At 45.4% G+C, this 71,218-nt stretch overlaps 3 protein-coding genes across 6 annotated transcripts in view; 1 reads left to right on the forward strand and 2 right to left on the reverse strand.

The window, feature by feature from the left end:
* Positions 1-14,635, forward strand: part of SLC10A7 (solute carrier family 10 member 7) — a 260,057-nt gene extending 245,422 nt beyond the window's left edge. For 2 of the 4 annotated variants that reach the window (XM_034661552.1, XM_034661551.1), the window contains 2 exons: positions 9,778-9,923; positions 12,047-14,635. In XM_034661552.1, coding sequence (XP_034517443.1) covers positions 9,778-9,923; positions 12,047-12,094 — 194 coding nt within the window. In that variant the 3' untranslated portion in view covers positions 12,095-14,635. The remainder of the gene's footprint in view (positions 1-9,777; positions 9,924-12,046) is intronic. The other 2 variants (XM_002916240.4, XM_034661553.1) reach the window with 1 other exon arrangement.
* Positions 14,636-32,095: 17,460 nt separating this feature from the next.
* On the reverse strand, positions 32,096-47,485 carry REELD1 (reeler domain containing 1). Its single transcript, XM_034661555.1, has 7 exons — positions 46,321-47,485; positions 44,300-44,518; positions 41,056-41,278; positions 38,815-38,978; positions 35,475-35,787; positions 34,889-34,952; positions 32,096-34,071 (listed from the first exon to the last, which is right to left on the reverse strand). Exons 2-7 carry the CDS (start codon positions 44,505-44,507, stop codon positions 33,463-33,465), a joined length of 1,581 nt encoding a protein of 526 aa, XP_034517446.1. The 5' UTR covers positions 44,508-44,518; positions 46,321-47,485; the 3' UTR covers positions 32,096-33,462.
* Positions 47,486-64,496: 17,011 nt separating this feature from the next.
* The window catches only part of LSM6 (LSM6 homolog, U6 small nuclear RNA and mRNA degradation associated), a 14,332-nt gene continuing 7,610 nt past the window's right edge, over positions 64,497-71,218 (reverse strand). The window contains exons 2-4 of the mRNA XM_002916237.4: positions 70,539-70,654; positions 66,885-66,998; positions 64,497-64,782 (exon numbers count right to left, since the gene is read on the reverse strand). Coding sequence (XP_002916283.1) covers positions 64,748-64,782; positions 66,885-66,998; positions 70,539-70,632 — 243 coding nt within the window. The 5' untranslated portion in view covers positions 70,633-70,654 and the 3' untranslated portion in view covers positions 64,497-64,747. The remainder of the gene's footprint in view (positions 64,783-66,884; positions 66,999-70,538; positions 70,655-71,218) is intronic.

Here is a 71,218-nt window from a genome sequence, read left to right on the forward strand (position 1 = left end):
TTCAGGCATTGCAGGCCCGGAGTCTAGCTGAAGACCACTCGTGCTGGAACCAGTCCCCCCAGTCACTAGCTGTGCCAGGCCTTGGGGAGATGGGTCCTGACTGCTACCTCAGGGTCCTTGTCTGAGAAATGGAGAGAAGAGTGGAAGCTGTACTCGCACTGTAGACGTGAGGAGGGAATGACCTGATGGTTGCACACTCACCGAATGGTGCCTGACCCAGAGGGAGCCCTGTGTAACTACCTTTCACAATCCGTATTCTGCCTCACCAACATACAAATGCAGATCAGAAACATCCGTGAACTCCAGATGCGGCTTCTGAAGTACAAGATGGGATTGCTGAAAGACTAACACACCAGCACTGCTCTCTCTTTCCGAAAGCTTTTGACTCCTGCAAAGATGGTTCTTTTCTCTTCATAATGGTCTTAGACCCGTAGCTTGTCACCTTATACTTGTTAATTGCCCTGCTCTTCCAGGCCTAATTGTCCCTTTTGGATAAAAAAATATTTTGGGGGTTCTGGTCTTGAAAGATGAAGAATAAATCTCTCAGAGTTGTACATCAGAAAAGAAACCTGACATTTAAAACCTTCCTAACTGTGAAGGGGAGGGTGTTAGCAAGCAGCATGAGCTCCTGAGAGGAAAACAGAGAGGCTGTTTGAGGCCAGTTTGTGAAGCACGTTTGCGGACATCTCCTCTGTGGATTTTAAAGTGTCCCTTTCCCCCTCCTATGCTATCTTCAGAGAAACCAACCATATGACATTTTTCAGGCTTCAGAGGTTAGAAATGAAAATTCCATTTGTACATATCTGTTAAACTGGGGCAAGATGATGGTGTTTTTCTGCCAGAGATCTAGCCAGGGGGGTTTGTCAGAGATCCCGGAGCTGCCGTTGTTGCCTTTGTATTCAGAAATTTGGAAACGCTCAACATGTATGTGGGTTCCACGAACCCCACACTGGGATCCCGGGGAAACTGCTAGAGAGCTCATGTTTGCATATGTTACTTAGTTGTACCTCATTTTGAATGTCTTTTGGTACAAAAAGGACAAAAATGTTTTCTTCTGTGTCTCATACAGCTGCGGTGAGTCATAGCAAAGATAATATGGCAGGAGATTCCAGTTAAAGAGGGAATGACAGGAAAAGAACAGGGAAGCAAGTAAAATGTAAATCATTGGCAAGGGTAAAGCAGCATAATCCACATATTAAAATACCTTGGAGAATTTGAGCAGAAGACCAGTCATTTAGGGGCGCCTGGGTGGTGGCGTTGTTGGGCGTCTGCCTACGGCTCAAGGCGTGATCCCAGTGTTCCGGGATCGAGCCCCACATCAGGCTCCTCCGCTGTGGGCCTACTTCTTCCTTTCCCACTCCCCCTGCTTGTATTCCCTCTCTCACTGTCTCTATCTCTGTCAAATAAATAAATAAATAAATCTTTAAAAAAAAAAAAAAAAAAAGACCAGTCATTTAGAAGGGAGTGAATGAGAACAGAGCATACGATCTGTGATATCCTGTCCCCCTTCCCGAGGGAATCTGCAGGAAGTGGACTTGCCAGCCTTTGGAACATACCAGAGGGGGTTTGGGGGGAGTCCTGAAATAGCCAGGATTATAAGCAGAATGTAATTCTGGGGGCTGTGCAGACTAACACCACCTGCTCCAAAAGGCCATATCTTAGGGGAGCTCTTAACTGATCCAGCAGGCCTCTGATGGGCAGCGAGCCAAGCCCATACCCATTGACAGAAGTAGCAGGCCTTTCTTTTACCCCCACTAAAAAGAGACAAAAGTCAAAATAACCCAAACGGTCACCGAATCCATTTGCCTAACCACTGTGTTCCTAGATAGCAGTGCTGCGTTCTCTCACTGCCGTGTGCCATGATGCTGTTATTGGGTGGAATTTGCTCTTTGCCTAGATTTGGCATGGTCCTCTCTTCTCTCCCTGGTAAATGAGTGAGAGCATACACTCCCTGAAGGCAGGGGGAGGGGGCGGTTGCCCATTAATTCACTGTACGCAGAAGAGTGTCTGACACATAGACGAAGACTTACTACTCTCAGACTTTGAGCATTATTTCGCTTGGCATTTATTAAAAAAAAAAAAAACCTACACAATAAGTACATTTTACAGATGTGAAAACTAAGGTTTACTAACTTGCCCGACCAAGGTCACACAGGTGGTTGAGTGGTAGACACAGGATTCTAACCCAGGGCTCTGACTCCCGTGTCAGGCTTCGTCACTGCTACACTGACCTGCCTCACGTAGGCTACTGGATATAGTAGATTATAAATCGCTGCAGGAAAGTGACAGCTACATTACTGAAAATTCGCCTGCTTTAGGATAATCCTAACTGAAAGCCTTTTCTAACCAAATTCCAAAACTGCTGTTGGACTTTATCATGGCTTCATTTTGTGCTCTAGAAATGGCATGTAATTGCTCCTTTGTTCAGTAATTGACATAAATTAGTGCCAGTGAGTTTGACTTTCTGCGACTATTTGTCTCTAAAGAGAAGGACTGTGTGTGTGTGTGTGTGTGTGTAGGAGACACAGAGATTGGCACTCAGTGATGCTGGACGAGTGTCTCTGTTGCTCAAACAGCAACTACCTTCCAGGATTATTTTATGATTGGGGAGACCATCTATCCCAATGACTTTTAAAGGTGAGCGTGGTCTTTTCTGAGAGATTCCCTGAGGAAGAGATAGAATCCACATAACAGTGTGTGGGACATTTAGATAGTAAACTTATGGATGTTTCTAACTAAGAACAGACTAAACAAAAGCGGGAAATCACCATGACAACTGAGGAGAGAAGCAACTGGATTCCAGATCTGCCAGCAGCTCTCTCCAAAACTCAGCGAAAAGTCTGAGAAAGCCTTTAAATGGAAAGCAAGTGATGTGAATTCAGGCGAATGAATGCCTGAAAGACAGGAAATGATCCAGGTGATTGGAATATACTCGATCTTGGCTAAGTGAGCACGTAAGTGTAATATTAGCCTTCAAAGGACACAGACGGTGTTTTTAAACATATTTCCTCTCCTGCTCCACACTTCAGTACTCCTTTCAAATTTCGTGTTCTCGGTCAGGCCAGTTTCTTTCCTTCCTGCCACAGCAAATTTTATGCTAGGAAATACAGTCCTTTCCCCAAGGGTGTGTGGAGGCGTTCTCTGCAGACTTCAGCAAAGCAACTACTATTCCTTCTATATCCTGTCCTTTTAAGTAGGAAACATTCCTTTAGTACCTATTCTTAAATAATCAGCCATTTGTTAAGTAACAGTCCTGTGCTTAAATACTGCAGGAGATTAAAGGACAAATGTCATACTTTGCCTATGTTCAGGGGAAAGCAAAACGTACCCCGAAGGAAAGAATGGCAGAATCAGCAAATGCTACATTATCTGATGCCAAGAGGAAGAGCGACTTCTTTCCTCAAAAAAGGAAGAAACCTGTAGAGAGGCCACCTCAGGGTGGAGGAAGTAGAAAGCTGAGCCTGAATGAAGCCCCAGGATTTAGGCACGTAGGGAGAAACGGCAAGATCCGACAGAGACTCAGCTTTTACAAAGACAAGAAAGTGCTAGACCCGAGCCAGTGACAGCAATTGGCAAGGGAAAGTTTGGTTTAATGGAGTTGGCACGGCTCAGGGATTAAAAGTAAATAGACCAAGGTCCAATTGTGCCTCTACTGAAATGCACGATGTATGATGTCAGGCAAGTCACTTCACTGCCCTAAACTCCGGTTTCCTCAGGCTTAAATGGGAAAACTGGCCCTACTTCTTCACAGGGCCACCGGGAGGATTAAATGAGATAATGCAGGCAAAGCACTTAGCATGCAGCAAGCACTTACAAAATGGTGGCCGTAGTAACTGTTCTTTACTGAAGTTGAATAGGGAGAGAATGTGATGAATGGGCACTGGAAAGTCATTGTAATTCTTGAGCAGGCTATTGGCTCTAATTAATGTGGGTTTGGGCAAGATTAATCTGGCCGGGGTTTGGAGGATTGATGAAGGAAGAGTCTGAAGACGGGCTGATGTCAGGAGGCTGTAAGAGTAATTTTGGCTCGATTTTCTGAGGCACTGAATTAGGCAGGTGGCAGTGAAAACTGAGGGGGAAGGAGAGTGGCAGATGGAGGAAAGAGTCTACAGAATTCAGGGGCTTGATCGAGGGGCAAGAAGACAAATAGAATTAGTCAAAGATAATCCCCAAACTGTGAGTCGTAGGAACTGGGTGAGCCAGTGACAGAATGGGTTACATGAGCTATGCTGACAGATAGCATCCCTCTGATGGAGGAAAGCTGACGTATCAGGGCAAGAGCTACCAGAAGGTGAGCCCCAGAAGGGCAGGGACCTTGGCCGCACTACTCACCTGATAGCCTCCGCAACGAGGACAGCGCTTAACACTGGGCAGAGGCCCGAAAGGTATTTTTTAATGAACGGATGGCGGAATAGTGAGAACACGGTGCATCCACAAGTAAGTAAATTGCACAGTGATATCAAGTAGCTAGTTTTTCTATAATGAACAATAGAGCAGCCTCAGCCTTCAGCATGGGTTAAATTAAAGTCCATATTTAATCTAGAAAGAAAAATGTTTCTCAAGGAAGCATGAAAAACTGTCCATCCAACAGAAAGTATAAACTCTTGCAACTTGAACATTGATACAAAGGGAATTTTCTAATTCAGAGAACATAAAATAAACATATTTAAAATTGGGAGGGGAAAAAAAAAAAACCTCATGCTTGTACGTATTGTTTTATCCTTTCCATCCTGGGTATAGGATAAAAGAAACCCCTTACTTGCTTGTTAGAAGAAGAAAGCCCTCACTTGAAGTTCCTACTTGGCAGATGTCAGTTGAAAGCTCTGCGTATGGAATATGCTACAGTGTCAAACTCTGTTGGATAATTTTAGACGAATGTGTCCTGTGTGACATGGAAATACGGCATGCTGTACAGTACTGATTTCCCAAGTGTTTGCAGCAGGTAGTAACGTGCTGGGGGAGCGCTCTTCATCTATCCACACAGTGTGCTTGTAGAGCAACGGGGAAATGCTTTTGGTGGAAATTACTTTAGTCAGAGAAAGAATCCATTTACAATATGCGCCTTCGAACATCTTTCAGACAATGCATTGTATTAAAGAGGCATTTTTTGATTAATGTTTTATAAACATTTTTCAGCATGACAGCTTAAAGCCCCTGTAAAATTGTAAATGCGTGCATCGTGTTCACTTCCATAAAGTCAAATGCCATCTCATAAAGTCTAGTTGGATCCTGTCAACCGTGGTGACACAGAATCAGTACCTGGGAGCATTAAAATTAATTTGCTTCATTTATATTACTGCAGTGATAGCAAGATGAAAAGAGTCCTATATTTAAATTTTACTTTAAAAAGAAAACTCTTTCTAGTAAGTTTGTTTGGTTTTTTAAAATTATTGCCATTTTTTCCTCCTGCTTAAAGAATGTCGTGAAAACGGAGTGATAGTCGCCTAGTAAATTTGTGATGGGATGTGGAAAAATACAGATCCGTTGATTCAACACACTCTTTTGGAGCACCTAGTCTGTGCTCAAAGATGAAGAAGAAACCGCTGGTGGTAGTAAGTGCAGTGAACGCTAGTCTGGAGCGAGTCGCAGGCTGGGTAAGCAGAGTAGAAAGGACCTGATGGCCAGCGTGGGACTTTGAGGATGGCATTCCAGAGGAGGCAACCTAAGAGCCGAGGGCTAGAACTGGGTGAAGCGAGACGTGGGTGGTGGGCATTCTAGGCCAGAGGTGCTCGTGTGCAAAGGCCTAGTGGGGGGGAGGCAGAACGGGCGCTCCTCCAGGCTGGAGCACAGAGACAGCAGCAGGGGGAGCATGACATCAAGACGTAGAGGGATGGGGGCCAGGTCAGGAGAGTCCTCGTGCACCACACTTAGGAGTCTCCCCTGGGTCACAGACTCCTGAGGGGTTTGACAGGATCCGATTTTGTGCTCGCTCTGGCTACAGAGCGAAAAAGAGCTTAGAGAGGACACATGTGAAGTCGGAGAGACTGGTGTGGAGACAACGTGGGAACGCCACTGAGAGCTGACTGGCCTGAAGGAAGCTTCTGGGAAGGGGGGGTGAGTGGTCACAGGCGTGCCCAGGAAGTCACCTCGTGCAGGGTTAGGTCACATTCCGCTCCTGGCATGCCTTGGCCTTTTACAGAGCAGTTCATCAGCTCTGTGAGTGCTGACTGAGCAATGAATGACGGGAGTGAGTTGCTCAATGAGTGAGTGGAGAGGATGAGAGGGCGCACATGACATAGGCTTCTGGAATAAGGGCTACCGCTGGTGTTCTGATTGGACTTGAAGATCACATTTTGCCCAATTCATGACCAAGTGGCAGAAATCACCGAATGGTGAGTGCAGGGGCTCTTGCAGGTTCCTAACCTCGCTCCATTGAATTTTGCGTCCTCATCCTGATAGTGACAGCAACATGGCAAATATGCCCTAGAACCAGTGTGTTAAACTCACTGCCTCCGAGGGATGGCCACCAGAGCATGGAACGCTCCAACGTGGAGAAGTTAACTCTCGCTCAGCTTCTCCCAACTTCTTTCTACACTGACCTTCTAGGAAATGAAAATGCAGGCTGGAAGCTCTCTCCTGTGGAGGGGTGGGCAGAGGGATGAAAGGAAAGCAGGGAAAAAGAAAAATGGAAAGACACAGGTAAATAGGAGATGAAGAAGAAACCCTAATAATTGGGAAGGAAAGTAGAAATCAAATGATTGAAAAGTAAGGTGGATTTTAAGACTGAGGGAAGATAGAGGTACCCGAAACAAATAACATATGACTTGAATGGCTGGGGTTCCCCCCCACCACCAAGTGATCAAGCTGTGCATCCATCCCAGGAGAGGAACAAGCAAGGACACGTGACAGGGACTTGGGTCCTGATCCCTGGAAGCTAGGCTTTTTTTCTCTGTTATATTATGTTCAGTCATATTTTTCACATTAGTCGCTTCAAGTGCTAGTGATAGGAAATTTGATTAACGATTAACGAGGAGGTATTGCAGGCACGTAAAGCAGGGAGGAGAAATCCCTCTTCAATTCGATGAACGTCTGCAGCAGCTGCTAGTCCTCACGGATCCCTTCTCTTTGTCCAGCGAGGTGAATAACTGTAATACTAGGCGAAGGAAGAAAAGCGCCTGGACCGCCAGGGTCAGTCAGGAAAACAGAAAGCACTCTTTCAACGGAGGAAAGATTAAACAGTGTCCGAAAGCTGAAAGGGGGAAAGGGGGACGGTGAGGACAAAAAGGAGTAAAAACTGCATGAAGTAGCAAGAGCTAGGGGAACAAAGGGAAGTTGGGGTTCTCAGAGCCTAGGAGCTTGGCGGAGGAAATGGGGGCTCCAGCCTCTTAGGAGGGGCACAGTGAGCTACCAGCTGGAGCCAACTGCTGCTGCACCCCTAAGGTGCTGTTGCTCGAAGCAGCCCCAAGTACCTCCTCCTCAGCCTCCGTCTAGGGCTCCTACCCGCAGAAGCATCGGGGAGTCTGGAGTCCGGCACACAAGGAGGAGTGACGTTCGCAGAGGCCCGGCCCCGGCCCCGAGCGGCGTACAGACAGAAGGTGAGACCCAAGAGCCGGAGAACCAGCACGGGGCCAGAAGAGAACTTCACACAGATTGGGGTGAGGGTCCAAAGCAGGTAGAAGGTCACTTGTACACTGGAAGCTTCTTGAGAGTAAAGACTTGGCTCCGTCTTTCAGTCTGTGTGCCCTAGACACTCCGGGAGGGGGGGTTCCTAGCCCTCACTTAGCTCCTCAGGTGTAGGCAGTCACAGGAACATCCTGGTATGGGGGGCAGGGGAGTTCGGGGCGGACTGCTGCTTCTGGAAGTGCTTCTGGGCAGCATCCAAGAGGAAGGAGTTCCAGAAGAACTTCTGGATGAGAAAGTTTTTTGCGTACCCAAAGGCTGCATTTCCGCTTAATGAAGCTGCAATCCCTGGGGCATGGTGGACTGAAGCCCTCACAGGCCTTGAACCTTCCCTGGCACAGACGGCTGGAAATGCAAGTTGCTTGGGTTGCAATTCAGACCCCACCCCTTGGGACAGTTTCCTGACGGGGGCGGGGGGGTCTCCATTTCCTCCCAGGGTTGTCACGAGGCTTCATTCTTTCTTGGGAGAGCACTTCGGCAGCATGTGACATCTAGAAAGCACTCAATGCATACTAATGACGATCGGCATCATTATTCCTAGCTTTGTGCACCTAATTCCTCACACTAGGTGACTCCCTGCTGTAGCTTACCTTGAGTTACCTTGTCTCTCTTGCAGCCCATTTTTTGTTTACTGACTGTAGTAGCAGAGCCCACTTCAGCTTGCTGAGGAATGACCCAGAACCCGAGTCTTCGCCAAGAAAGGGTAGCTCGCGTGATTTAGCCCAGCAGCCAAGGTCCGCGAACTTTGGGTCAGAAACCCCTGCTGTCATCACTTCCAGGGACAAGTATCTCCATATTCCTATCATTTGCCCCCTTGAGCCCTGCTTTTACTCCAGCCCGATCCCCCCGCCCCTGAGCATCATCCCTTTGCGCCAAATAACCTTTCCTGGAAACAGGAGGAGGACGCTCAGCTCTTCTTTTCTCGTCATGATAACTTCCCAGGATCATAATAACGGATGCTGCTTTTCGACTATCAATTGATTACGTCTATTATTTTTAAAAAGAAAGCTCTTTTGTTTTTTATATTGGTGAGAAGACAGAAAGTGCAAAAATCTAAACGTGTACTTTCCAAGCTTTGAGAGGGAGATTGTTGGGGACGAGTTAAGTGTTTTCAGTTTACGGCAATGATTTGTGAGGCTATGAAAAAGAAAGCGGCTATGAAATACATTTTTGCATAAAGGTTTGAAATTTATTAGAAGGTAAAAAAAATTGAAAAAGCAGAGCTTTCCTCAGTGAGTTATAATAAAAAGTTATTTATGTGCCATCAGTGTGCATGTTTAGGACCTTGGGTCCTTCTCAGAGGCTGTTCTCAAAGAAACAAGTAGGAAGCTAAGCGATTAAAGCTATTCCGTTGAAAAAGCTCACATACAGACAAAGTAATCCTGACAACTGGGCCATATTAAAACAATGGGTAATAATAGTTGAATTGCTGGCGTCTGATTTCTCTTACAAAAGCTTAATAGGTACACACTATAGGGAGCTGTTTACAAAATCTGCAGACCTCACCCTTGGTTTAGTAGGATGGTAGCCTCAGGAAGCAGTGTTCATTTACCTAAGTTCCATTCAGACCTTCACTCTGGGGTTTGAACATTCAGCCCTCATCTTAGAATTCACCTGTCATACAATATCGCTGGCCAAAGAGAAGGCACAAAGCCTTTATTAACATTCATTTAGTGAAAGTACCCTCCCACTTATAATGGTATATATCATATATTATCTTACCATATCCTTTCGGTTCTCAAAAGTGAACTTTGGGACGTAAAATGATGCCAGGCAGGCCTCCAGCAGACTTTTTCACTACTAAGCAAGAGAAGATCCATTTTGAATCTCTGCTTAACTCATATTCTGTAGCCCTCTGAGAAGCAACTCTTCTCTCCTGTCCTTGGTAGACAGCCTGCTCATTTGCAGTGGGATTTACTGGTGCCTTTGAACACTGAACCACCTTTTCAGTTTCATCTCCTCTGGGTAGAGCTTAGAGTTTTGTGTAGTGAAAGGAAGATGGAGGGATTTGGTGAGTCTTTTGAGACATTGCCTATGAACACGTTCAGGAGGGAAGGTGGTAATGACCTAGTCCAGAGTTCCAGTTTTAATGGCGTGTGACTTTAGTTTGATGACAGACTGAATCTGACTCTCAGTTTTCTCTTTTTCATTCATCAGGAATTCCAATGCTGAAGATCGTGTTTGCGGGCCACGAGCACCTCTCCCTAATATCTGTGCCCTTGCTCATCTACCACCCAGTTCAGATCCTCCTGGGAAGTGTGTTGGTGCCAACAATAAAGTCTTGGATGGTGTCAAGACAGAAGGTGAGACTCTGGAAAGAGCTCATTTGAATCCAGATCAGATTGAAATGCTATATCTGAATCTTAGCTGTTCGTATACTTTATACTTTAACTTTTGCTAGCATATCCTCATCGTCAAGTATGTAGTTTCTTAGCCAATCACAATAATGATGATGCATCGATCCGTTTAAGTTTGAAAAGGAGGACTGGGGTTACATGTTTTATATTGTTATAAAAGTACAACTATACTTAAAATGCAGTTTTAAAAAGCTTTTTTAAAAAAATCCACTCATATGAGAGGGCATACTGCAATGAAGTAAAGGTGAATATACTCAGAATATCCGTGCCCCTCCTCTCAGGTATACACCTTCCTTCCCCCACCCCGTCTTTCCTACGTGTCCTGATTTCACATGCCTTTCTAAATATGATAGCGCCTGGCTTTATCTAAAATGCCTACTTTATTTTTAATTTTCCAGACACCCAGTAACTTCTTTGCACAGCAAAACTATGCATTTGATCATTTTAAAAATTTAATTAGCAAAAGGACCCACACAATGTCAATTTCACCACACTTAGCTCAGAGTCTTGTAACGTATTCAATATCTTTAGATTTGATTTCCTAAATTATCAACCAAAATAAAATCAGGATGATTCATACAAAGTTTAGATGCTGCGTATACCATCAAAGCACCCATCAGGCTGCCTCCTTCCCAGTGGCTCAGACCTTACGGGACTTCCCTGAGCCTGGACAGAAGGTGGCAGCTGTTATCAGGAGAAGAGTAGGAAAAAGAGACAGCCGGTGGCAGGGACGTGTCCTGTGTTGTGTCATTAGGATCCTGAAAATGGAATAGCCACACTACCCCCCGTTGAGCTCCGTGTGTGCTAATAAGCACATCCCAGTCTTCACCTGGTTCGGAGTGTGGACCTTGAGCCAGCCTGCGGGCTCTGCCACCTCTTCTCTGGGAGCCCTTGGCCACCTTATTTCCCTTCTCTGTACCTCAGCTTCTGCCACCCTGAGACTGACGATAATATCCGCTCCTCAGAGTTGTAGAGGATTCTCTGGCAGGTGTTTGATAAAAGCTAGCTGCTATAATTATCATTATTGTCACTGTTGTTCATTACAATGTATAACATGGGAGCAAGCTCTGCTGTTGCCATGGGACAGTTTAGGAAGGAGGCTTGGGGACTCGAGCAAGTTGCTCGAGGTTGTATGGGTGGGTTAGTCAGTTCCAGAGTGAGGACTGGAGCCCTGGTCTGTTTGGTCCCCAAAATCTTTCCCCAATACCACAAGGACACTTGAGACGGAAACAGAACACTATTTTTAGAAGGAGTGCCCTAGGTCCCCAGGATCCCACCTGAACAAGTTAGCCCACCCGGCACCTTCATTCATTTTTCCACTTACCAGGACAGTAGTGATTACCGTTGCTTACTGGGTACCACTCCAGGCTCCAGCCCGCCCACTCAAGGGTTGGTAGAGGAGCGGTTTAGGGCCTTTTTATTTCTATTACTATTTATCCCTTTCGAAAACTTCCATTTATATCTGTCAATGTATGTGTGCACTGTTGGTCAGCATTGATACACGTCAATTTTGACAAAGAATGAAGAAAATGATTTAAAAATCCTAATATTCTGTCAAAAATACGCAGTTGTAGTGAACAACAAATTAAATAGAATGAAATTGTCTTCTAAATGTTTAAAAGCAGAGTGACAGAAGCATTTCCAAAAGGGAGGCTAAATTGGACAATGCTGTTCGTTCTCCTTTTGCACAGAAACCACTCCAGACCCGGGAGGTGTTGGCTACCTTAGAATAACCCAGAAAGTGTGGAATATTTGCCCATCCCATTTGACCACAAAAATAAATACAAACTGTCAGTCATAAGGGTATCCATGGGTATCTCTTCTGCTTTGTAAGTAAGACTGATTGAGACCCATGGCCGCCCTCCCGTGTACAGTGGGACGGTGTGAGTAGCCAGATCGGGCTGGAGAAATGACAAAGTCCGCTGGCCAGTGAGGTGGGCAAGCAGACCCGTTTGTGTCCAGAGGTTTGGATCATTGGTTATGTAATGCTGTGGGGGTGGGTGGGCTTTGTCTTCCTTCTAGTGGCATAAATTATCTGGTGTTAATTGATGCTTTCGTTTTGTTCATAGATACTGTCCAGCTCTGAACACCATGTTGTCCTTTCTTATAGGGAGTGAAGTTGACAAGGCCAACAGTATAACGAAGGAGGCGGTCTTTATGCAGCGATGTATATATGTACAGGATTGTACATACAGACAGTTCTGAAGACTTGTACTTGTGAATGTTGCTTCGGTGCATATTTTATTTTTTTACACAAAAATATGATATAACAGTTTAAGTGCCTTAAAATGTATTTGGCAGGAGCGTTATTTCCAAAACCTACTTTGTTGGTTACTGCCAGGGGTGGTACTGTATTTTGGAGTGGTTTTTGTTTTGTTTTGTTTTGTTTTGTTTTGTTTTGTTTTTCCAAACACAGGAAACCATGATCGTGACAAAAAGCAAACATGCTTTCCTCGTACCACCTTTGGTGCAGTACAACCCTTCACTAGTTACTGCGCTGTTTGAAATGAGGTCACACCATCAGGAAAATGCCCTTCTGAGGACAGTGAAAATTTCCAAAGTCTTATTCGTGAATACTTTGATTTATTATGTGATTCTTTGTTTCTACAACTGTGACATGCCTCTTCCTTATCAACTCAGCAGGGGTCATAGATTGCATAGATGCTGAAAGGCATAAGTTATCTGCATTTCTTGACATCATTTTTTAGACATTCCTTCAGATAGTTGTTTCCACGCAGAAATTCCTCAGTCCCATTATAAGAGATTGTGGTGTTATAGGTCTTAAATTTATTATAAGCTGCTTCAAAGAAAGAGCCTGATGTTTGAGCTATAAGGAAGTGAAGTTTTGAGATAAACTACAGGACTTGGTATTCAGGATTTTTTGAAATTATATTTCATATATTTTCCCTCTTTCTGCCATAATTTCTTTCTTACCTGTTTTCCAGCACACTTGCAAACTCCTGACAGCCAAATGTGAGACGTGCAAATGTTACAGTCAGTTTGAAAACAGCAACAATTAATGATGGATTGTAGTCACATTCCACAACTGAGACCAGAATTTTTTCTTGTTACGCAGATGTCTGAGCACAAATTGCCCCTTTTAGCCAGAAGCAGCCTGTTTCATCCTTGAATTAAGCACACTTAAGGCATTTGAGACGAGTTATTAACGAAAATTTCCTTGGCAGATTTGACAAATGTTTGCAACAGTTTTTTGAAATTAAATCATATTGTTCTTATGAATAAATAAAAATATAAAGGTCATGGACACAAACAAATGTTACATATATACATTTTGTCTAGCCAGATGGAAAGAAAAATGGGCACGGAAAATAACAAAACCATTCATTAACCAAAAGATCAAATAAAATGAGTCCCCAATTGGGCATCAGCTTTCAAAGGAGTATTCAATCTTTGCTTCGACTGTGGCTGGACGAACTTTCACTGGACACAAATAGAGGAGAAAGAGATATAGAGAATTAGGGGACAGTTGTTCTGTTTCCTGCCCAGCATTTGGTCACGTCCTCTCCGCATGTCCTTTCTTGATTTGACAGACAGTAGTGGCATCCTGGGTCACACTGAGGCTGACTCTGTGGTCAGCAGCAGAAAAGATCATTCCTTAGAAACTTCCCAGGTTTATCAGTAGCGTAAATTCATAATTATCGTCACAGCCAGGTCTCATCTTGTGTTACTTCGGACCATTTCAATATTGCTGGACCTCATCCATTTCACAGGAGTTATCCTCAGTGTAAATTTTAAGGCTAATGCCAGACTCTGCAAAAATGTGTGGTGAACAGGCTGTTGGTCAAGAATTTCACTTATACCTAAAACTCCGGTAATTTTGCTCGATATTTCTGATGCTCACAAATGGAGCACAGAAAGATTTTTGTGTTTTGTTCCTACAACTTTCTTGGAATTTCAAAGGCAATGGGGTTGTCTGTCTGTCTGTCTGAGCTATAAAAATCTTTCTCCCCAGCATCAGAATACTGATTTTTTTCTCCCCAACTCATCTACCTCTATTGTCTGACACCTACAGTAGGTGTGATTATGGGATAAGGGTCAACTGAAAATGCTATAACGTGCTTTAAAAAAATATGTTTTGTTTTCGAATAATCTCTACATAGTGCATTTTGGTGGCTTTAGTGATATGTTTATGCCTATTTCTTTTTTTACACAAATATTATGACATATTTTTCCATAAAGAATAAAAATTAAAATCACAATTTATTTGTAATTCATGCTTATTGGGATTTAATTATTAAAAAACCTCAAAATATTTTATTATTGTGTTATGCACTGTCAGGCTATCCGTTTATGCATTTTTTTGTCTAAATGTATTTATGAAGGAAATACATTAGATTATATTTATGTTTACTCATTTTTCCACCTGCATTTTTTTAAGTGTTTGTTATGAAATTTGATTTTTTTTAATGGGTGGTAATGTTAATCTTTTCATGTGTTCTTTTCTAAGTTTTAAATTTTGTATTTTTTAAAAATTCCCTATTCTGTTTAAAACTAACACACCTCTGGCCAATGTTCAGTGTTTGTTTATGCTAAATACCAAATTTTTACAAAAGGATTGGTGAAATAATAAAGTGGATTATTTATGATGAATGGAAGATGGAAATAATTCTATGATTAAACAAAGAAATGTTTCAGAAATCACAAGAGAACCTGTGGCTTATTTTTAACCTGTTTTCAGATGCAGTCATAACGCCTTCTAAGTCTCTCTCGATTTCTCTGTATTCATTCCGGTACTGTTATATCATTTGTGGTTAAAAACACATAAGCTTCATAATTGTCCAGGTATCCATGTCATCAATACCTCCACCACGGCATCGTGTTAAAATCCAAAACTCGCTCTTGCTTTTTGGTTAGAGTTGTTTTCTCTGCAATAGGGTTGACAACCAGAAGAGAAACATACCCAAACAGAAAGGGCCGAATTTAAGTGATCTGAATTTTAGGCACCCTTGTCATATTTTCAATGCATAGAAAAGACGGAGCCTTGGAACGCCTTTTCCAAGCACAGTGTTTCTTTACGCGTGCCTTACCTTGTGTAGAATTCCATATTTGTGTCTTCTTCTTTGGCTGTCTTCTTGGCTTAGCAATCCCCTTCTCCCTGGCAGGCTGTTGGAAATGCCACCCCCTCCACGAGGCTTTCCTGCCCCCTCCACAGCCAGCACCAGACTTGCTCCCTGTGACATACTCTTAGAACTTGTCCTTCGAATTCTGAAACCTTTGCATCGTCTAATCATGACTTTGCATTTCTCTCCTACAGCGTGGCCCTCATTTCTGCTTCTCTGCGGTGCCTAGCACAGTGCCTGGCTCAGAGCGTAACCAAAAAATACGCGTTGATTTTCTCAATTGTGATCTTAATAGTAGGACATGAACCTTCAAAATTATGAGAGAGTGCTTCCCTACGTATAGATCATTACTAATTTACAAGGAAAACTGACTTCTTTACTGCTGTTCCTATCCAGAATAAAACTGGAACTGCGTCGTGCTACTCAGGGAAATGCATTACTTCATAGCTGTGTAAATAGAACTGTCCAAGGTGACATTGCAGGTGTGATAAGCAAACAACTTTCATCTTCTCTGCTCTGACAGCACAGTAAGCCCTCAATAATTCAGGCTAAATCAGGTTGGGTCGATCGGAATTAGTGACTACGGTATATGCATAAAAAATAAAGAGTTTCCCTTAGAGAAATTTTAACTTACTGCAAAGAGTAGGTACAGATTACTATGATTATTATCCTATCATTGGTTTGTATATAAGACATAAATAAAAGGTCTTATAAGAGTTTATTCTCTCTAGCAAGCCAACTAATCTATTTACACTATAGGACAGTTTCTCAAATGTGAATAAAATAGAACCTCATTTAAAGGGAAAAACGTCTCGTAGACCCTGGGAAACTCATCCACAGAGCCAATTCTGAGAAACTGCATTAAACAGTAAATGACCATCACTAATCATTGGGGCCCATGTGCTTGTGAACACGGGCGAGGACGAGACCCATGTAATCACAGAACCACGCTGAGTAATAGAGGGTCCCCTGGATGATTTCGACAACTCAGAAATTCCAGACAGTTGGAAGGAAGGAGCCCAGGGTTTCTGTGAGACCAGGCCTTAGAGTCCACTGATAGGAAAAGACAACACACCAAAGAGATCCATCCTGGTCTCCACCGTACACCTGGATCATTCTCTCGATACCCGCTATTCCAGATGTGCAGCCCTTGCGACATGGTTGATTTGTGCTCTCTGCTGAAAGTTCTAGACTCTGACTCTGGGCGTTCACAGAGAGCACCGCTGTCAGTGTGGCGTCCTGGGCCGGTTTTGCCAACGTGCTAAAAACTCATGCTGTATCTTTTCCACCGATGCGTGTTCACCACAACTTCCTACCCTGGGCCCCGCTGCTATTAGCATCTCATGTGTGTTGTATTCTGACAGCACCCCCACCCCCTTAGCTGCCACCCCACAGCCGTACCTGAGCAGTCCCACGCATGTTGAAGATGAAGCAAAATATCATTTTACAGCTCACCTCTCTGCTCACAAAGCCAACGAGAGTTGTGTGACATCCAAGGTTTGTTACTAGGACCAAATGAGATAATCCCCACAAATAGCTTGTCACAGCGCCTGTCACTTGGCAAGAACTCAATAAGTGGCAGCCATTATCATTGCCCAACATTGCCTGGACATGTAGAGTCAGGTGTCAGGCTCGGTTCTGCATGACTTCTAATTATGCAAAAGACCTATTACAAAGCCCATTAAATGTCACTAATCAAGTCAGTTAATGAAGATACCCGATTCTGAATTTCAAGATGGTTGCAGCAATCCCTGTGTTCCAGCATGGAGAGGAAGGCCCTCCCAGCCCACCATTGCTATCTGGGTCATGCCTTTTTCTGCCTACTCCAAAGAACTCCAAGCAGAAATTTTCCCAACTTCCCCAAAAGCCCTGGGTCTAAGAACCATCTGATAAAGCAGTTGACAGAGCTGCCCCCATATTGATTCCGACTGATTAATGCCTGCCTGGGATGAGTTCCGATTCGGGGGCTGCTCCCAGAGCAGGCACTGTGGTCACAGCCCTCTCAGAGGGGCCTTCCTTGAGCACACTGCATCCCTTTCCACTCCGTTGAGTACCACCATGGCCCTGGCATGGCTGGCTGTCCATTCCATATGCACCCTTTCCATTCATCCCTTAAAGGATAACATTTCCAGGAATTCCAGTGTCCGATTTTTCTTCCCATCCCCCACCCCCTGCTTTTCCCAATGCCTTTCCCACTGTCCCAGCATCAGCCACCTGCTGTAAACCAGCAGGAGCTCCCAGATCGGTAGCCCTGAGTGCATGTCTGACTACATTTGGACATTCCCACGTGGGCACCCTCAAGGCACCTCTAACCCCACACTCCTGAAGAAAAGCCAACTACCTCCTCCTTTGCCTATGCTCAGTCCTCCCCAAGCCCGCCTCCTATGTTGCCACAGCAACCAGGCCTGGGGACCTCCCCCGCCCCCCCCCCGCCCCGCCAGACCTTCACCTCTCCCTTTTCATGTTCAGTAGTCACCAAATTCTCTTGATCCTATTATAAATCCTTTCCTTAATCTCCACCTTCTTCTCCCCACTGCCACAGTCTTAAAATACCTTTTCAAATGTTTTTTTTTTTCTTCTAGTAATACATTTCTCCAATCCAGGACACATTCATCAATCACCTACCACATGCCGAGTGCTCCGCTAAATGCTTTCGTGAATTACCCCACTTAATCCTTATGACAATTTTGACGTTGGTGTGATTATTCCCATTTTACAGATTAGAAAGTGGAGGCTCCAAGAAACTAAGTTCCAGGTGCCATAGCTCGTAAGTGGTGAAGCCTGGATTTCCTCCTGGGGTGCTGACACAGCCAGCACCTCTGTGCTCGTGACTCCCCTTTCAGGGTCCCACCACTGCCCCCACCGCCATGAGACACTGAATTTTTTCACTTGCTATGACGTCACTTATCAGGTTGTGCCAGACTATCTTTATCCATGTATCTCTCCCCCTCTGAATAATTCATTTCTTCAATGGGGACTTGGTTTTGCTTATCTCTGTAACCCTGATGACTAGCAGAATGCTTGCCTGATATTAGGGACCTCAATAAATGTTTCTTGAATAATGAGTTAACCTGTAAAGTCCTCCAGATTGCTTTTCTGATTCTGGGGGGTCAGATGTGTTCAGATTAAGAAACACTATTTTTGGACAGTAACATGTGACTCAATTATCATTCAGTGAATGGAAAGCATCATATGAATCAATCTACAAATGCTTCTGAAAGGACTTTTTTTTTCATGAAAACAATCATAAAAATAATAATGACAGTTTCAAGGCCAGAGTATCTAGACCTCAGTATCCCTCCCGATGCACATTCCTGGTTTCGCCACCCACTGTGGCAGCCATCTCTCCAGCTGCTATATGTGCAAGGGTCCTGAGGTCAGGGTCAGACACTCAGCCTGGGAGAAGCATGTAGCTTTTGGCCCCAGTCTCATCAAACAGACCCCGACTCTCTGCCCTTCATCTGCCTTCCGCTTCTCCCTCCCCCAGGACACACATGCGTCCCTGCTTGCCCTCCTGGGACATTAACCACTTAGCCCCAAATGCTAAGTAAGGATCCAGCCAAAACTCAACTGACCGAGGAGAGTGCACGGGCAGATGCAAGAGCGAGCACTGGGCCAGGCATAACAAGGCCAGGCAGGCCAGCTATTGTAAAGGGAGCCCTACATCAGGGCCCTTTACCTCTGGGTCACTGGTTCAAATCCAGCCAGGCCTTGGCTGACAGAAAATCATTACCAGCTCTGTGTCAGGTTGCCTGACAGATGGAAAATGAGTTTCTGTCTCCGTCCAGCAGGCAAGTGTCCACATCACATTTGGCACTAAGCAGCTCTCGACTCTGTGGAGACAGAGGAGAAGTCAGGCGACAGTCACCCTGGTGTCAGGCAGGTCCCTGAGGTCAGACGAGCCTGCATGTCAGCACTCTCTGTGTGCGGGTCTGACAGCCTCCTTGTCTCGGCCTTTTCATGAGCGCTTTATTAATCTGCTTGTATTTTTTTTGGTCTGAAGACATTGCTTAACAAGTCGTTTGAAGTAATGGAACAGCTGAGAAAATCTGATTTTGTGGCGTCAAAAGATGAGCGGCCAAATCATAACAGAACAATATCTAAAAGGACATTTCCCTTCTTGGCCAGGCTGGGCCGGGCTGGGCCGGGAGCCCCAGGCTGCTGAGTCCGTCCAGCTGAAGCCATGGGGCTGCCGGGCAGGATGGTTTCACCCTGAAGCTCCCCAGATGAGGGGCAATGGGAGACAGTTCCCTCTGGGGCATTTGATTTTCCTCTCTTCTCCCCTCTTAAGAGCATCAAAGCCACTGGTGTAAAGGCATTTCAAGCTCAGAAAAATCCTCCTTCCCTTCCTATGCATAGACTAGCCCTGCCTAGCCATGCTAGACACCTCAGAAGGGTGTCTACCAGACACCCACACACTGGGCTTGCCTCACCACAGTCACGTAGGAGGAATTCACACCCAGCGCCGGGATGGCTCTGAGAAATGCAGAACATAGTCTGACTCGGCTACATGCTTCCCAACGCCCTCCCCTTCACAGGGGCTGTGAAAGCTGCCAGCGCCATGCCACTCAGGGGCAGTCCTTGGGGGCTTCACCATCAAAGGTGTTCTTCTTTTTACCTCTTTCCAGAATTGCTGCTGACTTGCACCCCTCCTGGGTCATCCAAGAAGCCCCCCATCCTCCAAAGACTCTCTGGCTGTGAACAGAATGAGCCCATCCAGCTGTTTGGGCCCATCCACAGCGAGTTTGCTGTCTGGATTTCCCTTGGCCAGCATGGGGCACCCGGCACGGTCCCCTCTGTTGATGCTTTAGAGTGTGAGAGCCGTGGGTCCCATGATTCCGGAGTTCACCTGGCTTGTGGGAACCCAGCCAAGGTGAGTGGAGGGACCTTCTGAGCCATCTTAGGAGAGCAAAGAACCAGGGAACCCATAGCCACATTTCTGTCCCTGGGAAACCCACTTTCCCCCTCCTTCCTGTGTCCCGCAAACCCTGCTTGTTAGGACAGGAGCCTGGGGTCCTCAGACCTCAGCTTGAATCTCTTATTTGGTTGATTTGGGGAGAAGAGACGGGAGCACAGAGAAAAGCACAGGGCTCAGTACCACCGTGGCACCTGCCCCTCTCACTTCCCATCTTCTCATCCTCTCCTCGGAGATTTCTGAAGCAGAAAGAAGCCCCGAAATGCCCAATTTGCATTTTTCATTCTGTTCCCACTCTGTGTTGGACACACCGGTCTTATCAAATAGAGATGATCCCAATTGTATCTATTGTTATTCACATATACCAGCAGCTTTAATATAGATTCCCTGCTGCATCTGAATTTCTGCGAGGGCTCTGCCCATATGCGCCGTCACTGTTACAGCATATGGTGTTACTTTCCTTGACAAACTGGACAGAAACTGGGTTTTAAAGCTCTGTACGTGTGTGTGTGTGTGTGTGTACCTGTGATTTTAGTTATAAAGTCATATATGCTAATGGAAAAAAATTGGAATGGAGCAGAGCGAGAGTGGGGTCTGCAGAGCACGCTTGGGAAACCACTGCCCCCCAGCCGCTCTGCTCTTCGCTTCTCCGACTTCCTCCGCCGCTGCAGCCCTGTGCCCACAGCGCAGCCCTTCGAAGTCACCTGCAGCTGCCTAGCTTCTCCCCAGAGCCCTCAAGGCTACTTTCAAATGCAGCCCCACGCCCCCTCCACAAGGAGGAACAGAACATGAAGAAACCTGCAGCACCAAACCCTGGGATAGAGAGAAGCCTTTTGAGGCTTGCTTGTCTGCTCACATGTGGGAGGGCACAGAGGAACGGCTCCCAAAAGGAATGATACGGACACCTGCCTGCCAGCCTGGGCCTTAAAGAGGCTGTGGTCTTGGGCCCCTGGACTAGCTCTGATCTTCCAGTAAGTGAGACACCCCAGGGAAGGGCCCACTGCTGTCCCCGCCCGGGCCAGTGAAGCTCTTTCCACCCTGAGGCAAAAAGAAGCCTCTGCCTTTGTGCTCTCTGGCTTCCTTCTCTAGCTGTGCTTCTGGAAGAATGAGGACAATTTCCAAGTGAAGGCCAAGGGCTAGCTTTGACATTTAGAGATCCTGTCATTGAGGAAGGACGAGAAGCAGCGTCCTCTTGGTGGCCAGCCCTGAGCCAGGCACCTGGAAGATGCTCGGTGAAGTGTCACACGGAAGAAAGTAAACTGGTCTACCCCCAGTGCTACCCCTGCGCTGCATCCTTCTGCAAAACACCACTCCCCCCAAGTCCGGTTTCCTGCTCTGAAATGGGGATGACGATGGCACCTCACGGAGCTGTTTCCAGGATGGAGTGAGGTCACTCACATGAGTGAATGGTGTTAACTCCAAAGGCTGACAGGAATGTCAGAGACGGGAGAGCGGAGTCCTGTGCATCAGATATGCCCCAGAATTGAGGTTTTCGTGGCTGAAAGCTGTTCTAATGTACCCATTGACATTCTATTCACTGAGTAAGAAAATTGTAAGAACAATCCTTCCCCACCCCTCCCCCACCTCCACCAGTGGAACTCAGTGAAACTCAAAGGAGCTATTTCTTTTTGGGTGGAAAAAATATTTATTTTTCTTACACGAGCTGTGTCAAAAAAAAAAAGAAGAAGAAAAAGAAGAAGGCGGCTGCTCTCCACCGCCCTGGACAGCCGTGGCGACACAATATATGCACAGCATCCTCCCAGCACAAGACTTGGTCTTATTTACACTTATTTACATATCGAGTGAGATCTTCATGGCTGCCTGCCCGGAAGCCCTATTTTTAATTGTTGGCCACCCAGCTGCCCCCTGACCCTTCCTGGCACTTTTCTGAGGATTTCCGGCCATGGCTAGCTCATAGAGAAGGGCAGCAGATAGACTCCTTGGAGGGGAGCTAACAAAGGCTGAATTCCACCAGGGGCCCCGAAATTCAGCATCTCACAGCCCCTTTTGCGAGGTGATTCCCAGTCTGCTGAGGCCGGTCCCCCACGGAGCAGAGGGGATTTGGGCTCTGGCTGGTGGGCCAGCTTAGCAGCTTGGCCAGCTGCATCCCATGTGGACAAAAGGACAGGGGAAGAGGGAAGCAGCTGCCTCTTCGCTTCCCAGCTTCCCTCTCTGGCTGAGCTTCTGGGAGAATTAGGAAGAGTTCCAAGTGAAGGCAAAGGGCTGGGTCCGAAATTTAGACGGACTGTGTTTTTTTCCTTCTTCTTTTTAAAACACAGCATTTCCTAGACAGAGCAATAAAATATATAGATAAATATTTTCCAAGAGTGCCCTCTAGTGGAAATCTAGAGGCAGGAGCACAGTTTAGGAGTAAGTGACTTGGATCCTAAACTCCTGAGTAAAAATAAAGCACATTCAAGCGAGACTTCCTTCACACGTGATCTGAAAACATACCAAATTTCTCCCACGAGGCCATAAAATGTCACGTGGCCTTGATTGGAAATGAAGGCTGCCTTAAGTTTTTAAAACGAGATCGTGCTCTCCTTTTGGAAGTGGAAACCGTCATGTTCTATGGACGGTAGTTTGAAACTCTTAAGTGCAAAGAAAGTGTGTGGAACAGGACAGCGAAAGAGACCCATCGCTCGCGTTCCTGGGCTGCGTGTGTGCTGCTGGCTGAGTGCTTTTATTTTGGCTGTGGGGGAAGCCAAGGCATCAGTAATGTGCAGCCCCGAAGGCCACACACACTGCTGGGTTTTTACCTTGGAGAATGTGGGACAATGAGTCATTTGTGCCTCTTCCTGGTTCTTCTTGGCCAAGGTCAGCTTTCCCACTGGAACCCAGCAGCTTGGCGCAGGGCCCGAGCTGTCTGGAGCCTCTGAATGGTGCAGAGCCCACGGGCGGGGTGCGCCCCCGCCGAGCTCCCCCGGGGCGGGGAGGCTCCAGGTCAGGCTCCCAGGCAGCCCCTGTCCAGTCACAAAACCTCACTCACTCTGCTCAGTGTAGCAGGAAGGGCCTCCTCGTGAAGGCCGGAGGAAATCATCAGTCCCACATAAAGGTTCCCGGGCCACGTTCTGTGAGAAGGTAACTCGAATGGCTTCTGACCATTCTCACCCTTGCTGGTGAGCTCTGCAAAGATGATTCACTTTTATCTGCTTGGGTGGATTCTGATTCATCTTGTAACTACGGCTACTATTCGTAGTAAAGAAAGAGCTGCCCGTCATTGATTTCTCCATTCAACAAATATATTTCGAGCACCTCCTCTGTACCGGCATGTTCTAGACTCTGGCCACCAAGGCAGACAAGGCCTGATCTCGTGGGAATGACAGTCCAGGGTAAGAAGGATGACGTACAAGATACCGTGTTGAGGCTCTGAAGGGAACTAACAAGAATTAGTTGAGTGAGTAGCAAAGGACCGAGACGGCACGCGGATTGCACCTGCGACGGAATGTGCTGCTTTGCTAGCTCTTTCCAGGGGCACAGTCTGGCCTGTGTCCTGGAGAGATGCCAGGGAGATCGTCCTCCACCAAGCCAGCTCAGATCTCAGCCCACAGCCCCGCCGTCCTCCATAGCCTCCCATCCTGCGGTGCCTGTCATCCTGTAGCCCAGGGACCCGTCTCCTGACTCAGAGAGAAGACCGCCCTCCACGGATGCAGCACGCATCTCTGACCAGACATTGGGCAGGAACAGGAGGGAAGAAAAGGCCACCAGAAGTGACCACAGACTCTCCCGCGGCTGCCGGGCGGGGGGGGGAGGAGGATAATAACGCACTCCGGCTACACGTGGAGGGTAGTGTGCTTGCTGATGTTTCATGTGTGATGGCGAATAAGGGGATTTGCCTACCTGGATGAAGCGTGAGGGCAGGCCTCCCTGAGAAGTTTACATTTAAGCATCTATGGTGTGCCAGCTGTTTACAGTGTCAGAGATCGAGGATACAAAGATAAAGAAAGTGCTTCCTGTACCTTCAAAATGTTTGGAGCCGCATAGTGAAAAAATAATCTCATAGGATTCAAACAACAGGATTTCAAGATTGCCCTACGGTCTATCGCTCACAATAAATCTGCCAAGTACTTCATGCCATCCCCATTTTGGAGATGTGGAGACTGAGCCATGAGACATGGAAGGATCTTCCAAAGTGGAGCTCATCAGTCACACTGTCAAGTTTAGGGTAAGGCCCTTCCTCCTGCCCAAATATTTTTTTTTCTTTTGTATGGCATGTGGCTTGGTGGAAATGGGGATGAATGGTGAGATCCCAACGTCTCTCTCAGCTCAAAGGTTTCATAGGGACACACTGCTCCGTCTCACTTGAGTTAAGAGAACACTGCCCCCTCGCCCCTGTCTCCCAGCACCTGGCTGAAGGACTCTTGCTCCATCTAGAGAAATAGGCTTCCTAGAGCAGTTGTGGTCAGCCCGAGTTCTCAGCCCCAAGGACTTCCGGGAAGTATTTTTAGGAGGAAGGACAGAGGGGCAAGCAAAGGAGAGATGATCAAGCTGGACTTCTCTCACCCCGAGTAGCTGTGCTTTGATCCGTCTATGTATTGGGTTCCCATTAAGAGCAGATTCCTTTTGAAAAAGGAATTCTGAAAGTTGGGAGAGAGGAAAGAGGTAGATTGCGGTCAAGGGCTGGGTGAAATAACTTTCAGCTTGGTGTTCGGTCTAGGGCCCCACTTGGAAAGCAGACGATATCGCCACCCTGCCATGGGCCACTCCATGGAGGCAAGCACCATGCCTTACTTCTCTTTGTATCCTGCACCTTTAATACCGAGTCTGCCACGTGGCAGGTGTTCAATCAATGTTTACCTAAGTGATCTGAATTAATTATTCTGAATTAATTCGGGCTTCAGTTGAGTCTCCAGCTTCGGTGCCCTCCCTTTTGACTCCTGAATGTTCAACCTCTCATCTTCCGAGTCAGTGGTGACCATCCTCAGAGAAGGCTGGAGAGAAGACTCTAAGGCTTTCCTCCAGGGTCCAGGGGAAGCCTTCAGGAAGCATGGCCCAGGGAAGGGAGTCCATGCTGCCTCCCCGGGGCTGTTCTACAAAAATAATTGCTGGTCCCGTGGGTACCACTTCTGCTTTGCACTCAGGAAGAACTGGGAGTTGCTCACGCTCGAACAACAAGGCACAGACAGGAGCCCGAGAGCGTGGCTCCTGGGGGCCTGCGAGGTAACGCCCTCCACAGATGCTTTGAATGGCCTTGTATATACAGAATCGTTTCTCTTGCAGAAATGCCTGGTTGCACCCATAACCTGTTCATGCACTGAATCTATATTTCAGTTCTGCTATGTGCCAGGCACTGTGCTAGGTGCTAGGGGATACAGAGGAAAACAACACGCTAGAGTCCCTGCCTTTATGAAGTTTCTATTCATCAGAACCTAAAGCAGCAGTTCTCAGCCATGGCAGCACGTTCGAATCACCTGGAAGCTTTAATAACTCTGGACGTGGGCCCCACTCCCAAGAAGTCTGGTTTAATTGGCTTGGGATCCTGATGTCAGTGTTCACAGCTAAAGGATTTGGGGCTGGATACGAGGAACTTTAAAGGTCTACAGAGGAGCTTCTAGTCTTTCCAATTATGCAATGAGCCAATCTCCCTCATTACTTATTAAAGTTGCTTATTAATATTTACTTATTCAAGCTGGACCTTTCCCCTCGCACCAGGCTGTGGGAGGAATAGGGGAAACGCACAACTTGTTTTTTGTTCCCTCCAGAATTTCAGGACAGCTGTAGGTCTCTTAGCTTTCTGCATCAGGCGTCTTTTCTTATGGAAGCCGAGACCCTACCAGCTCAGGTCCTGAAACCTGGATGGTGGAGACGGGCAGTCTGGGTCTTGCGTCTGCCTTCTGTCACACTGGGCCACTCATCACTGCCCGTGCTCGTTCCTCTTCTTGACTTCCGTTTCTTTGTTGCTGGATCCCAAGCTCTTTTGGTCTCCACCGCTTAGATCCAGGTGCCTTCAGTGTTCCTTACGACTCTGGAAGGTAGCAGTGACGCCTGAGCTGGAGTCAGGAGCCTCTCCCCCTCGGTCGTCCCTCTCTCTCTCTCTCCAGTCGGCCTCACCATTCCCACCCTGTGCCGTCCCTTCTCCTGCCCCAGCGCCAGGCTTTGTCTAAACTCCATCTCCACAGCTCTGCCTCTGGAGCACAGGCCCTGCAGCAGAGCGGAGGCCGCCTGTCACCCAGCATGTGGGGCTGCAGACTGGACACTGTGATCTTCCTCCGTCTCCGCCCATGCCCGGCGGCCACCTGGGCTGGCAAGCGCCCCCTCTGCGAACATTAACATTAAGAGAGAGCAAAGCAGGTTTGCTTGTCTGTTTGTTTTTTAATACTGAGGGTAGTTGATTTGCAACCCCAGAGGGTCTGGCCAAGTAGGGGCTGAGCTTAATCAGAGGGCTCGGGCTTACATAATGCCCTGCAAATAATAATAATAATAACATAATAGTACTAATGCTTGTGCTACATTTGGAGCTTGAAATGATCAGTGACATTTCCCCTGATGAGGTTAAACAGCCTGGCTCCCCGGCCGCACATTTGCATAATAAAGATCAGAAGTCACTGGCTGCTACAACTCTCTCAGCACCAGCCGCCCTGTGTCCTTGATTCAGGGACATCACATCCTAATGTACTTCCATATGCGGTCCTGTGCAGTGATTCTAATCTTTGGCTTGCATGTGAAATGTCAGCCTTTTTTTTTTTTTTTTTTTTTTTTTTTCCTTTTTTTTTTTTTTTTTTTTTTTTTTGGTCTGAGAGAACAACAAATTATGTTTCTAAATGAGAAGGTACTGCCTGTAATGGATAATATAATCTGAAAATGCAGAGGCAACATCTGTGACCCGTGGTGCTAACCTAGCAAGCTGTAGCCTATTTTTCCAGCCTATCAGTTGATAGGAAAACATCACTTTAGATATAATAATTAATCATTAGTCAAAATGGATATTCCCATTGGTTCCTTGCTTCTCAGACAATCTTGCCTAGCCTGACTATGAATCAGGAAAATACATTCTTTACTATCCAATGGGATATATTTCCAGTCACCCTCTTTCCTCCATCAAGTAACAAAACACTTTGCAGAAACTGTCCATCATCAACTGATGGAGGAAGACCCTCCCGCTATGCCGTTGGAAGGAAGGCGAAGCAGAGACCAGAGTTCAAGATGGCGGCTGCAACAAGAGAAACATCTTATCGTGGTGGCTCTTAGCTGGGTGGTGGGACGGTGACAGCCAGCACCTTCGCCAGGTGGGCCTATTGGTTCCTTTTCCCTTTGTCTGTCTTCTCCCCTAGCCCAGTGCTGGAGCCTTGTCACAGCCCAGCAGGTCAGACCTTGGCCAAGCCCACCATGAGTGGCCAGCCCCTATGTCCCATTGTCCTCCTGGTTCTAATGGCAGGTGCAGATTCATCATTCCAGGCATTTTTCTGCTTGATCCCAGGCTCGCTCTGGACCCACTGAAATATTTACAGCACCCAACATGCTCCAAGTGTGTTGGAGACAAAAGTGGGTTAGAAGTCAGGATGGAAGGAAAGAGTCCGAGGACGGCCCTAGACTAATTTGTTGTTTCACTGTGAGCTCTCAGTGGCCTTGTTCTTCTCCCCACCTATAAAAAGGAGGTGTTTTTAATGAGTTTTAACCATGCTTGTTGGTTAAATTTCTGGAGCAGTGCCTCAAGGTGAGGGGAAAGGGGGATGGGGGAGGGAAGGAAGAAGGGAAGATACAACTTTAACGAGAGTATCCAGCTTTTATTGTCCCACCTAATTAAGCAAAGTTAAAAGTTCAAGTGAGTCAAATGACCTTTAAAACCAGTCCTAATTTTTGAGCCCTATGTTGCCCTACCTCAACACTGCTCACTCCGTCGCTGAACGTGGAAATGACTTAGGAAAGGCTGCTTCTTCCCGGGCCTGCAATTGCAACTCATAGTTTCGAGACCAGCAGTCCCCAAGCGGGGTGGTTCGGGCCTCCAGGGGACATTGGGCAATGTCTGGAGACGCTTCTGGTTGTCACAACTGGGGAGGAGGGAGCTACTGTCATCTAGCGGCTGGAGGCCCGGAGGCTGCTACCCACCCTGCAATGCACACGGCAGCCCCCACAACAAAGGATTATCCAGCCCAAAATGGGGAGCGTGTGGAGGCTGAGACTACCGAAACTGAGCCAAGAGTGCCCACAGGTGAGCCTCTGACCTGGAAAGACTCCATTCAGCTCTCCTCCTGCCCCAGTTCAGTCTCTTCTCAGCTTCTCCCTGCCAAGACTTTCCCGAGCCTTGGATCTGAGACACAGAACATTCCCTGCCCTGGAGACCGTGGCCCACAGAGCTCTAGTTCACTTCTAGACAACAACCTGCGTCTCCTGATGCCCATGCGCCCTAGACCTGCCCAAGGTGCTCCAGATTCAACTTCAGTCCAGACCAAGGCCTGGGAGAGTAACACGAATCTTGAACTTTTCATTCACTCATTTAGCAAACATTTATTGATGACTTACTATGTATGAAGAACAACTCCAGGTGCTGGGGGACTAGCAATGAGCAAAACAGTCTCTGCCCTTGTAAAGCATCCTAGTCTGGTGGAGGCAGACAATAAACACACAAGTAATTACCTAAGATGCGGAGGTGGTAAGTACTATAAATATTCTAAAGCCGGGAGGGACCTAGAGAGAGGAGACTGCAATGGCTGGGAGAGCCTGTCTGATAAGGCAACACCGGAACAGAGCTCTGAAGGCTTGTGGGTGTCTGAGGGGATGGGGTTCCAGACAACAAGAGCAGCCAGAGCAAGGGAGCTGAATGGAAGGGTACCGTGTTCAAAGAGGGCTCATGACAGCACAGTGGATGCCGGGAGCCGGGAAGAAGGTGGGGGGCAGGGACAGGGCTCACAGTCCCTGGTCATTGAACTCAGATGTTCGCACGTTATCCTGAGAGCCATGGAAAGCCACTAGACAACTCAGAGACCCTGTGGCCTAAATGGATTTATGTTCTCAAAGCAAAAAGTCACTAAGATTTTCTGAGTACAGATCCTTTACCTCTTTGGTTAGGTTATTTCTAGGTACCTTATGGTTTGGGGTGCAATTGTAAATGGGATCGACTCCTTAATTCTCTTTCTTCTGTCTCACTGTTGGTGTATAGAAATGCAACTGATTTCTGTGCATTGATTTTATATCCTGCCACTTTGCTGAATTCCTGTGTGAGTTCTAGCAATTTTGGGGTGGAGTCTTTTGGGTTTTCTATGTGGAGTATCATGTCATCTCTAGCGGTTATGTGCACAACAGCCAAACTATGGAAAGAGCCCAGATGTCCATCGACAGAAGAATGGATAAAGAAGATGTGGTATATATAATGGAATACTACTCAGCCATCAAAAAATGAAATCTTGCCCTTTGGAACCACGTGGATGGAACTAGAGGGTATTATGCTAAGAGAAATAAGTCAATCAGAGAAAGATAATTATCACTGGATCTCACTGATATGTGGAATTTGAGAAACAAGGCAGAGGATCACAGGGGAAGAAGGGAAAAAAAAGGAAACAAGAAGAAACCAGAGAGGGAGACAAACCATAAGAGACTCTTCATCTCAGGAAACAAACTGAGGGTTACTGGAGTGGAGGGAGATGGGAGGGATGGGGTGGCTGGGTGATGGACTTTGGGGAGGGTATGTGCTAATGGTGAGTGCTGTGAATTGTGTAAGACTGATGAATCACAGACCTGTACCCCTGAAACAAATAATACATTAAATGTTAATTTTTTTTTAAAAAGGCACCAAGAAAACATCTGACAGTCCTCAGTGGTCCTGGTAGCTCCACCCAATTGTCAACGGAGTGGGGTCTCAAAATGTTCACGTTTTCTTTTTGAATGTAAAGAACAGAATCACAAATGACACCTCAGACTTCCTTTTATCATAACAGCCCTCCTGCTGTTCTAAACCAGAGGTGACTGGGCCTGCTTCTGCAACCCCCCAAGGCCCTCTGCCTACAGATGGAGCAAAGTTCTTCCGAAAATGCTCTCAAGTTTAATAAAATAAGGAATGCAAATTCATTTCACTTCGAATAAAAGAAATTCCTTGCCACACACCACTTCTAAAAGAAGGGGATAGGTTGGGGTGGAATGATATCAAATCACAGAGCCTGTGTTCCAGAAGAGCTGGGATCACTGATAAATACCCGAACTCCAAGAATGGAAGAGGGTATATCTGTAATTTATTCCTAAATTGCCAGCCATCTCCAGACAACTTTTCAAATAAAACGTGACAGTTGTTTAAATATTTACTGGTTTGTTGCCCCATTTTTTTTTGTCGTTGTTGTTAATTAGAATTTTTTTTTAAGGAAATAAGCATCGTCACAGCAAATTAAAATCCAGACAGCCTCGACAGTGGGATAGCTCAGCCAGGCTATAGCCGAGCATTAAGTTGTGAGTTAGCAAAAGTGTTGTATCCAAGGAGAGAAATCAATTAGAAAAATCAGAAATAGCTTCACAGTGTAAAAAGGTTGAGGGTCACCCCTACTCTCGATCTGCATTAAATTAACACGATATTAAATTGACACGATTGATTTGTTTGAAATATAAAGAGTTTTGAAAATATAAAAAGTTTTCAGCAATTGTTTTTCTGTTCTTTTCCCTTAAATGTGTACTTAGCCCAAACCCCCTTCTCTAAGAAGTGGCTGGCCAGACAATTCTATAGCTGTTCCTACAAAACAAAAAAGCAATGTTAAGATGTTGCATTTGAGTCCGTTGCCTTTTTTTTTTTTTTTTTTTAACTTTTAATGGCTTTGTGCTTTAGTAAATGCCTTCAGGTTAACACTTCCTACTGGCTCCCCTCTGGGGCTTCTCTGAAGCCAGGCTTAGAGGACCTTCAAGTTCACAGTAACAGAGGGGTTTTGTGTCTCATGACTACAGGTCTATGGACTCCACTACTCCTGCCAAAAAAGAGTTTCCTCAGAACGTCTCAGCAAAAATGTCTGACCCCCAGCAGGCGTTGTAGTCATTGGCGACCATGACAACTTGTGCCGGGACCACCTCCATTTTTTGGGTGGGGGAGGGGGGTCACAGGGGAGAAGCTGTCGTGGAAAAGGAGTTTTTGGTGGTCACGGAGTTTCTCTAAATGGACTAGATTTAAAGACAGTGTTGCAGCTATAAGGTGACATTAGGGAGTTAGTCATAGCTGGCTAAAGGTTGAATGTACACTTACCCTTCACAACAACCAAAAGATGTAAAGAATTCTGCTTTTCTCTGATGAGGAAGCAGAGACTCAGAGGTCTGGCTGACTCTTCTGCCATGCTTTGCTATTTCGCCCATGGAGCCAGAGAAGAGGAAATGCCTGACCCTGAGATTTCCCTCACCCCCTTCGATGCTTTGCAGGGAAGGTGACCCAGGGCTCCTCCTGGGGATGAACACCCCCTCCTTCTACACTCACAGAGGCCCCACGGCAGGCTGTCTAACCAGAGAAGTGGCAAATTAAAGATAGCTTCAAATCCTTTGCCACCTCTCCCATCCAAAAGCAAAATCCATTGCCCTTCCCTTTGAAGAAGGAGGACTTCCTGTAACCGCTGGAAAGTGGCAGAAACCACATTACTTTCAAGGCTAGGACTGAAGAGCCCCCCAGCTTCTGGTTGTCTGCATGGAACACCGCTCTGGGAACCCAGCCACATGCTATAAAAGGCTATGGAGAGAAGGTACAAAGTGCTGCCCACACTCATCGACAGCCCCGGTTGAGCCCCAGCCAGCAGCCAGCACCAACCCCCAGCCATGTGAGCGAGTCAGCTTGGCTGTTCCCGCCCACTCAACAGCACACGGAACAGAAGAACTGCCCAGCTGAGCCCAGGCAACCCCAAACCGTGAAGGACCATGAATGGTGGTGGTAGTGGCTGTGTAAACCACCGAGTTGAGGGTAGCTTATTTCACAGATAATTGTGAAACAATTTTTTATTGTTGGCCAGAGGATGATGGCCGGAGGAGAGCTCTCCACTGGTGGGGTTCCTCGTCTGCATCTCAGGGAGGATATCATTTGGGGGGGGGCTTATGTAGAAGGGAGTATAGTACATTCGTTTATTTCCACAGTATTCCTAGAACACATTCGTGTGTGAACACATAATTACCTAGGTCTCCATGTTCCTAATGAGGCACTCGTCTGAAGCCAGGGAACAGATCTACCTAGCCCAGAATCCAGGAGGAAACAACCTCGGAATTAGTGCCCTAAGAGCTAAAAGAGGCTGGAAAAACAGTGGGATTTATCTCTTTCCCATACACCCAGTTTTTAAAAACATGTTTTTATTGTTGGATTGAGAAGTCACAAATCCGTTTCTCTCTTAGGCAAGTTAGTATGAACTTATTCTTCATTGAGTCGTTGTGAGAGTTAAATGTGAAAATGTATGCGAATTTCTTAGCACAGTACCTGTGGGATTTAGGTGCTCGATAAATAATCACCCTTTCCAAATGTATAGTGGTTTTTTGTTTCTATATTAAAATGTTTCGTGACTCTGGAACAGGTTTACCTCTGAAAAGGCAGCTAATTTCTATGTGTCCTCTTACCCAAGCATATTCAATAGTTATATTCAAACCTGTCGTCTTGGCCGCACATAACATCTATGGGACACTAGGCTAAATCGAAGTGATCTTCCTAAGTCACAAGAGCAGGAAGATGGTCTTTGTCCATGACGCTGTCTTCTTTTTCTCCCTGAAAAGATGAGTAGGACCTCTTCCTCAAACTGTGTGGTATCATCATTTTTTCCAGCCTGACCTTTGGCAAAAGGCAATATGTTTGCCGGCTGTCCGGATACGTAAGCCTCCCATCACGTGTAAATGGGTGGGAGGTCTCAGATCCAGTTGCACCTGATGAAGGGGCTTGCTTACCCCTCTCTGGTGTTTATGCGGCACATACACGTTTCCCCACAGATGTGTTCGATCAAGCTCTCTAAAACTGTCCTTGCTTCAGATCAATTTCCGAGGGGGATTTGCCAGGCTCCTGAGTTTCCAAGAAGACGGAATACCCTTGCACTCACCAAGTCAACCGAAGCAGGGCCAGTTTTGAAGGCTGGTTCTGACAATGAAGCTTTTCCGGGGCTGCTTGGAGAGGTGAAGTGACGCTGCGGTTCTTTTGCTTACTGGAGACACTACCCCAACATTACTTTTTTTCAAAGAGTTAGAGGGGACGAGGCTGACGTGCCGAGGAGGGACAGAATTTCTCTCTCCGCAGGTTCCTTAAGGCAGCAGAGGAAGCTTGGCGGCCACAGGAGTCTAGTTAACGAGCAGGTTATACAATATTCATTGTGCCGAGTTTAACTCTTCAAACAGAACGTCTAATTGTGAATAGAAAAAAAGCAGCTAAATTACAGATGTTAAGACAACAAAGCTCGGGAAGAACTCCCTCTGTTGATAAAACTGTCCTTTCACAGCTTCCTCTGCTAACTGCTCGCTGAGGGGGCACAGCGAGTCCCTGTCCTCATCAGCTATTCTCATTAGCTCCGTTCTGGCTGAGACACTGCAGGGTCCACGGAGGGCCACTCGGAGGCCCGGTAAGACGGTCTTCTCAGAGGACTGTTTTCTCGCTACCCACAGAGGAAGTGATCCAGTTGTATTCCGCTTCAACCAAAACAAAACTGTTCTCCCCAATCTTTCTGACACGCGCTGGCTCGCCACTGTCGCTCCTGGCAACAGCATCCCCGGCGGGCTCGCCGAAGGACACTTCTGTCTGTCTGTGGCAATGCTGCTTGTGCAGGCAGCGGAGGCCGGCAGCCAGGGCCATGCCCAAGGTGGCGGAAAGGCAAAGCAGGAGTCCCAGCTGGGGAGTCCTGAGCTGGATCCCTGAAGGGGCACTGGCTCCCTCTTGCCCAACCTCAGGCCTTGGCTGGGTCTTTCTGGGGTATCCCACTCTGTCCCCTCCATGTCCTTCCCCCACTCTGGGCTCCTTGCGCTTTGACTGAGGTGAGAAGCTGGCAGAAGGTCCAGATGCTCTTGGCTGGCTGCCAGCAGCAGGTGACCTGGAAGCAGGAGAGTTGTGGAAGACAGGAGTTGGGGTGGCTTCCCCAGCCCCATTCCCAGTGAGTGCTTCAGACGGCCAGAGGTGCCGAGGATAGGTGAGATGGGCAGTGGACTGAGCGGGCCTCATCACGGTCTTATTAGAGGACTCCATTTTGTCCTAAAAAAGCAAAGGGGGAAAAAAAAAAAGAAGTCAAAGGACCTGGTCTTCTTCCGAGCTGCCACTAAACTTTACACTTAACCTGTGTTTCTTGAGGATTCGCAGGCAGCAGCTGAAAACTTAGCCTTGTGTCTGCTCCTGAAAGAGCTCGGAGTAAAATGCCCAAGTAGATAGATATGCCCTTGTGATTGATGGGGATAAGGTGGCTAATGGAAACCCCACAAAGAAAGCATGGAGGCCAGTTACAAGAATAGACCCAGGGTCCTTTAAGAGGTTTCCAGACCAAGATGCCTGATTATCATCTTCAAGGGCAGAAAGCTTTGAGTGTCTTTTTATGCTAAGACCCATGCAAGAGGGCATTTAATCTTGCTGTAGGTTCCAATAAATTTGAGTAAGAATATTATACCATGTTTTATTTTGTGTTCCTTTTAAGACTTCAAAGGAATAGTAAATCAGTGGCCATGTATATTTTATATTGCCCATTGATCTAACCTCTGGAACCATACATGGTGTTTTAAGGCCAATGTTGTAGAGGGGGGTGGAGAGGTAGGGAGACAGGAATTATTAACTGAGGCTAAGTGGGAAAACAAATCACTAAAACTATCAATTTCTACAATTGTCGATAACTTCAGAGACACTGTGTATAACAGAAAGGCTGCTATTGATTGGTAAAAAGATGCTGCGTGTATATTATACCCTTGCCTCCTTCTCTCAAATTTTGGTTACTAGTCTAATAGCTCTGCTTTCCCAGTCTGGAAATGCCCACACCAGAATCAAAATATCAACCTCATCACCCACATACAAGCAGGGTTGTTACCTGTTCATCCCTATCCAAGGGCAGGCAAGTTTCCAATGAATCAAAGCTTGGATCATCCTGAGTCCTAAAGGGAAGGATAGAAGGGCTAAGAGAAAACTAAGTACGCAGATCAAAAAGCAACATATCCTACCATTGTTGTGTATACTGACAAAATCAGATTTCCTTGGAAAGGCTCCTAAGTTTGGAGCTGGGGCCAAAGGGGAAAGAGGGAGAGAGGTGGGAAAGAGGCAAGTGAGGATAGCAACAAAGCCTCACTGAATGCTTTTATTTATTTTTCATAAAACATGTAATTATATATTATAAATTTACATAGCTCTTCTACAAAGCGTGTATTTATATCTGATTTTATTCATAGCAGCATGCCAGAGATCTCACCCTATCTGAGAAAGTACAGTTTCCCCAGGTGATTTTCATACCCAGCCCTTTTTGCCAGTAGCCCTTCTATAATCAGGGTTTCTTGTGCACTTAAGAATAAATATGGTGAAATCTTTTCCTGTCAGATGCCAAGAAGTTTAGACTCCCTCAGCACCCCAGTGTCTGGCCTTATCCCACCACCCCACTGAATGATTCGCCCGTAACCCATTACCTGAGGTGGGTGCTAGGGCTGGAAGCAATGCCCTCTGAGAAGAAACTCCTGAGGGCCATGAGTCTCTCCAGCCCGCGGATATCCAGGGATGGTTCTAGGGTCGGGTTGCTGTCCCCTCTGGGTTGCTGGCCATTGCTGACTGCAGTAGCTGTGTGTGAAGATGATTGGAACAGAGTCTCTGCACCCCTGGGAATCTCTGTCACCCAAAAACTTGCAGGAAAAGGATCTATGCTGTTCTCCTCTGCAGTTCCAGTTGGGGCAACAGCAAAAATGTTTGCACGCTGCTGGGGAAGAGCGCCGGGCGCACTGGGAGCTAAACAGAGATCCAAAGACACCACAACAGAGAGTGAGAGCATTTCCTTGTATTGATTAGCACAAATGATCATGATAATGGGGTAAATACCAGAGACTTTAATGTGACTTTAAGACAAACCGTTAAGTTTGGGCCACTCAAAAGTATCAACAAAAAGACCATCTGCCCAGTAATAGAAGCCCTTGACCAAGTGGCAAAGGACTCGATTTCTAACACCTTTGTAAATAGTAAGTCTCTGGCCCTGTGGGCTTGTGCATTCTTCAGAGTCATTATGCAGGGAATATAGAAACCACTGTGACCACTGTTTTTTTTTCCTTACCTCTGCCAAAAACTGCTTCTAGTTAGAAAAAAAACCCAAAATCAGAATCCCACAAATCAAAGATTTTTGAAAGCCTTAGATCTTTCCTGCCATATTATTAACAGTAAAAGTCTCCCTGGTGATGATAATGACTTGAGCCTCTGCCATGGGCAGAGTCAAGATCACTGCCCTCCACCATCTCATTTCCCATCCGTGACTGACCAACGTGACAGCCCAGAGCTTTAGATATAGAAATTAGAAACAGCACAGCAAGCAAGCAAGCAAGCAAGCAAGCACCAGTTTTGGAGTCAGACGACTGTCTGGGTTCAACTCTCCATTCCGCTAACTTCTGGATTGGGGCAAGTCCTCCCAGAGCATCAGTTTCTTCTTTTGCAAAATGGGACCGATAATGGTTCCTACAGCCTAGAGCTGCTGAGGGGTGAAATAAAATCACTGATATAGAAGCAGGGAGCACAGTGCCTGGCACGAATGAGCACGCAACGAGCGCGGTATCATGCAATACCCTGACAGCGCTTAGGATGACAATGATGGCGTTCGCAGAAAAACACATTAGTGGAGGTTTCTCTGGCCAGCACTCTAACTAGGTTGAAATGCTTTTTTTTTTTTTTTTCTTTTAGCGCCACTCTTCTCCAAAGCCTTCACCATTCGGAGACATTGAGATTGGAGTGGAAAACAAAGAAGCCTAACGGACACACAGAATGTGGCAAAAGCTCGGCAGTTTTAGACTCCTGCCTGAACTCGAAATGCGTGCGGACATTTCGCACGGGCACAGTGTGGGATGGGCATTGCTGTGAATGCTGGGGATGCAGAAGTGCCGAGTAGTGGCCATTGTGGTTCCCGAACTCGAAATCTAGGAGGAGAGATTCTCCGATGTCCTGCCTTATAAATGACAGTGTGATGAGAGGTTTAAATCCAGAAATAAGAAGGCAATTACATTTGCCTCCCAAGAAGTACAGGGGAAAGTCTCACAAAGGAGATATTTGAACCTCCCCTTGAAAGATAAATAGATTATCAGGAGGAAGAGCCCAGTTTGAGGAAGTATCAGACGGCAAAACATGGAGATCATGCCTAATGGGGTTGGGAAGACCCCAAAGTGTCCTGAGGGTCTCTTGGGAAATAAGTTTGAGAAAGACAATATACTATCTTCCTCATGTGAACATTCATCATTCATAATTTGCCCACTGCAGTCTTCTTATACTTAAGAAATCTATTTCACTCTGCTAGATGACATCCCCTCCCCCCGCCACAATGCACATGTACAAACACGCTCCTTTTACCTCTGAAAAACACCGGGGTTTGTGTAGACGAATGGGCAGGAAACAGGCAGGGCCAGGAGGGCAAGAACATGTGCGGCAGGGTACTGAGGGGTTTACCCTGTAGCTGTGCAGACGGGAGTCTGTCACCCCACCCCGTGGTGGACAAGGTTCCCAGCAGGGTCCCAAGAGAGACTGCAGGGACAAAATGATGCCACTTCCTGACACCCAACTTTTAGTCATATTCATATTAAAACAAACATGCTTGGGATTAAAATGCAACATTTGCATGATTTAGAAAATGAAACATGAGACTTCAAACACATGTTGGATTTGCAGGGTTTTCTTCAGGCCACACTGTTAGACCCTGAGACCCTTACTCTGCTTTTAGGAGTATCTTGGTGGGAAGGTTGGAGGGAGTGGTGCTGGGCAGATGGAAGAAGACCGGTTGGGCAAAGGCAGAGTACGGAGAGCGGCCAGGGAAGCTCTGTGCCTGGGTCTGCTAGACTGAGCCAAGTCGGGCATTAGCATGTTGCCCAAGAACAAAGGACAGAGTCCAGGAAGGTGGAATTGAAAGGATTAAAGATGGGAGTGTCTGTGCAGGTGGCCTCTCTGAGTGCATCGGTTCTGAGCACTTAACCAGAGATCGATAATGGAAATGAGCTCCGTATCCCCAGGAATTTCCAGGTGAGCACTGTATTGTGTAGCTGTATTCTCACTGTATTCTCTGGTTTGGTTTTGTCTCAGAAGTTCACGGGCCAAAGGAGTCTCAGGTTATGTGGTGAACCAGGAAAAAAGTCCGTTGCCGTCAAAACAGCCTCTCATTCCTGATTCCTTTCTCCAACCCAGCCTGCGAAGAGCCATCTACCTACCATGGAAACTAACAGTGAAAGCTGCACAAGATTGTATATATGAAGGAGAAAAGATCATCTCTTTCTTGTGCTCCCCATGGAGCTCCAGGGGTCTGAAGAACCTCGCTAAGACGTCGTGATGATTGATTGGCTAGTGTGGGAGTGGGGGGGAGGTGGGTGCTGTTGTTTGGCTTTGTGGCAGAATCCAACTCTCCACCCCGGGGCCCCCCATAATTTGTGAGGTTGAAGTGGACAAACAGCAATGGCAAGCATTCCCTCCTGCCCTTGGCCGTAAGCCGCCGCAGCGGCCAAGCCAGGTGTTTAGTGCTTGTGTTGCAGGAACTGGAACTGGCAGTAGTAACTTCTAAATGAAAATCACATTTTTCCCAGTTTAGCTATTCAGAAGGCAGTTATAAAAATGTGATTAATTTAGGGGCATCTGGGTGGCTCAGTCAGTTGGGTGTCTGCCCTCGACTCAGGTCATGGTCCCAGGGTCCTGGGATCGAGTCCTGCATGGGGCTCCTTGCTCAGTGGGGAGCCTGCTTCTCCCTCTGCCTCCCATAACGATGCCAAGCAGGCTCTTGAGTCCTGCGGCAAGCTGTACCTGGGGCGCTGCTTTCGTTTGCCTCCTGCCACCAGCCAGATGTTGGCCTCGCTGAGCCGGGCTGCTCGCGGCCGTCAGCGTGGGCTCCGCGGTGTGTCTGTTGAGACACAACAGATGATTCGATCCTCTCCCAGTAAACGAAATAGGACTGGACAACTGACAAACTGTGAAAAAGAAAGCAAAATGATGCGAGGGTTTGGTTTCCCTTAAATAACACCTGAAGAACAAAAGTCGACATGAACAGAAAAAGTGAAGAGATGGTCGTATTGCCCTATGGGTGACTCCGTTCTTTTTAGAAACAAAAACTCTATAGTGGCAAATAATTAAAACAGGGAAGGATATGTCTCAATTCTCCTCCTGAATAAATACAGTCATTAGAAAACCTCGTTTTGGCTAAAAGGTGTCTTCTTCAGCTGTTTAGTCTCAACAGGTTCCGTCCTCAACTTTATTATTAGCCATTACCGGGATATTGTTAATTGAATTACTCTGTTAATTGAAAATTTCATAATTCTGTTGCACAATTGTACGGCTCTGTTGTAATTGTAGATTCCATTGAAAATTAGAGATAAATTGTTGGTACTCCAACTAATATTTTGAATACTTTATGGCTTTCTTTAGTAAAAATCCCTTTCACAAACATTATCTCATTTATCCTTCCCCAAATTTCACTGAGGTAGGAATTATCGGCTAGAATCATTTTTCCCAGTTTAAATATTCAGAAGATAGTTACAAAAATGTGATTAATTTAGGGGACCCTGGGTGGCTCAGTCAGTTAGGCATCTGTCTTCCGCTCAGGTCATGATGCCAGGGTCCTGGGATCGAGTCCCTCATCGGGCTCTTTGCTTAGCAGGGAGCCTGTTTCTCCGTCTCTCTTGTAAATAAATAAAATCTTAAAATAAATTAAAAAAAATAAAAGTCATTAAAAAAATGTGATTAATTTAGCTGAGGTCACCCAGAGTGTTAGGGTCAAATAAGAATCATGGCGCAGGCCTCAGACACACCATCACTGTTACTGTGGGAAAGGATCCGGAAGGTGAGAGAGCACAGGGTGACTTGGGGAGAGGCTTCTGATCAAGTGACTTCATTGTCAAATGGAGATAATAGTTTCTAAACTACTTCCTATGAAGCACACAGCAGCTCTGAGGCAAACCGGAAATAGAAATGGAGACGCTTTGAGAAATAAAAGAAACTGTATAGATTGAAGGTCTTCAAACAGCACACATCCCCCGCACTGGATCAGAACCAAAGCCCCCCAGGCAACGGCTAGTTTACACTGATAGTCAAATGGGTACTGGCCTTCCCAAATGGGCAAAATTATGAGGGCATGGTCTGTCCTCCTTGTTATCCTGCCTGCTGAGTTGGGCCACCAGGAAGGGATAGAAAAAGGGCACTGCAGAGGCAGGGAAGTGGGGGGGGGGACCCACAGCTCATCTGTCCTTGTTCCCAGTGCAGAGGGGAGAACCTGGCAGGGAAAACAACATGGGGTCTGGATGCCTCCACCCTCAGGCACAGCCTCATATATTATATATATATATATATATATGTATATATATATATATATATATATATATACACACATGGGCGTGGGGCAAAGAAACTGGGGAATACACACCCTTTCCCAAGAGTAAAAAAAAAAAAAAATCTCTTTCTTGGTAAATGCAAGTGTCTGAAAGGAAGTGCAAAGCAAGTGTCTCATTTTGAGTAATGATGCATATATGGTGTTTCCTATTGCCAGGAACTGCTGTAAGCACTTGGCATATACTGGCTCTTTCATCCCTACACAAGCCCTTGAGGTAGGTACTGTCATCATTTCGGCCATCTGATAGACCACAAGCCAAGGCACAGAGACCTCAGTGTCTTTCCCTGGGCCCAGGGAAGTGTCTACTTGTCTGTCTGCCCCAGCCTCTGTCTTTCTCCGTTTTCCCTCCTCTCCCACTGGTCTTTCTTTTTCCTCTGGTCAGAATTTCCTGGAGAGGCTGGCCAAGAGGTACCTGTGTGCAGAGAGGAAGGGAAGTCACATACTGCTGAACTGTGGACAATGACAAAGAGGGGAGCTGGGGGCAACTTCTTTTTTGGTTACCCTCTGCATAGACTGTCTAGTTGGGGCAGTCCTCGTGACCCTGTCCTTGTCATGAGGTGCCTGGAGGTAGGGGCTGAAGCATGAAGGAAGGGAGAGGAGAAGCACCCCCCTTCAGAGTACAAGGCTCCGTTACCGAGAAGCAGCACTGCTCTCGCTCTTACAGGAATGTGATGTCTCCCACAGGCTGGGCAGGGGCCTTCCACTCGAAGGACAGCTTTCTCTTCCGGGACTTGTCAGAGTGGGTGACTGTGTCAGCGTCTTGAAAACAAGCCATTGCTTTGGAATGAGGAGGAATGAAAACAAAAGTGCCAGCTATTTGGTGATCAGACACTCTTCGAGCCTGAAGTAGAAATCCCATGAAATCACGGCTGCTCGTCACGGTCACTGCAACAGAAAACATCTATTCAAGGTGAGCCCTCTTGCTGTGGTTCCATTTGGTGATTCTATACGGGTAATTTCAAAAATAAAAGCTGAAGACCAGCCCCCAGAAAGTAAACAATTCATTAGGAGGAAAAATAGTTAAAGTGCTATTTCACACCCAAAATAAATTCCATTTAAATCAAAGTTCTGTGAAATAAAAAAAAAATAGGAAAAATATGTTTGTTTGTTTTTTTAAAGTTGTGTTTTGGTATGCCTTTCTCAGAAAAACCCAATTGCCATAAAGAAAAAGATGATTTTTTAAAAAACTGTGAATATTAAAGAAATCAAAAGTCAAATTATAAACCGAGAGAAGTATTTGTAAAGATACAAAACAGACAAATATACAAAAAGTAATGGTGAATCAATAAAAAGATGACCAAACCCCGAATTATCAAAGGACACAAACGGAAAATAAAATATCAATCATGATTTATTAAGGAGGGCACTTGTTGTCATGAGCACTGAGTGTTATATGTAAGTGATGAATCACTAAATTCTACTCCTGAAGCCAATTTTACCATATATGTTTACTAACTAGAATTTAAATGAAAACTTGAAATAAAAACAATCATTTAAAAAACATTTATGAGACACCATTGAGATACCTATCATATAAACAAATTGTAAAATGTGCAATTATAATCAGTATTGATAGCACTGTGGAAAAACTAGGGTACTCGTTCACTAGTGCTGGAACTATAGACCATGCAATTCTTTGAGGGGGTAACCTGATAATATTTTCCACATTTAAAATGCGGTTACCTCTGATACATGCTACAACATGGAAGGACCTAGAAACCACTACACTGAGTGAAATTAGCTAAATACAAAATGACATATTGCACAATTCCACTTATGTGAGGTACCTAGAGCAGGTAAATTATCATGAAGACAGAAAGATTATAGAGATTACCAGGGTCTGGGAGGAGAGAGGGATTAGATTACTGTTTAATGGGTACGGAGCTTCTGCTTGAGATAATGAAAAGTTCTGGAAATGAATAATGGTGATGGGGTACAACACTGTGAATGTACTTAATGTCACTGAATAGTATACTTCAATTAGAATGGCAAATTTTATGTTTTATATATATATATATATATATAAAACACACATAACATAAAATTTGCCATATGTATATATATACATACACACACACACACACACACACACACACACATATATATATTTTTAAACACACACCAAAAAAGCCCAGAAATGCAGTTTCCCTTTGATCTAGCAATTTCACTTGCAGGAATTTTTCTTACAGACATAAATAATATGGCAAACTCATTTGTAATTAAATGAGTAGCTAAAACCAGGGTCATAACTTTATAGGCTTGCTAAATGCAGCTTAGTGTCTGTGATCCTTTTATTTTCCATGCATTTGAACTTTCATTAATAAACATTTGTACAAGGATTTGGTTATTATTTAAAACTGGGCATTGTGCTAGGCATTGAGCATCCAGCCATGAACAGGATAACATGGTCCTTACCTTCAAGGAGCTCACAGATTAGTGGGATCCCAGGAAAAAAGGAAAGAAGAAAACAGTGTAATCCTGGCACAATAAAGTAATAACTGACCCTCACTGAATCAGGGAAGTGCTCCCTCCAGCTCTTTATTATGTATATTGTCTTAGTTCCAATCACAATCCAATTATGTTTCCTTCAGGTTTTTTATTAGAGTTCGGGTGTCACAATATTGTGGGTCATTTTTACAGCTTTTCCCCCTAATAGAGAGCTTCGATGTTTACCATTTTCATTCCCTGAGCCACAGAACATGGGGGTGCCGACATATTGAAGCCCTTGTGCTGGGGATCATACTATGGTGGTTGGAGCGCCCCAGAAAAGTTGCCCCCAGCTTTGAGGAGCCCCTTGTGTTTGCCCCAGCATGCTCTACACATATCATTTCCTCACTCTATCGTCATGTGACAAAATTTGGGAAGCTCTGTCAGAATAGCCTGAATTTCAGTTTGGGGAGTACGTTGCTGCGGGAGCCAGTATATTGCTCATCTACTTTCCCCCCACACTTACCAATAGAGCAGAATGATTGGCGAAAACAATACTAACAGAGTAAATTTTATTTTATCACTTCTAATTGCCATCAAAAGAATTAGCAAAGTCCAAAGGGGGTCAAGCAAACACCCCTGATGTGTTTGAGCTCACACATGGCTGCACCGACGCTTTTCTGTCTGCACTCAGCCACCACCTTCCGCACCTGGAGATTTCTTCTCTGGTTCTTCTGCTGGGAGTTTGGTCCAAGGTAAGGTAAGCAGGCAGGACTCTAAAATGTGTGTGTGTGTGTGTGTGTGTGTATGCACGCACGTGCGTATGTGTGGTGGGGATGCTACCGTCCACCCCTAAATGTCCCAGTCCCTCCATCCTCCTGAGAGATGATTCAGAGGCACGTTTCATATGGTTTCTCAGAGGGTCCCCACTGCGATTGAGTCCAGTTGCCCATGGCAGTGACCTGCCCCATCTCACACTTCTTACTGGTGTCTCTCCCTCCCCTGTCCCCCTGTCCTCGTCTATACTTCCTGGAATCACCTCCCAGATAAGCTACCCGCCCCCAAGCTCTCTCTCGGCTTTTGCAGGCACCCAAACTAAAATAGCAGGAAATACTCTTCACTCTGCAAATAACTTCAGTTTTAAATAATGAGAAGCAAAAGCCTATTTTATACACACACACATACACACACACACGATACATGAAGTTTGTTCAGGGTAATTCTATTTTTATCTTATAAGAAGGATGGATAATTTTTTTTATAATTATGCTATTTATGACTTCTTGTAAAAACGAGTATCAATACAGAGATTAGTTATGTGGTTCTCATGATACAAATATTTCATGCTTATCTTTGGCTAAATGCTTCCTTCTTAGGATTAAGTCCAACTTTAGAGAGGAAACTCCTGCTTGGGACAAACACAGCTTGGAATTTGTCAGTAGGGCCTGGGACATCTTTCAAAGCCTCTCCCCTACATACCTGGAACCGAGTCACCTGGTGAGTAGGAAGACCTGCCGGCGTGAATGGTGATGTGGTGGGTCCGTGGGTCCTGAGGCTGGGCTCGAATGTGTTTGGGCTGCATATCCTCACAGGCCACCGAGCCAGCACCATGGGAAAAGGCAGCTGAGCAGGAAGCCAGGCAGAGGGCTGCACAGGCCCAGCCTCCGAGGGTGGCCAGGACCCTCATCCTGCCCTTTCCTGTGTCACGAGAAACAACAGCTTCAATCCAGATGCCATTTAAGAAAATGATATGACGTCCTTTTGAATGTGACTGATTTGAATATACACCGCCTTTAAACCTGAGATACAGTTAGGGCTGCCTCCCCAGATGGCAAAGGCTCAAGGTCAAGATCAAAAAGATGTGCCAGGCTGTAGGAAGTGTTTCCATTTCTAAACACTTAAAAATAAAAATAAAAATAAATTTTTTAAACCAAACCTCTCTTCTTATAATTTTCTCATAAGACCAGACTGCTTCTTTTTAAAGAGGATTTAATTAAGTCAAAGAAATAAAACCAGAAAATATTTGTATCCTAACGTGACTCTTTACAAGCTGTCTGATATCCAAGGGCAGTGTGAGCTATAATCCATTATTGGTGAAGTGAGACACCCAATATTCCAACATGGTCAGGCAGCAAGGCATATGGTGGCTTGGATTAGTGCAAAGGAGAGAGTTGAATGATACAAAATTTCTGCCAACTTGGAATGCCAATTGCTTAGAAGCAATTGTTAAGTTTGCAACACTTTGATATTTTCTTGTCCTTCCTCTTATTGACTGTTTAGTTACTTCACTACTTTTTCAAAGAGAAGATGAGCAGAGAAAGTTACACCCAAGCCTATCCACTGTGCACCTTGTTAAATTCATTGGTTGGGGGTGGGGGGAAGTTCAGGAATAAAATAAAATGACCGGATAAAATAACATTGAAAGAGTAAGTTTCACTTTTGTTTGCTAACTCTAATGCCATGGACAGAAAGAATTAAAAGTTGACTGTGTAAAGAAGTTCTCAGATGAGAATAATGTGAGAGACAGCAAATACGACAGGTGAAAGCCCTCTGAATAAACATTTAGGACTGTTAGGCATTTTTAAAAAGGAGTTGTTTGTTTTTATATTTTTATATACATAGGAATTTTCAAAGTTCAGCTAATATGTTGATCTAAGGAGCGATGCAAGGCAACAACAGCCCTCCTCTTTAATAAGCTAGTTTTAAAAGGTAAAAATAAAATACTTTAAATGTAGGGAAAGTAGCTATAAATGCAGTGGGCTAAGGAGATAATCCATACAACCAAATAATCCAGTGTCATTGACCCCAGCCTGTCTTCACCCATCACCACCCCGCCTCTTACATTGACCAGACACAAGGAGACAGGACGGTGACCTATAACTCCAATCTTTTGGACTTAAGAGTCTTTCAGACAATAACTTTCTCTGCTACATTTCCTTTCCATGAGGTTAAAAAAAAAAAGTGGGGGCGCCTGGGTGGCACAGCGGTTAAGCGTCTGCCTTCGGCTCAGGGCGTGATCCCGGCGTTATGGGATCGAGCCCCGCATCAGGCTCCTCTGCTACGAGCCTGCTTCTTCCTCTCCCACTCCCCCTGCTTGTGTTCCCTCTCTCGCTGGCTGTCTCTATCTCTGTCAAATAAATAAAATAAATAAAATATTTTTAAAAAAAAAGTGAAAAACCTCTTCACCACAAGGAACCATTCCTACAATTTCCCAGGCACATTAAGAGATAATGAACAATGAACTGTAAAAACACATTCTCAGTTGAGGGGACCCAGGGCTTTTCCTTTTTCTTCCAGAAGGACCCCAAGAAAATGTCCTTGGAGCCTTTGTTGATGGCAGGAGGTGGTCTCCTCTCCCCGAATCAGATCAAACACAGCCACCTACAGGGGAAAGGGCTAAGAGCCACCCCCACAAAGCCCACCCTCCCTTCCTCAAATCTTGAGGTTTCTGCTTTCCCACCAGCACTAGTCTACCCGAACCCAGGAAAGCATCCGCTTACCTAGGAACACGCTTTCCTTCAGGCTTGAGGGACTGGCTTCCCCCCTCCAAGTTGCAGAGCCGTATCCTTTAAACAAGTCTTTTCTTCTCTCTCCTATTTCTCCTCGAATGGGCAGGAAGGCAGCTGTTACAGTTAATCCCCAACACCCGAGGGAGCTGTCCCTCAAAATCAGGATCCGGCCTTAATCCCATTGGTTTTCTCCAGGACCGCATACACGTCCTCGCCCGTGGTTTCCACACCAACACTGTGCAAACCTGTGTCAGAACTAGAGAGAACTGGACTGGTTGTGCCCGTGACTGGCATTGGCACCCTCTACAAGAGCCGGATGCCTTCACCTTGGTTTCCCTCCCGAGGGGAGAGTGACTGAATCAAACAAATCCCAGTGTCCTCTGCTTCTTGAGTCAAGGGGAGCTGAAGAAGTTATCGCTGGTGAGGACTGATGCCATGGCCAGAGAGCCATGTTTGGTATATAAAAGTGCCACAAGCCCACTCCCTCCCCTTTCAATGGCACTGAAGCTGGAATTCCCAAAACCGCAGGCATATAAATATCACCCGAGACACTTGATAATAGCATAAAGCCTGTAGATTGGTGGTTCTCAAAGCGGGATTCCCAGAGCACACCATCAGCATCCTCTGGAAGCTGTTAGAACTGCAAATTCCTGGAGCCCACTCCAGATGAATTTGATGCTATCCCGGATCCATAAACACTCACCACAAAATGGAGGAGACTCAAAAGGCTACATGGTGTCTGATTCTATTAATACAGCATCCTGAAAAAGACAAAAGTATAGGAATAGAAACAGGTCGGCGGTTGCCAGGGGCTGGGGTTGTGGGGAGGAGGAACTTCAAAGGGCAGCACAAGGGGATTTGGGGGCGATGCAACTGTCTGGATCTATGGTGGTGGTAGTTACACAACGGTACATTCTTGTTAAAACTCAGACCACACATCAAAACCGTACATAAATAAAAATGGTACGTAAATGAGTAGAATAAACAAAAATGGAGGTGATAGCAATGCACAAGTAGCTATCAGGCCAATGATCAGTGGGCTATCATAAAGGAGTTAGATGAGATTAACTCCACGAGAGCCCAGAAACCTTCATAGAAGTTACATTTGAACTGTACCATAAACACTGAGCAGAATTCTTCATGGCAATAAAGACTGGAGAACATTCTAGAATAGCAGGAATGTGTTGAATACTTTTTATTCCATACCCTGACTACTGTCCCTGTGGAGTCTCCCTGTTCAAGGTGTGGTCTGTGGACCAGCAGCATCACCATCACCCAGGAGCTTGTTAGAGGCAAGTGCAGACTCTCAGCTCCCCCAACGCCCCCGGCCCCCCCACCCCCCGCAGATCCACAGTGTTCATTTCTGCTCGCCAGATGATTCATACGCACATTAAGGCCCAGAAGTACTGCTCTGGAGAATCTAGCCAGGTCTCAGCCCTTGGAAGAACCGTCACATACCATGTGACACAACCTCCCATCTCACCTGATGAGTTAGTCAGAGATGGCCACTCGCCCGAGACTAGGTGATCCACTGACTGGGCAGCAATCAGCTACCTTGAGAATTGGGTCTTTTCAAGAAACACAGATCCTTTGAGCTGAAAGTTTCAGAAAAGCTAGGGTTGGAATAGGTGACAGGGCAAAAGCCCAAATTGATTTGATTCCAGAGAGTTCTCAGTGGCATTCTCCTTTATTAGAACTCGTTTCAGGGGCTTTTTGTGTGTTTGCTTGTTTTTGTCTTTCCACCTGTGAAGCTGGACCATGGACTCCTGCACAGGGCTTGACATGTTCGAGATGTGCTTGGAGAGAAGGCTGCAAGGGAGGAGGAAAGCAACCAGACTCTGAAGCGGTTTGCATGTCATGGTGAGGAAGCTGAAGCATATCCAGTGGGAAACAAAGGGGTTCCTGGGGCTGTGTAAGCCGTAGAGTAGCAAGACAGGCAGCTGGGGTTCCAGGAAGGCCGTTGTGGAAACAGCCGGAGCACCGGGGACAGAGACGAGGGGCTGTGGAGAAGGCTCCTGCATTGTGGGCCAGTAAGAAAGGAGGGGATGAGCAGTGATGGTGGGCGGACCGGAGGGAGGGACTCAGGAGATCATCTGGAGATAGGCTTCGTAGGGTTTGGTGACTGACTGAATGTAGGGTACCCAAGAGAGAATTCTAGCACGGACAGTGTGGGGTGAATCAGAGTGGGGGTGGGGAGAGGGGCTCCAGGGAGAGCGATGGTTTGACCATTAGGCCTTGTCTCCATTCCAGGAATCTTGATGAAACGATGACTTCAGGAGGAAGCACTCATTTAGAGACTACAGTCTTACTGCTGTAGTGCTGGTTTCAGGGCTGATTCGCTTGGCCTATCATGGCAAGTATACAGGAGGCAATGTAGCCTAAAACCACCGGAGGACGCTGAGCCTCCCTGACCTAGGACTCCAGGATTCCCCATGCAAAGCAAAATCAAACTGATTAAATCTGGCTCCTCTAAGCCTCTGTCCTACCAGGAACAGGACATCTCGAGCTTCTGTTAAGTAATAAGGGAATCTGGGAGCCCTACGAAATTAGGGTGAGGGCCTTCCATTGCTATTACCCGAATTTTCCAACCCGATGTGGTTACTTGAAAGCTGTTTGCTCAGATGCTTCCTAGCAAACAAGGGTTCAAGTCTTCAGCCACACTGTGGCCTCTCCTCTCTGAGATTCTGCCACCCCCACGTGTGTGGCCACAAGTGGGGCACAGATTCCGGCCGCTATGGGAAGCATGGTTAACCTCTTCTCCACCGTCCACCTAGTCTCAGGGCCAAAGTCTCCCTGCACTCCCTCCCCCTCCCTGGTCATCTGGCATAATCTACCCGCCACAGGTTGGGGGTAATGTACCAACACTTCTGCTTTGGCTCTGCAACCCAAACTCAGGATCTGGGGGTTCTGAAAAGCCAACTAGCAGGTTAGAGAGGGTAGAGGGGTACAGCAAACATAAATGGCTCCATAATCATCCTGCCACTCACCCACGTAATACTTCTCCTTGGATACCAGGAGGACGGCTTATCCCGGTCTCGGCCCCCATTGCCTGCCACACCCCCAAGCCTCCACTGAGCCAGCAGCAGACCCTGCGCCAGTCCCTCCACAGAGCTGACTGTCCCAGAGCAGTCCCCCGATCGCGAGGGAGCTCCTCCACCGGCAGGACTGAAGCACAGCCCCTCTCCTGTGAATCTGACAGAGAACACAGAAGGTGTCTCTGTACCAGCACTGGCCCATAGAAATATAATACAAGCCACGTAGGTGATTTAAATTCTTCTTGTTGCCATATGTGTAAGAAGTAAAGAAACAAGTGCAACTTATTCTGATAAACATCGCTCTAATTCAAAATACCGAAAACATTATCGTTTCACAGGCAATCACACAAAAAAGTATTATCGAGGTATTTGGCATTCTCTTTTTGCACAGGATGTCTTCGATGCCCAGCATGTAGTTTACACTTATGGTGTGCCTCAGTCCAGAGCGGCCGCATTTCAAGTGCTCAGAGCGGCTGTGTTGCTACCATACAGGGCAGTACAGGTTTAAACAAAGGAAGGTGGTTGAACAAAGAGGTCACAATGTGGGGTCAGGCCATGTTGTACCATGGGCAAGATATGTAAGAAGAGGCCGTGCGGCAGACGGGATAAGATAGCAAATATAAATAGTAACACATCTGTATGGTGACTGTGTACTACAGACATCGGTCTAGGAAACCTGTAGGTTAATTACCTCGTTAATACAATGCTATGAGGTCCCTCTTACTATCATCCCATTTTAGAGATGAGGAAAGTGAGCCACGGCATTTGTATAACTTGCCAAATATCACGCAGCTTTCAGCCAGTGACAGATAGGGTTCCTCACCACAGCTTTGCCTCATCTACAAACCACAGATAACTACACTTCTCGTACTTGTATCCCAAAGTTCTTCTGAAGTTTCACTGAGGTCATAAATAATAAACGGCTAGCCCTTACCATGGGAAGGGCCCAAACACAGCTCGTTTGGGGAAAGAGAAAGCTGGCTGAGCTGTAAAGATCATCGAGCCTGTGTACAGAGAGGAGAAGCCTCTGTGCCACATCGCCACTGACAGGTGTGAGAGTGTGATGGTGAGGGAGCAAGAGGGGGAAGGAGGACCAAAGCAGGAGCAAGAGAAAGAGCATTCCAGACTCCTCTGGCATCCAAGCCCATTCCAGTGTGAAGAAGGCCAAGCTGTGTGCCCCTGGAGAGGCAGAAAACACTGTGTTTTTGCTTGAATCTGCCTGAGTCACTTCACACTCACAATTTAGCTGGACTTAATATATTAACATGACTAAATCGTTACATTAGCATCCCATGGCCCTGACTAGAATAGTTATATTAGGAAATACAGGACAAGTCTGGTGGTGGTTTTACGGTTATAAATCAGAAGCTTTGTGTCCTTCCGAAAATCACTTAAATTCCCTGGGTCACCTGAGGTAGAAAATAAAATAATCCCTTAGATTTCGTCCAGCTTGGGAATTATACGTATTTTTAAAGTTTCATTTTAGTCATAAAGGTAGAAGAATGAGCTACTCTGAAAACATCTTGAGATGACGTGGGTAGGGCACGTAATTAGGGACTGGCATATAAATATTGCCAGCACTGACACCATCCTGAATCACTACCGGCTTTGGAGCCAGCCTTAAAAAAGTTGTTGCAAATGCCCGTTGAATCCTCAGAAAGGAAGGACCAACGGGGTAACAGAGCTCACTATGCCAGTCCCGCCTCTGGGACTGTAACTCCCATAGACACGTGGACGTTTTCTTTCTGTTCAGTCTGAAAATGGCACGTGTGTCTTTGGTGACTCATTAACAACTCTTCCCTTTTTCACGCTGTGGTGACGAATTTCCGTTGAAATTGACTAGTATCGTTACACAGATATTGGCTCTTCTAGTACCCTTCTTGTAGTGAGCATTGTAATATTTACCTAGATAATTTCTTTTGAAGCCTACAGATTTCTGGAGTGCTGGGACAATGTGTGTAAGCAAAGAGAAGAATTCTCGGTTGTCTTCAAACTCAACTTGAATTTACTTAAAAATGGAAAATCAATGGGCATTTCTGTACATTTAACAAGCTTGGTGAATTTTGCTTCATTCGCCAGGTTACAAGGCACTTTCTTCCATTAAAAAAAAAAAAGGATGATTTAGTGTTCTTTTTCTACCCAATTATCCTCTCCACCGTTCTCCTTGCTAAAGAGCTGTTATTTGCAAAGTAATATACCTACGACGGTGTGCTGGTGTAACAAAGTATCAGCAGGACCTCTCCTCTCTAGAAGCTGGTGTTTTACTTGGGGTGAGGTAGTAATATGTAGAAGAAAGAGCTCTGAAGTCAGACAGCACGTTGGTTTTGTGACCTTAGATAAGTTCATTAATGTCAGGGAGCTTCATTTTCCCATCTGAAAAATGGGGAGGCTATTTATTAGAGTTTTCGCAAGAATGTTGTCGAGACTAGATGTGCTAGCGTAGGGATACACGGCAATAAATTCAAGCTATCATCAGAAAGGAGATAAAGCCAGGCTACCAGGATTTAGAGCAGAGAGGGGTAGTTCAACTACAAGCAAGAAAAGATGGTTGATCTGAGTGGTGAGGTGGGGTTTGAGGGGGGCGGTAATAGAACACTCAAAGTGTCAAGCAGAGCTTGAAGAAAGCCATGCAAGTGGAAAGGGCAGATGGCATTTGGGGTGATTATTCAGAAATAAAATAAGGCGCACCTGACATAGGGTGATGGTGACAGGGCTGTTGATGGGTAAACGGAAGTAAAAGGAAGACTCAGTAGGGTTTGGAGATTGTTGGTAGGGTGGCCAAAGAGGGTTAAAAAAAAGAGAGAGAGAGAGATCGGTATTTAGAAAGCCTGAGTGGGGGCGCCTGAGTGGCTCCGTCGTTAAGCGCCTGCCTTTGGCTCAGGGCATGATCCCGGCATTCTGGGATCGAGCCCCACATCAGGCTCCTCCGCTGGAAGCCTGCTTCTCCCTCTCCCACTCCCCCTGCTTGTGTTCCCTCTCTCGCTGGCTGTCTCTCTCTGTCAAATAAATAAATAAAATCCTTAAAAAAAATTAAAAATCCTGAGTGAATAATATAACCTGCATCCAAAAGAGGGAAGTTGGTGGCGTTCAGTTTTAGATATGCCAACAATGCCCTCCGCGCTCGTTTAATCCTTCAGCCAGCCTCTCAGTCAATGCCTGCTAAGTGCAGGCCATGTGCTCAGGGCTGAGGCTGTGAAGATGAGTAGCACAGGGTGTCTGCCTCTCCGGGGCTGACAATGGAGACGAATGCATCAGCAGATAATCACAAAACAATGGGATAAATGATTAGGGTAGAGAGGATGACACATATTATTACGGCAGTATAGAAAATGAGTATCGGGTTCAGAATTTCCTTCTCCCTTTCAAAAAACCCAAACGTTCACATCTTGCAATTGGATGCCAAAAATTAGTCTCAAACCTTGGTGTTGAAATAATTCCAGGATTTCTACCTCTGTAATGGTCTTGTAGCATCTTTTTAGGATCCTTCGCCATGGGCACTCTTTATCCTCAGGGGCACTTGGACCTTGTGGTGCTCTCTTTCATATCAGCCTAGCTGCAAACCCCTGGAGGGTTGGAACAATTGTAAAATTGCTTAGCTCCCATGCATAGCACAACACCATGCTCATCACAAGTCTTCTGGTAAATAATTTAGCATATCCTTTATTTTAATTATCCTTCTTCCAATTTTTCCAGGGAAGTAGGAATAGCAGCCCCCATTTACTGAGCTCTCACCATGTGGCAGGGACACATCTAACACTTGTACGAACTCCTCTAATCCTCACAAGGACCCTATAAGGTATGTGCTTATACCCACCCCATTCTACAGATGAGGAAACTGAGGCATAGAAAGATTTAAATAACCTGCCTGAAGTGACACTGCTAGTAAGTGGAGGAGCTGAGCTGTACACCACTGAGGCAGGTGGGGGGGTGGGCTGGTGCCTGTGCTCCTAACCCCTGTGCTATTACACCTGCTGTCAGATGTTCAAGAAAACCAGAAGCATATGGAGGGAGCGGCTTGTGCTGGTTCTGGAGAGCAAATGAAGGAAGGGGGCAAGACTTCAGTGGCCTACTTCTGGCACCAGGGTTTGGAAGGCCGCTCGGGGTAAGTAAGAAACGTAGTTAAAGCTCCTCCCTGAAGACCTCGCATTTTAACCCTGCAAACCTACCATAGGACGCAAACCACTCTTCAAGGCATGAAAGAAAAAACCACTGCAGTGGATCTGGACTTCGTGGGTCCGCCATATTGAACTCTGGAGGTGTTTCTCCCTCCTTCCAACTACTGCACATTTTCTCCAATTAAGAAATGTCTAAAAATTCTAAGGATAGGGGCGCCAGGGTGGCTCAGTAGGTTAAGCATCCAGCTCTTGGTTTCTCCTCAGGTTGTGATCTCAGGGTCCTGGGATGGAGCCCAGCATGGTGCTACCTGCTCAGCACGGGGACCTCTCTCCCCCTCCCCCTCTGCCCCTCCCCCACTCATGTGAGCATCTGTGTGCACGCGCCTTCTCTCTCTCACTCTTGCTCTAAAATACATACATACATACAATCTTTTAAAAATTTTTAAGGATATATTTTTCCCCTTTCCCTGTCTCTTTTTGAAATAAAGAACATAAAAATAAAAGCACTCTGAGTACCTAAACACCGTCCTCCATTTTGTCACTCCCTACAATGCCCTTTCATGCCCCATCATGGAAGTAGTCACGACGAACAGAGCATATTCTCCTTTATAGAAGCCACCCAAACCTCATCTCATTTCTGCATCAAAAAGAAGCGCACCATTTGGTTAGCTCCAACTACCCCCCTCTTGTCGATGGGGATACCAAAATCTTCAAATGTGAAAGCCTTCACCAAATTTTTTTCTTACTTTTTAGATATATTTCAAGGCAGCTATAAAGACAAAACTCCAAAAATGATTCTCTGGTTCACTTGTATAGACCAGGTCTGCAGGACAAATTCCTTGTTTGGCTTTGGGACCCTCAACCCCAGAGCTGGGTCTGCGTTCCCCCCACACCACCTGCAGTTCCGTCACGTTCTGCTACCACAGCTCTTTGTTCTGAACAGACACCTGAAACTGACAGGCCTCATTCACTGGCCTCCTGGTAAACAGCCACGGAAGTCAGCCTCTTGGCCCCTCAACACTACACCCCAGCTTACTGCCCGGGATCTGAGCCGGCCCTCGGGAGAGCGATTTGCCCTGCGTCGTCACTGAGCTACTGAGGTCCTCTGTACACATCTCTACCATGCGAGGGTGGCCCCCGTCTTCATGAGTTTGAGGCACCCCAGAGAAAAGCAGGAGAGAGAAATAACACACTTCCCAACTCCCAGACCAGCGCTTCATTCTTGTTTCACATAAAAATGCTGTGGTGAAGTGAGCAAAATCCACATGGCAACAACAGCACCCTTAAAAGTTTAAGGAGGGGCGCCTGGGGGGCTCAATGGGTTAAATGGCTGACTCCTGATTGTGGCTTGGGTTGTGATCTCAGGGCTGGGCTCTTAAGAGTCTGCTCAGAGTCTCTTTCTCCCTCTCCCTCTGCCCCTCCCTACTGCTTGTGCTCTATCTCTGAAAAAAAATTTTTTTAATTAAAAAATACTTAGGAAAGGTCTACTGTAGGCCAAGCCACTAACACTACTTTGATTCGGTCGCGTTACTCAACCTCAGGCCGTTGTACTTGCCTATCTCACGATTTGGAGGAACAGAGATATTTTTGCTAGCATCGCTGTTATTCCTGCCACAAAAGCATCTATATTTCCCTCCCAAAACCAGATTCATATATGTATTACTGAGGGACCTAGAGTTAAGCAGAAAATATTAATTATTTGAACACAGTTTAAAGTCAAACAAAATTCAGTTATGGCAGTCCTTTAATATGTTTTGCTTGTCTGTGTCATGTGCATCGAAATAACGCAATTTGAAATATACAAAATACAGAACAGTCCCGTGTAGGATTTACTCTGTGTAGCCAAATTCTTTAAAATTACATATACTATATCATAGAAACACATCATTTTCAAAAGCTTTTACCACAATTGTTATTATTTTACTTCTATGGATTTTGGAATGTTTTAGACCCACTCAAAATGGATGATTGGCTCAGTCTCTGAGCTTCCTAGCAACTAAGTAAAAAAGGTAAATATAATCAGTTGCCTGCTTCTTCTTATCTTTATAGACCATAGGGAGAAAAAAATGGGCTAAAATAATACAAGAACAAGACGATGAATTGTAAACTGGCTGAATGACTTCCCTAAAGGACCCTCACTGTCTCCTCCACCATGTCACCTGGACGGGAGTTTCCTGTGGCTCCTTTTTTCCAGGGCTACGGGAGGAAGGTGTAGCAGGCAGGCGACTAGGGCCTGTGGGTGACCAGCCACGGGGAGGAGCAGACAGATGACTGCATGACAAAATAATGATGAAAAACGATCTTGACAGGCTAGAGCAATGAGCTGAATCTAACAAGATGAAATTAAACAAGGACAAATGTTAAGTGCTTTTCTTAGGTCAGAAAAAAACCAGTGGCATAAACCCAAGATGGAAAAGATATGGCTCACCAGCAGGCTTTAAAAACCAAACTAAAACAAACAAAAACTCTTTAGAGCTTTAAGCGGAAAACATCACTAAAATACAAAACCATGACACCAATTTTAGTGCCATTTTGTCTCCTGAACAAGGAACATAATCGGTCCGTTATATTCTGAGATTTTTATTTTACATTTGCCATTAGATTCTGGGCACCCCGTTCTACTTTTATGGAAGATGAGTCTAGACCAGCATTAAAAACAAGTTTTGAAACAGCAAAGTAGTCCTCAAAAAGCTCCTGCCCCCAACCCAGCTATTCTCATTCATTGTTTACATGTCATGTTTCATGTTGTATGCTCACTTTAAAATGAATGTACAGGAGAAGATGAAATGAAACAGAAGAAACATACACAAACTGGAGTGCATTTGGAAGCAAGTGACCAGAATGGTTTGTAGACTCTGGACCGTGCGTTTCCAAAGAGTGGCTTCCGCAGACAGGGAGCTTTGACTCGAGTGCAGAGGTTCCTGGTAACTGTCTTCAGACAGCTGAAAGGTTGCAAGAAGAGAGTAGGCTTATCCAAGGTGAATTTAAGGGCTACAGGGAAGAATAGCATTGTAAAATCTTCAGAGTTTGTAAAGGGCCTTCTCTAAAAAAAAAAAAAAAAAAAAAAAAAAAAAAAAAAAAGAGTTCACCATCACATTGGGTTTGAAAAGTATTATTGCTTTGGTATTAGTAATATTTCCATTTTTATAGATTAGGATATTTGGGATTAAAAATGTAAAATGGGGGCACCTGGGTGGCACAGTCATTAAGCGTCTGCCTTCGGCTCAGGGCGTGATCCCGGCGTTATGGGATGGAGCCCCACGTCAGGCTCCTCCGCTATGAGCCTGCTTCTTCCTCTCCCACTCCCCCTGCTTGTGTTCCCTGCTGGCTGTCTCTATCTCTGTCAAATAAATAAATAAAAAATTTTTTAAAAATGTTAAATGATTTGAGCAAGATCATGTGGCCAGTATGTGGCAGGGCTGAGACACAACCAATGTGCTCAAGCTACAGCGAGACACACTTAAATTCAGTATTACACGGAAAAAAAATCTTCCTATGAGTCGTAGCTGTACAAAATATAAATCTCTATATGTTCCCATAGATAGTGTATATGAATGAGGTAATGAGAGAAAGGCATTTAAGAATTGGCCATAGCATGGGGCGCCTGGGTGGCACAGTCGTTGAGCGTCTGCCTTCAGCTCAGGGCGTGATCCCGGCGTTATGGGATCAAGCCCCACATCAGGCTTCTCTGCTGGGAGCCTGCTTCTTCCTCCCACTCCCCCTGCTTGTGTTCCCTCTCTCGCTGGCTGTCTCTCTCTCTGTCAAATAAATAAATAAAATCCTTAAAAAAAAAAAATTGGCCATAGCAGTGGCTTTCAAATTTTTGACCACACTCTATAGTAGAAAAAAATTTTATATCACTACCAAGGGCTCACACAACCAAGAATAAAATGAAAACAAAAGCTAACTCAACAATGCTAATAATTACTATAACTGGTGCACTTTGCTTTTTTCCTATTTTACTTTTTTAAAATGCTGAAATTTATCCACTAAATTGATTTCATCTCCCACGCCATATCATGTGCAACTAGAAACACGGAGCTAGAGATTTAGTGGGACTTCTTAGGCGAGCTAGAAAACCAAGAAGTCCTTCCAACAACAAGATTCAGTAATTCTGGATCTCCCCAAACTTAACAACAACAACAAAACCCAAAACCTTAAATTGAAGTGCTTTTTGTTTCCAGTGTATTGCTTTGACTCTTATTCCAGCTTCTCGGACTTTCTCACTCTTGATTCTATTTCTAGTATTACCTGTCCCTAATTACACCAAATCGTCTGAAAAACCTTTTATTCCTTTTCATTAGTCATGGATGAAAATATTAAACTGAATGGAAGCAAGCATAGATTGTACCATATTTTAAGTATAGTTGTTCCACACGTCTGTGTTTATGTGCATCTAAATCCTTTCCATTTGGAGGAATCAGGTACACATCCTTCGATCCTATGAACAACTACTCTATTTTTGCCCACAAGGCTGAGAAGTTTTGTTCAATGTGTTAAGATTGAGAGAGGGCACTAGTGGGACACGGGGTGGTGGCTTCTGGGCATCAATGAGATGATACATGCTGAGTGCTTTGGACCGCGCCTGGCACGTGCTCAGTAGTCCTTAGCCCGGATGACATTGGTGGTGACCGTGATGATGTCACTATTACATTCCTGTAGCTGAGTAGTTTAGAAACTCTGCCAATTAAATATTATGTGGTCCTTGACATGCCTTGTTCAAGGGAACCCATCCTGCCCTCTAAAAAAATCATCTTTTTTCCTAAACCTTTAAAAAATTTTTTTGAGTTTTTCCAGGTTTTAACATCTTCTATTTTCTATTGTTTCCCTAACCTTTTTTTCTTTTTATGAAACCAGAGCTCTTGCTCATCTCCCGTGTTCCCGACTCTCACTGGCATTTCCGCTGTGCCGGCTCCAAGCTGTTTTGTGCAGTGGCATGTGCTCACTGCCGCTGGAGACCTGAGTTGACATAAGAGGAGCTACAGTCTTCAGTGTTTGTGTGGATTCTGTTTCTCTCCCAGAAGTGTTTTCAGTTTGGAGATTACTGCTTTTGAAGAATAAAGGAACGAAATAAGACCAGAGCCACCTGGTCTTCTAGCCACCTGTTAATGCCACGGTCTCATCAGCAAGTGGACCGTCCCTTTGTTGCTTGCTTTATTCTGAAAAGCCTCCATTCATCTGGGGGATCGGGCTTCCTGACATATTCAGGTGGTGGTTTACAGTCTCCAGAGCCAGCCCGATGGGCCCAAATCCCACCCCTGCCACTTACTATTCAGGAGATATTGAGCAAGTTCCTTTCCGTGCTTCCATTTCCTTATGTGTAGAGGGAATGAGGTCTTTCTCATGGGGTTGTTGTGACAATTAAATGAGTTGTAAAGAACTTAGAACTGTGGCCAGCACAAAGCAAGCCTTGAATACCTGTTAGCTATTCCATATCTTTATACCGAGCTCTCTGAAGGCCAATCCTATTCTTTCTCTTTGGAGTTTGTGTCCAGGAAGAAGCTCTAAAAAGTTTCCTAAACTTCCGGAGTCTCTCCCCACAGGTGATGTTTTCTTAGAACTTTTTTTTTTTAAGATTTTATTTATCTGAGAAAGAGAGAATGAGCAGGGGGGAGGGGCAGAGGGCGAGGGAGAAACAGACTCCCAGCTGAGCAAGGAGCCCTATGTGGGGCTCGATCCCAGGACCCCAAGATAATGACCTGAGCTGAAGGCAAACGTTCAACTGACTGATCCACTCAGGTGCCCCTTCTCTGAACTTCTTGTCATCTGCTTTCATAAAGGCCAGGACATATGTCTGACTGCATTTAATGTTTCTTTTATTGCCTCATACACATACCAAGGTGAGAAAGTCACTTCTGCCCGTTTCTCATCACTGCCTGTTGGTGAGCATTTCTTCCTTACGAGTCCATTACCAGCCCTCCTTGGTATTTCTCCTGATTTCTAAGCAATGAAACCATCAGCCAGGCAAGCCAAAAATGTGTCAGATGGTCTACTTGTAGTAGCAGGATGAACTTCCAGGCGATGTTAGAAAATTAAGGTCCCTGTTGCCCTGTAACTTGCCTCCTTGCCAGTGTTTTCAAACTTTCAAGCAGTAATAATGGGCCCAACATGGAGGATGAGGGTATTTCCATCTGGAAGCAAAAACGCTTGCCAAAGACAGGGGTAAATTATTTAAGGGCATCAGGATTGTGTTTCTACGGAGTTGATTGTTGGCAGGAAGACGGCAGAACACCGATATGCCAGACAACTTCAGGCTTTGGAGATGAAAAGCCAAAACACAGCCCTACCCTCAGGGAGCGTCTAGTCCATGATGTCTGTACAATTGACCTGTCCTCCTGTTTCCAATTTCAACTGGAGTACTGCGTCTCACGACACAAGGCAGATGCGAACTTCTTGCTTGATGTTTTGTTAAATTCCCAAATCACGGAGGTCAGGGATATTCATCCACTGGCCCTCGGAGGAGTCACTGTCTTGATAGGAGCCCTGCTTCCATGAAATTCGACAAGGACTTGAACACATCCCCTTCCCCTCTCCACACAGGTTTGAGGAAGGATCAGCTTGTTAGAATAAAAAAGAAACTGACATGAACTCAGAATAAGGGCAACTTTGAAATAATGCCTGTACAATTTGGGAGGGTGGTGTCGGGAACTGGAACCCTGGAGTCTAAAGTTAGTCTCTCCCATATAACAGAGAGGAAGAAAGATGGAGGAAGAAGAGAATGTGTTGGGTTTTGGTAAGTTTCATTCGTTAAAGGAATATGAATGACAATAATGAAAATAAACATTTTAAAAGTCTGCAACGGTTTTTAATAAAAAGAATGGTCTTTAAATTGTCTGTCTGGTAGCTTGATTATTCAACTTGGTTTTCCTTTTAGTTAAAACACTACTTTCATTTCCCTGAACAGGAGAAACAGATTCATCTGGGGAAACAGTTCTAACCGGGGAGGAAAAGTGCCTATTCTCTTTCAACCTCTACTTTAATATTTCTTAAAACGGATATTTCTCTTTTCTTCTGAGATGTAAACACAATACATTTTGATCAAAGCCTACCTTATCTCTTGCCATCCTGGGCTTGGTCCTCACAGTTCTCAAAGTGATCAGCTTCAATAAAAAAATTATTTTAAAAAATTTTCTATAATAAACTGAAAAATGATAAAAACAGCAAAAGTGAAGTCATAAGTAAACATCAAACAAAATGTATTTAACATGAAACACAGGGGCCCCTGGGTGGCTCAGTCGGTTAAGTGTCTGCCTTCGGCTCGGGTCATGATCTCAGGGTCCTGGGATCGAGCCCTGCATCAGGCTCCCTGCTCAGCGGGGGGCCTGCTTCTCCCTCTGCCTGCTGCTCCCTCTGCTTGTGCTCACTCTGTCTCTCAAATAAATAAATAAAATAAAATAAAAAAACCTGTTTAACATGAAACACGACATGGTGTAGTTGGATGCTAAGTAAGCCTCACATGTGCTCGGGGTTAGGGTGCAGAGTGAGTGGGGGTGTAGGTTATGCTTCCAGGAGTGGGGCTGGTGTGTGTGCGGGAAGCACCCTTGAGAGCATGAGGGGGTGCAGGCGAGGGTGGTCGAGGGGCCTGGCAAGCACCACTCTGGACGCAGCACCAAATTACTTGCCTTTATGAGACCTCTGAGCAAATGAGCCTGGGACGGAGGACAGAGTGGATCCTTTCAGAGCTGGGCCAGGAGGTAAAGGCCACTGAGATTCAGAGATCCTGTCTCCATTTCTCTATGTACGTACTGTGTCTGACAACGCTGCTTCTAACACCAAGACACGGCCGAAGGCTGCTGGCAAATAGCCTGTCGTGGAGTCCTCAGGAGTGGGGGCACTCTGGGGAGGGGGGGAGAAAATTCTAAGAGACAGTCATGGCGAGAAAAGCAAGACTGAGAACGACGCCTGCGGACAGCAGCCGAGGGCCGGGTTTTACCTGGGCCCAGGTGTGAAGGGCCGCTGGCTGCCCACGGGTCTTCCCTGTCATCCCTGAGCACAGTGACAGCAAACCACCACGGGCGACACCATCTCTGAATGTAGAGAACGGCAGTCTACCTGCACACCTTGGGGCCTTCTTATTGAGACGGCTGGAGGGTGCACTGAAGACAAGACGGATTTATTGACGACGGGCAGGGGTTTGGCCCTTAGGAGCCTGACCCACAGCAGTGGCAGCTGCTCCCCTGGTTGCAGCGACTCCCCCAGTGACCCGGGGCAAGTCACTTGACTTCTTCGGGTTTCCGCACCTGGCCAAGGGTATGGCCTTGTGCCGTGACGGCCAAGGAAGGCAGGGAGGCTGGGAGGCTGAGCTCAGGTGGCTCACGACATCAAGGCGGAGCTTGGGTGCCCCGTGGGTCACCCGCTGCCCCCCAGCTCAGAGCCGCGTCTGCTCCCCGCACAGGACCTCGGACAAGGGTGGGCCAGCCCTGCCGCGCGGAGCATCAGGGCCCACCCACAGGTCATCTTTGAGCAAGAGGGCGCACGTTCGCTCTGTCAGGAGAAAGACGCGGACTGGTAAAGGGGCCGCGCCAACCTCACTGTGAGAAGCGACAGCTCAGCGTTAGAGGTCCTGGACCCCGAGCCTCAGAGCACGGCTCTGCGGCACACCGAAGACTCACGACCATCTCACACGGTCTGTGGCCTGAGGTCATGCTTACAGGCTCTATGAAAAGGCGGTATTTTTTTTTTTTAATTTAGGAATGTATTAACTGGGAATTTCTGAGTTATCCTGCAACAAAACCAAACCAAAGCCATCTTTTCAGACCCAGCTTCCGAAACCAGAGAAGGAATCAATCGCGATTTTTCTCTGGAATCAAATGAAGAGGTCATTGAAACACAAGGAGCAAGAGGTTCCTCAACCCCACTCTTGGCCGAGAGAGGACTCTTTTTTCATGGGGAATAAAATCTGAGACTTTGCAGTTTTGGGTTTGAGTACACCTCTTAGTTTCTGTGAGAGGCATTTATCATGCAAAGGATATGGTTAATATACTGCGATGGTTAATTCCATGTGTCAACTTGGTTAGGCCATGGTCCCCAGATATCTGGCCAAACATTCTAGATGTTTCTGTGAAGGTATTTTTTTAAATGAGATTAACATTTAAATCAGCAGAGACTTTGAGTAAAGCAGATTACCTTCCATAATGTGAGTGGGCCTCATCCAATGGGTCAAAGACCTTAAGAGAGAAAGACCAACTTTCCCAGAGGGGGAAATTCTGTCAGCAGACTGCCTCTGGACTTGAACTGCAACTCTTCCCCAGGTCTCCAGCCTACCAGCCAACCCTGAAAATTTGGGACTTGCCGGCCTCCACAATCGTGTGAGCCAATTCTCTAAATAAATCTCTCTCTATGTATACACAGGCTATTAGTTCTGTTTCTCTGGAGAATCCTAAGACACATACTGTGGTAAATATTGCCATTGTTCATCAATATTTCTGGTTTTCTCTCCTTCTGGATCCTGGAAACTTAAAGGAAACCATGGCCATTAACTGGCTTTGGTTAATAAAACGGAGGCCAAGTGACTGGTCACCCCCAAGCAAAAGCCTCTACGAGCCCGGACAGGCCCGCTTCTGCTCCTCCCCTGCGGCACCAAGCCTTGTGTCACAGAAATGGCTGAAACACGAGGCACTGCCTCCCCAGGCCGAGCCTCCAGGTGACTGCAAGGAGCAGCGTCCCTGCAGATGGAGAGCAGGAGTGAGAACCGTTTGTTGTTTCAAACCACTGAGATCTGGGGGTTGTTTATGATTGATACACCACTTGGGGAAAAAAGTTGTCCTGGTGATTTGTACTTACTGACTGAACCCTTTTCAAGCCCCTGTCAAGAAGTGATAAACTATTGAAGCGTAGCATGAACTGTTTTCTTTTTGGTGTGCCCATAGTAAAACCCTGTGAAACGTTTCTGTTCACCTTTCCTGAGTTATTAAAAAATAATTGTTTCCAATTACTCTGATCTTTAAAATAAAACAAGACAAAATGCCACAGATCCTTTTCCAGAACCAGCGCCACCTCCCCCCCTTCCCTGTCCTGCCCCCACATCCTTCAACCAGGCAATTGTTGAAAATCACACCACCAGCTCCTGGAACAGGAATGCTGCTGCGCTTGGGGAGGGAGAGAGGAGGAAGGCCAGTACAATGTTCACACAATTGTCTGGTGTTCATTCAACCTCAGTGCCCAGATAGATTTGTTGTTCCTAGAGACTGCATAAACTGCTCCGAGAAGAAAGCAGGGTTGTGGAAATCTCATTAATAAACTGTGAAAACCCTCTCAGCAGGAGTCTCAGAATGCAGAGGGGCTGCCTTGTGCCAAGCCACGTGAGTGCTCGGTGCTCTGCTCCTGGACAACATCACACTCCAGCACAGCGCGGATTCGAGAAGGGCTGCCCCAAAGCCCCTCCCTGAGCGGGGGGGGGGGTGAGCAGAAATTCTCTGCCAATCACAGGTAAGCAACTGGAACCTGAGTAAGTTTACAAAGTCCAGGCTTTGCTTTAATCTAAACGGCTGCCAGACAGATGTCCGTACAGGACTGGCTCCTCCCCTCCTGTGTTTCATAAACATTCGAGAACGACACTGATGCCAAGGCTCCTGAGAGAAGGCAAGAAAATCGGACAAGTCTACCTGCCAGGACACAGTGCAAGGTGGCTGCAGACTGACCTTGCTCTCAGCTGACCAGAATATGGCCAAGCTTCAGAGTGTCTCCCCCCTACGCCATGCACATTCCCACTCCCTTTGCAGACGTGCCACCGTGAGGTCCCCAGCTCTATCTTCTATCCAGGTGACAGCATCGGAGGCTGAACCTTTTGACCTCACAAACCCTTTTCAGCCTCGGACTGAAACCGGATGCCTTTACAGGACAGCCTCCCTCGAGCATGAACATTTCGTGTGGCAAGCCGAAGAAGATGCAACAAAGGACATCTCGAAAATGGTTTAACGGTCATCATGTGCATCTTGTCATCAGACAAGTGAGTAAAGCAAATCCAATCAAATGACACTGCTTGAGACTAAGTAAAAATCACATACAGAGAAATGGATTTTCTTTCTTTCTTTTTTTTTTTTATTCTTTTGCATTCTGCACACTGACAGGAAAAGAAAATGCCTGGAACTTAAATATGGAGGAAGCTCTTTACAACTATGTCCACGATTTTGTGCACTTTTCTCACTCGCATGTCAGTGAAAAATCAACTATTATGAAACAGGACAAGTTACAAAAGAACAAAACAAAACAAAAAAATCTCATAGAAAAATATATCCAAGTATGAAAAGTACTGCTCTCCTGGTGTCTTCACATCCTTCTCTTCTGTGTACTTATATACAATACTGGAAAGAAAAAAATAAATACATTGAAAAACACCTGTGCTTACGTATCATAACAGCAAGTTTTAAAAGCAAACAGATTTTGGCCTAACATCTCTGCAAACTGAAAAGGAATTTCCATACCATAAATTCTAGGACTAATGAAAAACTAGATTTCATGAATCCTGGCCTGGGTTTGACGTCTTAGGGACCGTGTTCTAGCATTTGCTACACATCTGACTGCAAACTGTGACCAGGCAGAAAAAATAAAACGGATGTGAAAATCCCTGGAATCTAAGGATGTTTTATAATTATAACAATTCTGCTTACGGTAAAGTAAATCAGTAAATCTACCACAGGCTAAACTTCAGATTAACAATAAAAAACATATTTTCATCCATCTCTCCAATATAACTCCGAACTTGCTGCTTACTATTTTAATTACAACAGGATAAACAAGAGCCGAGGAGTTCTGGGGGGGTTTTGGGTTGTTTTTAAATGCTAAAATCTTTATTCTAAGTTTCCTTTTAAAGTAACAACCTTTGGGGTGCCTGCGTGGCTCAGTTGGTTAAGCGACTGCCTTTGGCTTGGGTCATGATCCCGGAGTCCCAGGATTGAGTCCCACTTCGGGCTCCCTGCTCGGTGGGGAGTCTGCTTCTCCCTCTGACCCTCCCCCCTCTCATGCTTTCTCTCTCTCTCTAATAAATAAATAAATAAATCTTTAAAGTATCAACCTTTGGTGTTATCCAAAGTTTTGCTCAGCTGGTCCTCTTGTGACACTCAAACTGAACTCTAGGTTATGTGGTACATCAGAATAAGACAAAACTTAGAAACTAGGTGACGCTGGTCAGGCTTTCACAGAGGTGTCCCTCCCCTCCCATCCCCAGGCCTCCTCAGACTCTGACAGTTCTGTTCAAAGTGAACGTTAAGAGGTATCCTGGTCAAAGAACATAGCACAAATTAAACAGGATCCTTTTTAAGAGACAAGGATGTGAATTTGGGAGTCTAAGGGTGACTACCACTGATTACATCATGGAAAAAGTTATACGAAGGAAAGCATCAGAATGGCAGTAGAAACATTCCTGGGAAACTGGACAAGCCCGAGAAGTAGTGTGCACGTGACAGGATCTGGCCTGTCACCACGCACAGGTGACTGCTGCCCTCAGCAGTCTGCAGATGGGGAGCAATCAGAACATTTCTAGTAAATGGAGGGAGTAAAGTAATAATAATAGAAAAAAAATCGAGGAACTCCTACGTGTTGGAAGGAATAAAAAGCCAGCAAAAGATGTACACAAAGATAGGATGTGAAGAAATATGGCACTGTAAGAACAGGAGACAGAATACCTACAGTAAAAGTCAGGATGCTTAGTTCAGAGCCAAGATCCAACTGCTGAAGGGGGGTGAAGAAATTACCCAGAACTAAAGCATGAACATCAATAAAAAATCCACACTGAAGAAGAGCCCTCGAGCTCCATGTGGGGGATGGGCCCAAAGGTGGGGATGGGGGATGGGCCAAGGGATAATTCCCTCAGTTTTGATGTTTCTCCCTTCCCCCTGAGAAATTCAAATATGACTTCACTGATAATTTTTTTAAACAAGGTACTTAAGAGTAACCATAATAATCATAGCAACATACAAGCTGTTAAAAAGTGCAGTAACTTTAGAATGTTTCCTATTTTGTCATTTTTGCCAAACTAACGGATGCAAACCTCCACAAAAAGCATGTGAACGTTTAAGAGAAAAAGGACAATCAGGACAAGCTATCTGCTGAATGATGCAAACCAAAGACAGTGGGGGAAACAGAGGCTACTTCCACAGCGTGAGAGGCAGCGTTGGGGGGTAAAATAAACTGTATTCAGGGCTCTGGGTCGGTGTCCTAATGCCCCTCAGTTCCTCATTAGCAAAGCGAGGGAAGGTGAGAATGTCTATTCCAAAATTCCATGAAGCATCTTAAAAAAAAAAAAAAGGGTCACAATGAAGATCTGAGATTGCAGACGTTAAAAATAAACAAGGCAAAACTAAAACTAAGCTTTTGAATTATGGAGAAAATCTGCTGGGGATCCTGATTATAAACAAACAAAAAGCTCCGTTAGATGTTGCACGACTGTACAGCGAGAGAATATTACCATTGTTTCCACGGATAAATGCATCGCCATACTTATTCTTCAGTTGTCCATTTACATATTCTTCCGTCTGCTCCAAGGCTATGTTCATGTAGCCATCCAGGCACGCCAGGACCCCTGGAGGCAGATTTAGTCAAAGAGAAGATATACAAGGCGGATAAGAGCGGAAAATTACAGGGTATACCTTAGAGCTGACAACCTCGCGATCTGTTAGCTCTTACATACTTAATATAAAAATTCACGCTGTAAGTGAAACTCAACGGTTCCATTCTACGCCAACGCGAACGACGGCAAGGAAGCACACAGTGTGAACGCAGTCACGGACCCACTGCTCACGGGGGAAACATCAAACTATCACTGGCTTCGTGGGACGTGTGGTAACAACAGCGAGTTCTAAAGCCTCACAAAAAATCACATAACGAGCGTGTTCCAAATAAAACACCGTTCTTTGAAAGCTAAAATCAGGAGTGGGCAACTGGGCAGGGACAAATGACAACTGGCCGACACTCCTCGCTCCCAGTGGCATTTCTTACTTGAGCCACTCGGTGAGCTATGGGTCTGGTAGATGTACTGCGCTCTCTCGCAACATCTACCGCAGCAGATGAACGTGCTCCCGGGTTAAGGGGAAGTCTCCACGGTCTGTTAGAATAATAGGAGAGGAGACAGCAGGTGCTCCCGAAGGAACATCTGAGAGCTGCGACTCCTCGTGAAGAGCAGCTTGAGAAGGCAGGGCACCACACTGCATCATAACACAGCCCTTTCTGGTTTGGTACAGTTAGAATAGTTTCAAATCCAGACTAATGGAGAAAAATGGCCAAAAACGTTCTAAAGAGCTTTTAAGGGAACTGTTTGAGTGAATCTTTTTAACTGTGTTAAGATGGTATAAATTGTGCAAAACTTGCCCTGATAATTTTTCTCAAAAGATGAAAACATATAAGCCTCTGAGTCTCTAACATCACGTGGTATTTTCTAGGGAAAAAAAAAAGAATCAAGTAAAAACAAGTACTACAGGTTTGATTCAATTAGCCAAGTCGATAGCTTCATTTAGTCTCCACTTCGTTAATATGCTCCTCGCTCCCTGCCTCTGCCCCCATTTTCCTCTAAACAAAAACGTTTCTTTTCCAAATTGTGTGTGTAATGAGAACACACGACATTAATCTAACGGAATTCTGCTAGAAGCTGTACACTTTCAAAGAATCAGAAGAGATTATGAACAATTACTAACAATTATTTCCCATCAAAAGAAAGCTTAAGCTATAACTTTCCAGTTTATTTCCTACTGTATTATTTTACATCTAAACCACAATCCGAAGTGAGCAAGAAACTTCCGAAACATGATATGCAAATCTGTTTGAACGTTAACCCAAAGCATTTCAAGATGAAATATTCACTAATAATAAAATATCTATTCTTCTAGCAAAGGTTGTTTTAAGAAAAAGATTCCAGGAGGTTGTTAATTGTAACCCCCTCCCATCTCCAAGGGATAAACTAACTACGAATAACAGAAAAAAACAAAGTTCTCCTCAAACGTAAGAGAAATTGCTACAGAAAGCTGGGTTTTTTAAATTTAATCATGACGGTTACTAGCCTCGTGAAAGGCTGTTCAACCTCACTAGTAAACAAAGAAACAAATAAAATGAAACTATTACTTGTTGCCAATTAGAATGGAAACTTAGAAAACAAGGCTAATACAAGGGTTAGTGAGAACACAGAGAAGAATTACCCATCTGCCCGGAGGGGAGGGCCACTGGGCATGGTCATTAACACAGAAATCCTAGGCCAGGGAATCTATTCTAAAGAAATACTAGGACAAGTGCTCGAGGGACAAGTCAAAGGAGCAGAGATGTTTACTTAAAAATAGCAAAAAATCGGCAAACACTACAAGCCCATTAATAGGAAAACTGTTTAAAAACAAAAACAAAACCGTGCAGCATGAAACACTCTATATTGTCAGACAACTGAATGCATTCTTTTCATGTAAGAAGAAAAAGAAAATCAGGGTGTATGTACAGCTGATCCCATTGATATAAAATTATGCTTATAGGGACACAGGTCCAGACTGGTAAGCCTGAATTATCTCTGGATGGAAGAATTTGGGGAGACTTTGCTTTCTTCTGTATACTTTTTCTCCATTATTTGCTTTGAAATTCTTTTAAAAAAAAAAGAGAGAGGGAGAAAAGAAAGAAAAAAAAAAACCCTACATATACTACCTTTAGAGATAAAAAAATTTTCTCTAACAAGTACAGAGAAAAAAAGTCAGGCTAGGCTGGTTGATCTCTTCAATGAAGTGGGTTTTGAGAAGACACTGAACACATGTTCCCACTCTGACCAACTGCTGAATACGCTCAAATCTCTAGAAGTCTGTTATCTCCTTTGGCCTCATCAAAAGTTCATGGGTGTGGGGGCGCCTGGGTGGCACAGCGGTTAAGCGTCTGCCTTCGGCTCAGGGCGTGATCCCGGCGTTATGGGATCGAGCCCCACGTCAGGCTCCTCCGCTGTNTCTCTAACAAGTACAGAGAAAAAAAGTCAGGCTAGGCTGGTTGATCTCTTCAATGAAGTGGGTTTTGAGAAGACACTGAACACATGTTCCCACTCTGACCAACTGCTGAATACGCTCAAATCTCCAGAAGTCTGTTATCTCCTTTGGCCTCATCAAAAGTTCTTGGGTGTGAAGTGGAATGTAGAGACTTTATATCTCAGTATTCAGTATAAATCTATTAGTTCCACTATAAAAATCAAATTAAACTGGAGATAGGTTATTGATGTCAAGAAACTAACGGATACATAAACAGCAGAGTGATTTCTTAACCAGGCTTTTAGTCAAGCTTGAGTTGGGAGTCCTAGTTCCTCCCTTACTAGGTGGGGAGAAAACAGACATCTCAAAGGATTTATGTGAAGATAAACTGGAAACTGAAATAATGAGCACACACTGGACACAGAGTAAATTCTCGGGAAAATTTAAGTTTGCATGTGTGGAAGGAGGAAAAGGCTCAAGACTACTGTCCTCATTCAGACAAAAGACCAAGAAAAGGCTTTACTCTGCTAATGAATTAGTAACCTGCACCTGTGAAATGTTCCAATTCATGTATTTGAATTTTGGAAGATTAGGATTTCAGTAACTTTAAAAAATGGGATTTGATACCTTTCCTCCCACAAGGTTAATTTCAGGAGTGTCACAGCCTCTTAAAAAGAGCCTTCTCGAAAAGAAAGGGAAGGTGTATTTGGACAACATGCACACCGTAAGAGGGGGGGAAGTTCATGTTGTAAAATGATACCGTCTAAATAGCTGCTTGTCAACCTTGAATACTTCGGCAAAAACAAATGCTGTTGTGCCAAATGTTCCTTGGTTTCCAGTTATTCATGCCTGAGGTGACTGAGAATCCTGGCTATTACGAGGACATACACATAACAGTCACAAAGTGGAGACAGGAGACAGCAGGCGCACAAATCACACCGGAAGTCAGAAGCACACACTCGGCTACCCACCCTATCTCCAAAGGGAACCATCTCAGAGGTAGAAAAAGGAATGGGCATAAAAACTACTGGTAACCAATACTTTTTTGTTCTACTGGGCATGTTTAAGAGCTTAATAAAAACCAGTGAAGTCATATTTACTCATTTAGACGCACCAGTGAGGATAAAGCATGAAAATATTACCTCGATAATCCACTCCAGAATTCAATTTTACCACAACTGGTCGTCCGATGATTTGCTTTAAGAAGTCACTGGGAGTTTGCTTCCGTAGACTCATTTTCACAATCCTGATCAAAAATCTGAAAAGGAGCAATAAAAATAGAGACAAAAGTTAATTATTCACCAAAAAAAGCCTTGAAGCCTCTAGCATATTTATAGGAAATCGAGAATCAAAGAACCACATCTGAAGACTCAATGTTATTCACTACTATTACAACACGACAGCTAGGATGTTCCAGTACTTACTATCAGCCAGATCCTAGGCTAATGCATGACCTCATTCAGTTATCCCACAGCAACCCTATGCCACAGCGTCAACCCGGCTCCCCGTGTTAACAGAGCCCCTGTTCTCAATCACATGTCACTACCGTCTCACACACGGTCAGTATGCCCACCACGACCCCCGCCACCTCCCTCACGTACTCAAGCTTAGTGTACGCTGAGCACTCTGCTAAGATCCTGATCAACATGATCCCATTGAATCTTTGTAAGAACCCTGAGAAGAAAGCCTTAATATCCCCATTTTGCTAATGAAAATAAAAGCACAAAACGCTGAAATAATGTGCCCCCAAATGTGATGGAACCGACATTCAAGCTCAAAACAGTCTTATTTTAAAGTCTATGTTATATAATGTAGACATACT

The sequence above is a fragment of the Ailuropoda melanoleuca genome, chromosome 5 (assembly GCF_002007445.2).
Source record: "Ailuropoda melanoleuca isolate Jingjing chromosome 5, ASM200744v2, whole genome shotgun sequence".
In the NCBI taxonomy this organism is placed as follows: domain Eukaryota; kingdom Metazoa; phylum Chordata; class Mammalia; order Carnivora; family Ursidae; genus Ailuropoda; species Ailuropoda melanoleuca.

Coding starts and splice junctions, on each gene's coding strand:
- REELD1 (XM_034661555.1), bottom strand. CDS start 44,507: ATGAGGGTCCTGGCCACCCTCGGAGGCTGGGCCTGTGCAGCCCTCTGC. Junction 34,953..35,474: donor AGCCCTAGCACCCACCTCAG/GTAATGGGTTAC, acceptor CCTTCCCTTTAG/GACTCAGGATGATCCAAGCT. Junction 34,072..34,888: donor CCTTGGATAGGGATGAACAG/GTAACAACCCTG, acceptor TTGCTTTTTTAG/GACAAAATGGAGTCCTCTAA.